General features: G+C 32.9%; 1 protein-coding gene and 1 long non-coding RNA gene across 3 annotated transcripts; one reads left to right on the top strand and one right to left on the bottom strand.

The window, feature by feature from the left end:
• Positions 1-17096: 17096 nt before the first annotated feature.
• LOC136272509 (uncharacterized) lies at positions 17097-63234 on the bottom strand. 2 transcript variants are annotated; one of them, XR_010710519.1, is made up of 7 exons: positions 62872-63234; positions 59106-59513; positions 24694-24834; positions 24482-24561; positions 24165-24296; positions 18739-18850; positions 17097-18534 (listed from the first exon to the last, which is right to left on the bottom strand). XR_010710519.1 is itself a non-coding variant. In XM_066074186.1 (7 exons), exons 1-7 carry the CDS (start codon positions 62927-62929, stop codon positions 18369-18371), a joined length of 1158 nt encoding a protein of 385 aa, XP_065930258.1. In that variant the 5' UTR covers positions 62930-63226; the 3' UTR covers positions 17097-18368. The 2 variants fall into 2 exon arrangements, 1 of the variants encoding a protein (XP_065930258.1); XM_066074186.1 differs by having other exon boundaries at positions 24421-24561; positions 62872-63226.
• Positions 63235-64142: 908 nt separating this feature from the next.
• Positions 64143-68076, top strand: LOC136273157 (uncharacterized). The gene is made up of 2 exons (XR_010711370.1): positions 64143-64355; positions 65392-68076. It is a non-coding gene; the product is annotated as an uncharacterized lncRNA (long non-coding RNA).
• Positions 68077-72089: the final 4013 nt, after the last annotated feature.

Below are 72089 nucleotides of genomic sequence, written 5' to 3'. Positions count from 1 at the left end.
ATAATGACTCTATATTCTCAAAGACCCAACATTACTTCATACAGCTATATAATGACTCTATATTCTCAAAGACCCAACATTACTTCATACAGTTATAAAATGACTCTATATTCTTCAAGACCCAACATTACTTCATTTAGTGATATAATGACTCTATATTCTTAAAGAACCAACATTACTTCATTTAGTTATATAATGACTCTATATTCTTAAAGACCCAACATTACTTCATTCAGTTATTTAATGACTCTTTATTCTTAAAGACCCAACATTACTTCATTCAGTTATACATTACTTCATTCAGTTATACATGTATAATGACTCTATATTCTTAAAGACCCAACATTACTTCATTCAGTTATACATTACTTCATTCAGTTATACATGTATAATGACTCTATATTCTTATAAGACCCAACATTACTAGATAGTTATATAATAACTCTATATTCTGAAATGAAAGGTCACACAATAGTCCATTCTAGTGTTGAATAATCGGAGAAAAATCATAATTGATAATTGGTTGAAATCGGAAACACAAAATCAATTGATGATCAGACATCATCAGGTTTTTTACCTTTCAAAATAATAAAGAGATTCCCTAACATGTTTAAGCATATTGATAATTGAAGAAATTTAAAGTCAGCAATTTATATTACTTAACAAAATATTTTTTTCAGTAAGTGTTTCAATAAAGTATTCTTATTCTTTATTTTTCTTTTTGTAAAATAGAATATAAAGATTTTCATTCCTATAGGATGCTTTATCAAAAATACACGTGACAGTTATTTTATACAAATGAGGAAATTTACAGACAATAGTCACACCTTCTATTATTAATTTTATTTTCTGGGAATTACTTTGCCTAATTTCATTTGGACTTGTAAAATTTTTAATATTAAGTTTATAGAACATCTGCACTATTTGTGTATGATTATAGTAGAACCCTATCACCCATGTCATTTCCTGTTTTAGCCTGACCTTTTATTCAATCATGGCAGTAAAATATTGTCAACAACAACCGGTGAAGTGGTTTTTATGTTTTAAACATTTTAGATAACGTTTTATCATTCTGCAAAAGTTCTCGAATTATAAAAATCTGAAGTTTGCACCAAAATTAACCTTTCATATTTTTATCAGTGACGTCGGCGAATTTTTGTTTCATTTTTGATTAGTAGCATTGAAGAGCTCAAACCGATCGACAATCGATTGTCAGTGACAATTGTTTCATCATTAATCTAATCACTTATTATATGACTCTCTTTTCTCAAAGACCCAACATTACTTAATCAATGTTCATACAGTTATATATTGACTCTATTTTCACAAAGACTCAAGATGACTTCATACAGTTATATAATGACTCTATATTCTCAAAGACCCAACATAATACTTAACGACTCTATATTCTTAAAGACCCAACATTACTTCATTCATTTTTATAATGACTCTTTATCATATACTTAGTAGTATTGTATTGTTTATTACCAAGAACCATACGATTCATAGGTTTAACATATATACATAAGTGAACAAACATATGAAAACATTTTTAAAAACAAAAACAAAAAGAAAGACCATCACAATCTTGTATTAGACTGCGTGTGCACATAGCAGTCTGCAAAATATACATGACAGAAGTAAACAGGATAATGAAAAGTATATTATCAAAACAAAAACTAATTATAATTTTATTGTAATTTTGAGCATTTATATAGGTATTTTCCCAAATTGCACAACTCTTTGATATTCTTTGTTGAAAGTAATTGAATACATAGATTCTGCACTGTGCAATACCGATGATGTCACAAAACCCCATATCAATGACCCGTCCGAAAATCCATGTTAAGTATCAGACTGGCATGCAAAAATCTATTTCAAACCGGAAGTTACATTTGTATAAAGTTTAAATGTTAATTTCCTTGATTTTATTTAAACTTGCATGTAAAATAATTCTTTAATAATATTTGTGGTCTTAATTTTTTCTCTCATTAATACATCAATATTACCTACTATAAATTACATAAATTACAAATAAAAAAGTCAAACATCAGTAATCATGATCTATAAATACCTTTCTATCATTGCAGGTCTCTAGTCCAAAAGAGAAATAATCTGGTCCACTTCACATCAAGATAAAAGATAACAATGCAAATGAAAAGCAAGAACACAGATGAAATGATCATTGTTACAAGAATAGCCAGAAGAATAAATGTTTCCTCCATTTTCTTTTTTTAACTCTGCCTAAAGTCTTACTTCCTGTCACATGTCCATGTAAGAAGTACCCAATAATACTGCTTTATATAATGATAATGAATATTCTAAAAGACCCAACATTACTTCATACCGTTATATAATGACTCTATATTCTTTAAGACCAAACATTACTTTATTCAGTTATTTAATACCTCTATATTCCTAAAGACTCAACATTACTTCATACAGTTATATAATGACTCTATATTCTTCAAGAACCAACATTACTTTATACAGCTATATAATGACTCGACCCAACATTACTTTATTCAGTTATTTAATGACTCTATATTCTTCAAGACCTAACATTACTTTATACAGCTATATAATGACTCAATATTCTTCAAGGCCCAACATTACTTTATACAGCTATATAATGACTCTATATTCTTAAAGACCCAACATTACTTTATTCAGTTATTTAATGACTCTATATTCTTCAAGACCCAACATTACTTTATTCAGCTATATAATGACTCTATATTCTTAAAGACCCAACATTACTTCATTCAGTTATTTAATGACTCTATATTCTTCAAGACCTAACATTACTTTATACAGCTATATAATGACTCGACCCAACATTACTTTATTCAGTTATTTAATGACTCTATATTCTTCAAGACCTAACATTACTTTATACAGCTATATAATGACTCAATATTCTTCAAGACCCAACATTACTTTATACAGCTATATAATGACTCTATATTCTTAAAGACCCAACATTACTTTATTCAGTTATTTAATGACTCTATATTCTTCAAGACCCAACATTACTTCATTCAGTTATATAATGACTCTATATTCTTAAAGATCCAACATTACTTTATTCAGTTATTTATTGATTCTATATTTTTCAAGACCTAACATTATTTTATTCAGTTATATAATGACTCTATATTCTCCAAGACCCAACATTACTTTATACAGCTAAATAATGATTCGACCCAACATTACTTTATTCAGTTATATAATGACTCTATATTCTTAAAGACCGAACATTACTTTATACAGCTATATAATGACTCGACCCAACATTACTTTATACAGTTATATAATGACTCTATATTCTTCAAGACCTAACATTACTTCATACAGTTATATAATGACTCTAAATTCTCAAAGACCCAACATTACTTCATAATCATAGTTATATAATGACTCTATATTCTCCAAGACCCAACATTACTTCATACAGTTATATAATGACTATATATTCTCCAAGACCCAACATTACTTTATACAGCTATATAATGACTCTATATTCTTAAAGACCCAACAATACTTTATACAGTTATATATAATGACTTTATATCTTCAAGGATACAAAATTGCTTCATACAGTTATAGAATAACGTTATATTCTTAATGACCCAACATTTCTTTACTTGGTAAATTGTCTACAGATATTCACTTATTTTATGATTAATATGAAGGTTGTTGGGTAGCTTTATAAAGTTAAACTACAGATCAAGTCTAAAATTTTGATACATTTGATTGACAGATGTTCAAGAAAAATATTATGAACATTCAAATATCAGGTTCCTGTTTGGGTACGGTATTTACTAAATAAAAGTTCAGTATGTTGAAAGTAATATTGTGCATTGCTTTTAGCAGATTCAACCAGCATACCTTTTATCAATTTGTGAAATTATTAGTGAATTAAACTGCTTTTTATTTGAAAAATTCTGTCATTTCGTAAACAAAAAATACCAAAAAATTATTTTTCACTCAAAGTTTAAAAAACATTTTACCCTTCCAAAACTATGTTCTGTTCTGTTGAAATTAAAGTAAGGTAGCAGAAAACACAAATAAAAACCATGTTCTACTATCCTTTTATATTATGAATTCATATAAACTTTTGGCTACTATAATTTTGGTACCAAAATGACGAGAACAAAATTTTCCGAATTTTTAAAAAACTTTTGATTACTTAAATCAAGTTTAAGCATAGTCCTCTGAAGTTCAAGTTAACAAGATTCACCTGTGCATGTAGGTCTATTCTATGGAAGCAATTTGGTTTACTTAATTTGTTAAATACTTTGATCAATAACATAACCTTTTAAATCAGACCAAACAATTTAAAAAAAAAACCCACAACAACTTGAAAATCCATGGTGACAAAATCTAAGGCCATAAAAAATTAATAACTTGGTTGCCTGCATCTCATTTAAAACTCATTTAAAACTGTGCATTACCCATTTTTATCATCAAATGAATAAAATAAATTTTCTCTTTTGCCCTTGTATGGTGCACAAAAAAATTCTGGAATCCTTAACAGCATTTGTTTTAGATACTGCCATCAGTAAAACGGTTGACAAACATCAAGATGATGCAGACTATTGACCTAGTTATAAATCACAAATATGGCGGTTGAGTTAACAAGTTTTAAAGACGTTAAGATTAAGTTCGTCATGATTGTATTGATTTCAGTGCAAATTCGTAAGGGAATGTCTGAATGTCATTTGCACATAGTGGGGTTTTCCTGAAAGTTTATGTTCCATGCTAGAACTTATAATGCTATCAAAGACAGCTCCTAGCTCTCTCAATCCTGGAACTATGACATTTCCAAAAAAGCTTAATGCCTTCAAAACAATTAGTGATTGTGTGTAAACCAAAGACTGAAAATAGATGACGTTCAATATAAAATCATGAGCACTAGTCTATATCTAGTGCTGAAACACTCTTGAATTAGTTGTGATATGTGAACAACTGACCAGATGCATCACCAAAAACTTCATGTATGTTCACACATGTCTGGTTGTTAGGATGCCGTCATTTCATTATATAAATGTAGCAATGTGAAAAGAGAAAGATAGGCAGGAAAACATTCTTATTTTTTACACTATATGTTGAAGCACGGTTGATTAAAAGTTGTATTTTCTGAAATAAAGAATAAAATAAAATAAAAAATCCCGCATCTGTTTTTTACGAGGGAAAAAGGTGAAAAAATGCCTCCCTCCCGCATTTATTTCTGACAAAACTGGCCTGAGAACCGAGTTATTAATTTTTTTAGCCCAAGGTTGAACAATTTGTATGTTTACCCATGTTTACCTCTATATGGAAGAAATGAAGAAAATATCTCCATCTTGCAACACTAATTTAGAAAGAATAACTGCCGTAAAACTCTTGAAACGAAGCAAATAACCATTGTCAAAAATTTTAACAACATATTCTGATGAATTGTTTAAAGTTGCAAACTTAAAAAATCAGTAAAATTCAGAACAAAAATCTGAAATGATAAAAACGTCAAAAGTCAAAGTTCAGACGACAGACAGATGGCCCATGAACAAAAAGGATATACTATAAGCTAGGCCTATATGTGCTAATTTTTGAAAATACCGCGATACTATGGAACCCACAATAAAATGAGAAATGAGGATATCAATGTGCAAGGATTTATCAGCCTAATTTGAGAAACACCACTTTCGAGAAATTGGAGAAAAATATTGTTTTTTTTTTTTTATTAAATTGGGAAAATTAAAAACCTTTCTTATTAAATTGTGTATTCAGGTGAAATTCATTTAATATTTTAGCATGAATTTGGGCAATCAAACAGACATTAATATATGTGATTCTAACAGTTACGAATAATTTAATAAAAAAGTAAATATGATTTCAATAAGTATTTATACAACTTATGGTAGTACATGTTGTGTATTTAGGCCATTTTCTTTAAGTCTCTTTTTAATATGCAAAAATGCACTGAAATTATATTTTTTAAATATGAAACAATGTCTACAGTTCTAATCATTCTCTCGTAAATCAATTGAATTAGTGGAATTGACATAATAAATCTAGGCCCTATATATTACACAACATCACCATATATTGAGAAAGAACGGGGGAAATTCGGATTAAAAATCGGCGATGTTTACAGTGTTTTAAATAGGTGTTATGACTGCATGGCTTAGGTAAATATGAGTAAATTAGTGACAAGCCGACAGTTTTACTTAGTGTTTTTCCAAGGTAACAATTGTTCACAAATTGGGAAAATATACAATGCTGAACCAAATTGGGGGGAATTTGGGAATGGGGGCGAATTTCGGCCCCTGACTGAAGGTACTGATAAATCCCTGATTTGCCAACCACTGCGTAACATCAGATTGTTAATATGTGTGAATCTACTACACAGGACTCAGCATTTGTATCGATAATATGAAAATAATTAGAAATATGCCAGTGAACTTACCCGATTGCGCCATTTTTGTCTGAGGGACATATGTTCCGAATGACCGGAAATGCAGAGTTATCTTTCCTTCAATAACACATTGTGGAAAAATTCCGAGGAGATACAAAAAATATTTCGCGCCAAAGAAGACGTCTTTTCATTGGTCAAAATTGTATATACAGTATATAGATATATACTTTTTCAACGAAATTTGTATATAAAAAAGGACCAAGACCCAATGTTACTGTTTAAAAAGTTAGTCTCAAATAATTCATTTTAACATTTTTCTTCTATTAACACACAAACTTTTATTGGGTCCTAATAATATTGGTTCAGGACCCAATGCTGTGAAAAAGACCCAATAATGTGAGAACGACCCAAGAATTCGAGCATTAAAATGAATAAAGTCCCAATAAGCAGGTGTTTATAAAACTATATATATATATATATATATATATATATATATATATATATATATATATATATATATATATATATATATATATATATATATATATATATATATATAAGCCACTGCCTTGTGGCTATTTCGATGTTTGCCAACCGGCCTTGCCACATGGCAAGGCAACTTGTAGCTTAGCCACTTAGTAATACAACAGGGTCAATCAATCTGGCTATGCCACTTTGTATATTTATTTGTCATCCGATAAAGAACCTAACTTAAAGCTGACATGAAGTCATAAAAGCATTTGGTCGCCATATTAGTTTCGATCGCTCCTTTACTGTTACTGGGGTATATATACCGGTTGAGAAAGTTACGATCGGTAGCTTTCCGATCGAGGCATTCACGTTGCACGTACTTTTAAATGCATGAACAACACATTGTAGTAAAATGTAGTACTAAGGAATAAAAAAAACAACAGTCAATTAAATAAAAAATATATATGTTCTTTAAAAGGATGTCTAAGGTATCCATATTATTTTGCACAGACAGTGCTGCCTTACTTCGCATGTACATCGAACACGTATATCGTTCATACAGAGTGCTAACGTCTGCAATTTCTTGAAAACCCGGCGACACTACATGTACATCCAACACAGTAGCTAAATGATAGTAAATCCAAGAAATTAACAACGTTTCCATCTGGCCGTTCCTAAGAAAAAACGCCCATTTTCTAAAATCCATGCAATAATTGACATTGCTCGATCTGCCACAGTGTTTGGTTTGCGCATGTGCGATGTTTTAACATACACAGAAAAACGGTCTACAATTATCGAGGAATTTTTTAAGTATTTGCGCCTGGATTTCAGTCTGCCTTGTTTCGTCGTTTATTGGATATATCTTGCCGGTGCAGTGGTTGTCATATTATTATTGTTCAAAACGCGTTTTAGCTCACCTGAGCTGAAAGCTCAAGTGAGCCATTCTGATCACATTTTGTCCGTCGTCCGTCTGTCCGTCCGTCCGTCTGTCTGTCCGTCTGTAAACTTTTTACATTTTGAACTTTTTCTCTAAAACCGCTTGGCTAATTTCAACCAAATTTGGCATAAAGCATCTTAATTGGAAGGCAAATATAAATTGCAGAAATGAAAAACCGATCTTTATCAAAAGCGGAGAAAACATCGGAACTGTAGAAAAAGGGGGGTGCATTTTTAAAAATCTTCTTCTCAAGAACTACTAAGTCAAATTCAACGTAATTTAGCATAAATCGTCCTTAGGGGAAGGAAAATATGAATTGCAAAAATTAAGGGTTAATTCTGTTTCAAACTTGAGTAATTTACGAAAATATTAATAAGACAAAGAGAATGAGGTCAATCAGTTTAACTTCGGGCTCGATATTTCATATATCGAAAACCAGTCTATGTTAGAAGCAGCCATGTTGAACTGAAATGAATTTGCTTGTTGTACCACAGTTTACGTGCGAAGGGAATATTTGAAACATTCAAAATATATTTGTGCCGTTTATGTGAAGTAAATTGAGGTTAAATATTTCAATGCGTTGACATTTTAATTTTCGTTTAGCATGTTTAGCTTCTTTTCGTTTTGACTTGAGAGGAACCATCGACTTATTTTAGAATTTAAAATTTTTACGTGTAGACCAGTTAGACAGCTGATTGTTTACAGGTACCTGCACGAAATCTGATGCACTAACAACATATAAAATAATATTCATTATGCTGGTACCATGTTACTCTGTACGATCTCTACGTAATGGTTGATTAATGCAACATGTTTTATTAAGATGCTCAGCAATTTCGATCTAAAGGAGATTATTCTCGCTGCTAGAAATACATATGTATATATATGATGAGAAATAGTTTTTTCTTTGTTTTAGTGCATTTTTCTCTTGTTTTAATTGTTTACAAATTTATATTTACTAATCTGAGAGTCAAGCTTCGAGATTTAAGCAAGATACAGAGCTTTGCGCACAATGCTACTGTATGTATTTACACAAAGCTGAGGTTATGCTTTAATTCAACTAAGCCTCTCGATTCTCTTTAATTGGGGCCGATAATTGGCCCCATTCCCAACGTGAAAAAGCTAGGCATCTTTTCTTCCCAAAATTGAGTGTTTTTCCCAATTTGAGATTGACTAAAATAAATAATGTAACTAAAAGAAAACCATACTTATTCTAAATATATGTATATTCAGCAGTCATAAAAATACTGTGAAGATGTGCAACACTACCGCATTATAAACTGTTTCTTGTGATCGGTAACTTAGCCAGACTTTCCTCAGACAGAGACAGTGTAATTGAAAAACGATGTTTAATACTTTTAATCCTGATATTACAGTTAGTTGATAAGCTGTTAATAGTTTATAATTCTGCAATAAATGTTAAAATTATTATAAAAATGTTTGTCTTAACAGATTCTTTACAAAACGGTAGTAAGTGGGTCAGAGGGTTGGACTAATACCCCAAATTCACAGAAGTACATAGACTAATATTGTCATTCAGCTTACACAATCAAAAAACTTATTATTTGTAAAAGGTATAAATAGAAAAATAAATTAAATTTTACATTTATACAAATAAGTTAACTTTTTTTAAATTCTGGTAAACTGGTTTTTTTTCTTTGCCATTTGACATATTTAGTAATTACACAAAAAACCTTCTGAGAAATTTTACATCTTCATAAAGAAACTTGTATCACATTTATGAATAAACTTTTTTCCTTCTCATTGTAATGCTCACATGTTTCCAGTTTTAAAAATGATTTATAAAACAAATATTAATTTTTTTTTAAATCCTATCAGTATACCGGTACCCTAGTTTTTTGTTCAGGGGACTGTACGTATAAAGTAACGAAAAAAATTCCCAATTTTTATCAAAATGTCGCATTTTTCCAAATCCATTGGCCCCAGCCCCAGTACCAAAAATGGGTGTGAGAGACCTGTTGAGTTCGTTTATTTTTTAAATTCAGCTATGCTGAATAGGAAATACTAAGTTTAAACATCTTAAGTTGAATGTAATAAACTCATATGAACAAAAACATGACTCAAACCAAGCTATGTATCTTGCTTATAAATCTATGATTGACGCTGAAATTTTTGCTGATCAATAGAAATGTCTTGCCAAAAGGATGGTATGATGTAACTACTTTCTGGTGTCCCTTATTAAACGATGAATTGCATAAAATCAGAATTCTACATATATTTTTGATAGTTTTTAATGCACAAATAAAAACGACATCTTTTAAACAGTTTCCACAGTCCTGACACATTATTATAATGAGGATAAAAGCATAAGCGTTGTTCTTAAAAAATCATTGCAACGGAAAATCATCTTTGTAAACATTTGTTGTTTTTTAATAAAGATGAAAATAATGGGTGGGCCTTTGTATTATAGAGCGACATGCCTGCCAATACATTGATTTGAATTATAGCTCTTTAACATATGTAACAACATTTTTCAGTTAAGTTTATTCATCAGTCAAGTGAGCAAGGATATGAAATGTCATACGAAATGAATTCGTGCCTGGTAAACAACAATTGTTTATAATGGAGAAGGCCAATGGAATTTTTCAATCTTTTTTTAATTTGAGGAACTGAGCAAATTCATTCTGGTGTATTGAGGTACACTTTTCTTCTTTCACACATATGATTTTTAAAAATAAAATACACTAACTAGTAAGTAGTGGAGGGAGAAAAGGTAACTTTATGCTCTCATGTATTTTAATCGTTTTTTAAAATGATGGGGCTAAAATAAAATAAAATAAAGAGAACTGGAAGTTAACTGTGAACACCAACTGAAAATTTAGTTATTTATACCCGTATTGCCTATAATCTTATTTTCGGTAAAAAAAAAAGTATTCCATAAAGGTCAAAGATTAAGTATATGCAAAAAATTAGTGTAAAATTTGGATATTCATTTTTGTTTAATCTACCGAGGGGCCATATGGCACAATATTCTTTGAACGCCCATATAAGGCCGGTGTTGCTCAGGTGAGCGGTGTGGCCCATTGGGCCTCTTGTTACAAGTCTTTACGTCCAAGGTTACGTGTTCGGGTGTATGAAATTCCTGAATGCGGTGAAGCATGAATAGTGCTCTCAGCCTTATATAAGGGGTGTGTAGCATTAAGCATTCTATGGAAGCAATTTGGTTTACTTAATTTGTTAAATACTTTGATCAATAACATAACCTTTTAAATCAGACCAAACAATTTAAAAAAAAACCCCACAACAACTTGAAAATCCATGGTGACAAAATCTAAGGCCATAAAAAATTAATAACTTGGTTGCCTGCATCTCATTTAAAACTCATTTAAAACTGTGCATTACCCATTTTTATCATCAAATGAATAAAATAAATTTTCTCTTTTGCCCTTGTATGGTGCACAAAAAAATTCTGGAATCCTTAACAGCATTTGTTTTAGATACTGCCATCAGTAAAACGGTTGACAAACATCAAGATGATGCAGACTATTGACCTAGTTATAAATCACAAATATGGCGGTTGAGTTAACAAGTTTTAAAGACGTTAAGATTAAGTTCGTCATGATTGTATTGATTTCAGTGCAAATTCGTAAGGGAATGTCTGAATGTCATTTGCACATAGTGGGGTTTTCCTGAAAGTTTATGTTCCATGCTAGAACTTATAATGCTATCAAAGACAGCTCCTAGCTCTCTCAATCCTGGAACTATGACATTTCCAAAAAAGCTTAATGCCTTCAAAACAATTAGTGATTGTGTGTAAACCAAAGACTGTAAATAGATGACGTTCAATATAAAATCATGAGCACTAGTCTATATCTAGTGCTGAAACACTCTTGAATTAGTTGTGATATGTGAACAACTGACCAGATGCATCACCAAAAACTTCATGTATGTTCACACATGTCTGGTTGTTAGGATGCCGTCATTTCATTATATAAATGTAGCAATGTGAAAAGAGAAAGATAGGCAGGAAAACATTCTTATTTTTTACACTATATGTTGAAGCACGGTTGATTAAAAGTTGTATTTTCTGAAATAAAGAATAAAATAAAATAAAAAATCCCGCATCTGTTTTTTACGAGGGAAAAAGGTGAAAAAATGCCTCCCTCCCGCATTTATTTCTGACAAAACTGGCCTGAGAACCGAGTTATTAATTTTTTTAGCCCAAGGTTGAACAATTTGTATGTTTACCCATGTTTACCTCTATATGGAAGAAATGAAGAAAATATCTCCATCTTGCAACACTAATTTAGAAAGAATAACTGCCGTAAAACTCTTGAAACGAAGCAAATAACCATTGTCAAAAATTTTAACAACATATTCTGATGAATTGTTTAAAGTTGCAAACTTAAAAAATCAGTAAAATTCAGAACAAAAATCTGAAATGATAAAAACGTCAAAAGTCAAAGTTCAGACGACAGACAGATGGCCCATGAACAAAAAGGATATACTATAAGCTAGGCCTATATGTGCTAATTTTTGAAAATACCGCGATACTATGGAACCCACAATAAAATGAGAAATGAGGATATCAATGTGCAAGGATTTATCAGCCTAATTTGAGAAACACCACTTTCGAGAAATTGGAGAAAAATATTGTTTTTTTTTTTTTATTAAATTGGGAAAATTAAAAACCTTTCTTATTAAATTGTGTATTCAGGTGAAATTCATTTAATATTTTAGCATGAATTTGGGCAATCAAACAGACATTAATATATGTGATTCTAACAGTTACGAATAATTTAATAAAAAAGTAAATATGATTTCAATAAGTATTTATACAACTTATGGTAGTACATGTTGTGTATTTAGGCCATTTTCTTTAAGTCTCTTTTTAATATGCAAAAATGCACTGAAATTATATTTTTTAAATATGAAACAATGTCTACAGTTCTAATCATTCTCTCGTAAATCAATTGAATTAGTGGAATTGACATAATAAATCTAGGCCCTATATATTACACAACATCACCATATATTGAGAAAGAACGGGGGAAATTCGGATTAAAAATCGGCGATGTTTACAGTGTTTTAAATAGGTGTTATGACTGCATGGCTTAGGTAAATATGTTCAATAGAGTAAATTAGTGACAAGCCGACAGTTTTACTTAGTGTTTTTCCAAGGTAACAATTGTTCACAAATTGGGAAAATATACAATGCTGAACCAAATTGGGGGGAATTTGGGAATGGGGGCGAATTTCGGCCCCTGACTGAAGGTACTGATAAATCCCTGATTTGCCAACCACTGCGTAACATCAGATTGTTAATATGTGTGAATCTACTACACAGGACTCAGCATTTGTATCGATAATATGAAAATAATTAGAAATATGCCAGTGAACTTACCCGATTGCGCCATTTTTGTCTGAGGGACATATGTTCCGAATGACCGGAAATGCAGAGTTATCTTTCCTTCAATAACACATTGTGGAAAAATTCCGAGGAGATACAAAAAATATTTCGCGCCAAAGAAGACGTCTTTTCATTGGTCAAAATTGTATATACAGTATATAGATATATACTTTTTCAACGAAATTTGTATATAAAAAAGGACCAAGACCCAATGTTACTGTTTAAAAAGTTAGTCTCAAATAATTCATTTTAACATTTTTCTTCTATTAACACACAAACTTTTATTGGGTCCTAATAATATTGGTTCAGGACCCAATGCTGTGAAAAAGACCCAATAATGTGAGAACGACCCAAGAATTCGAGCATTAAAATGAATAAAGTCCCAATAAGCAGGTGTTTATAAAACTATATATATATATATATATATATATATATATATATATATATATATATATATATATATATATATATATATATATATATATATATATATATATATATAAGCCACTGCCTTGTGGCTATTTCGATGTTTGCCAACCGGCCTTGCCACATGGCAAGGCAACTTGTAGCTTAGCCACTTAGTAATACAACAGGGTCAATCAATCTGGCTATGCCACTTTGTATATTTATTTGTCATCCGATAAAGAACCTAACTTAAAGCTGACATGAAGTCATAAAAGCATTTGGTCGCCATATTAGTTTCGATCGCTCCTTTACTGTTACTGGGGTATATATACCGGTTGAGAAAGTTACGATCGGTAGCTTTCCGATCGAGGCATTCACGTTGCACGTACTTTTAAATGCATGAACAACACATTGTAGTAAAATGTAGTACTAAGGAATAAAAAAAACAACAGTCAATTAAATAAAAAATATATATGTTCTTTAAAAGGATGTCTAAGGTATCCATATTATTTTGCACAGACAGTGCTGCCTTACTTCGCATGTACATCGAACACGTATATCGTTCATACAGAGTGCTAACGTCTGCAATTTCTTGAAAACCCGGCGACACTACATGTACATCCAACACAGTAGCTAAATGATAGTAAATCCAAGAAATTAACAACGTTTCCATCTGGCCGTTCCTAAGAAAAAACGCCCATTTTCTAAAATCCATGCAATAATTGACATTGCTCGATCTGCCACAGTGTTTGGTTTGCGCATGTGCGATGTTTTAACATACACAGAAAAACGGTCTACAATTATCGAGGAATTTTTTAAGTATTTGCGCCTGGATTTCAGTCTGCCTTGTTTCGTCGTTTATTGGATATATCTTGCCGGTGCAGTGGTTGTCATATTATTATTGTTCAAAACGCGTTTTAGCTCACCTGAGCTGAAAGCTCAAGTGAGCCATTCTGATCACATTTTGTCCGTCGTCCGTCTGTCCGTCCGTCCGTCTGTCTGTCCGTCTGTAAACTTTTTACATTTTGAACTTTTTCTCTAAAACCGCTTGGCTAATTTCAACCAAATTTGGCATAAAGCATCTTAATTGGAAGGCAAATATAAATTGCAGAAATGAAAAACCGATCTTTATCAAAAGCGGAGAAAACATCGGAACTGTAGAAAAAGGGGGGTGCATTTTTAAAAATCTTCTTCTCAAGAACTACTAAGTCAAATTCAACGTAATTTAGCATAAATCGTCCTTAGGGGAAGGAAAATATGAATTGCAAAAATTAAGGGTTAATTCTGTTTCAAACTTGAGTAATTTACGAAAATATTAATAAGACAAAGAGAATGAGGTCAATCAGTTTAACTTCGGGCTCGATATTTCATATATCGAAAACCAGTCTATGTTAGAAGCAGCCATGTTGAACTGAAATGAATTTGCTTGTTGTACCACAGTTTACGTGCGAAGGGAATATTTGAAACATTCAAAATATATTTGTGCCGTTTATGTGAAGTAAATTGAGGTTAAATATTTCAATGCGTTGACATTTTAATTTTCGTTTAGCATGTTTAGCTTCTTTTCGTTTTGACTTGAGAGGAACCATCGACTTATTTTAGAATTTAAAATTTTTACGTGTAGACCAGTTAGACAGCTGATTGTTTACAGGTACCTGCACGAAATCTGATGCACTAACAACATATAAAATAATATTCATTATGCTGGTACCATGTTACTCTGTACGATCTCTACGTAATGGTTGATTAATGCAACATGTTTTATTAAGATGCTCAGCAATTTCGATCTAAAGGAGATTATTCTCGCTGCTAGAAATACATATGTATATATATGATGAGAAATAGTTTTTTCTTTGTTTTAGTGCATTTTTCTCTTGTTTTAATTGTTTACAAATTTATATTTACTAATCTGAGAGTCAAGCTTCGAGATTTAAGCAAGATACAGAGCTTTGCGCACAATGCTACTGTATGTATTTACACAAAGCTGAGGTTATGCTTTAATTCAACTAAGCCTCTCGATTCTCTTTAATTGGGGCCGATAATTGGCCCCATTCCCAACGTGAAAAAGCTAGGCATCTTTTCTTCCCAAAATTGAGTGTTTTTCCCAATTTGAGATTGACTAAAATAAATAATGTAACTAAAAGAAAACCATACTTATTCTAAATATATGTATATTCAGCAGTCATAAAAATACTGTGAAGATGTGCAACACTACCGCATTATAAACTGTTTCTTGTGATCGGTAACTTAGCCAGACTTTCCTCAGACAGAGACAGTGTAATTGAAAAACGATGTTTAATACTTTTAATCCTGATATTACAGTTAGTTGATAAGCTGTTAATAGTTTATAATTCTGCAATAAATGTTAAAATTATTATAAAAATGTTTGTCTTAACAGATTCTTTACAAAACGGTAGTAAGTGGGTCAGAGGGTTGGACTAATACCCCAAATTCACAGAAGTACATAGACTAATATTGTCATTCAGCTTACACAATCAAAAAACTTATTATTTGTAAAAGGTATAAATAGAAAAATAAATTAAATTTTACATTTATACAAATAAGTTAACTTTTTTTAAATTCTGGTAAACTGGTTTTTTTTCTTTGCCATTTGACATATTTAGTAATTACACAAAAAACCTTCTGAGAAATTTTACATCTTCATAAAGAAACTTGTATCACATTTATGAATAAACTTTTTTCCTTCTCATTGTAATGCTCACATGTTTCCAGTTTTAAAAATGATTTATAAAACAAATATTAATTTTTTTTTAAATCCTATCAGTATACCGGTACCCTAGTTTTTTGTTCAGGGGACTGTACGTATAAAGTAACGAAAAAAATTCCCAATTTTTATCAAAATGTCGCATTTTTCCAAATCCATTGGCCCCAGCCCCAGTACCAAAAATGGGTGTGAGAGACCTGTTGAGTTCGTTTATTTTTTAAATTCAGCTATGCTGAATAGGAAATACTAAGTTTAAACATCTTAAGTTGAATGTAATAAACTCATATGAACAAAAACATGACTCAAACCAAGCTATGTATCTTGCTTATAAATCTATGATTGACGCTGAAATTTTTGCTGATCAATAGAAATGTCTTGCCAAAAGGATGGTATGATGTAACTACTTTCTGGTGTCCCTTATTAAACGATGAATTGCATAAAATCAGAATTCTACATATATTTTTGATAGTTTTTAATGCACAAATAAAAACGACATCTTTTAAACAGTTTCCACAGTCCTGACACATTATTATAATGAGGATAAAAGCATAAGCGTTGTTCTTAAAAAATCATTGCAACGGAAAATCATCTTTGTAAACATTTGTTGTTTTTTAATAAAGATGAAAATAATGGGTGGGCCTTTGTATTATAGAGCAACATGCCTGCCAATACATTGATTTGAATTATAGCTCTTTAACATATGTAACAACATTTTTCAGTTAAGTTTATTCATCAGTCAAGTGAGCAAGGATATGAAATGTCATACGAAATGAATTCGTGCCTGGTAAACAACAATTGTTTATAATGGAGAAGGCCAATGGAATTTTTCAATCTTTTTTTAATTTGAGGAACTGAGCAAATTCATTCCGGTGTATTGAGGTACACTTTTCTTCTTTCACACATATGATTTTTAAAAATAAAATACACTAACTAGTAAGTAGTGGAGGGAGAAAAGGTAACTTTATGCTCTCATGTATTTTAATCGTTTTTTAAAATGATGGGGCTAAAATAAAATAAAATAAAGAGAACTGGAAGTTAACTGTGAACACCAACTGAAAATTTAGTTATTTATACCCGTATTGCCTATAATCTTATTTTCGGTAAAAAAAAAAAGTATTCCATAAAGGTCAAAGATTAAGTATATGCAAAAAATTAGTGTAAAATTTGGATATTCATTTTTGTTTAATCTACCGAGGGGCCATATGGCACAATATTCTTTGAACGCCCATATAAGGCCGGTGTTGCTCAGGTGAGCGGTGTGGCCCATTAGGCCTCTTGTTACAAGTCTTTACGTCCAAGGTTACGTGTTCGGGTGTATGAAATTCCTGAATGCGGTGAAGCATGAATAGTGCTCTCAGCCTTATATAAGGGGTGTGTAGCATTAAGCAGAACAATAGAAATCGACAATTAATATGGCGGTAGTCAGAGATTAAAGGGAATTAATGCGTATTTATGAATTCATGTCAGCTTAATTCAACTTTAATAAACCACAGTTTCTACTTTCAAAATTCACATCTGTGAGATTCTTTTATACAGTTATTCACAATATGGATTACTTCACGTATGAGTCTTCAGTACAGACTAAACATCAATCAGGTTATAGTCTAGTAAAATCGAATGTATTATATCTCACATAGGTGTTTAAGGACAGCCAAACTTAGTTTCTCGATTTATAAATTTATCTGACTAATAAGAAACTATAATAACTGTTTTTGTTGTTTTGTTTTTATACAATAAATACTTGAATAACTCTTTTAATCATTTGACATCTCAATTACAAGATTTACAATTATTATAATTACTTATAATAAAAATACAAACAAGGGAAGATGACTCTTTCAACCGTTTTACATACAGAAAATGAACATAACAGACTTGAACGGTCTGACCTCATACTACGTAGTTACTTTTACCATTGTAATTTTTACATATATGTAAAGCATACTGTTCAATTGCTGTTTTGATGACAATAATATTCATTGAATTTTGGTTTATTATTGCATTTGAAATTGAGACAAAATCAGGTTTTTTCAAGAAATGTCATTTTGTTAAGTAAGGGTTATCTTATTGTTGTATTCTGATACGGTCTGTCTTCTCTTGTTAGATCGAGTTCTTGATAGGTTGAATTTTCATCAGCTTTGACATCGGTATCTGTGTAGTTTATGGACTTCTTTGAACACGACCACAAATCTTTTGATATAGACACCTTCTTTGTAGAAATTCCCCTTGAAAGTTATACATACATTCATGAATATAGAATGAAGTAATACTACATTTTTTTTTAAATGTCGGTTAATAAATTAAACAGCAAATTAAATTGCCGTTTTTATTGTAAAACCGAGAATGGTCATACTGTATTAACTAAAACATTCATAAAATGTTAACGTATTAAAACATGCTTTGTTTACAAAATTACATTAAAATAATACCTGCATAACAGACAAACACCACTGATAAGAACACAGTTTGTAACAAGGGAAAGTATAAATGGGATGACCAAACTGTTCAAATGCGACTCATTTTGATTCTGCATCATAGGTTCTGTAAAAGAAGAACATTGTATTGCAAATCAGTTTAGAAAAAAAATAATGCTGGTTAAAATGCCTGCACAAAGATAAGGTTTCGTACACGTTAAAGGGGCATGGTCACGATTTTGGTCAAATTTTATTTTTTATGTTTTTATTATTTACAATGCTTTAGAAATGCATTTCTAATGATCAAATTATATTTGAGAGTCATTCGTAGAGTTATAAGCAAGATACAGGGCTCACAATTCTTTAACGTGTAAACAAGGCTCGTGCCTTGTTTTTGTTTACATAGGTTTAATATACCAAGAAAAAAAATTTCCAGCTTATTTGTATATCTTTTTATTTACTTTAAGCAAAGATAATCAGTTCCTAACGTTTAACAAATTCGTTTTAAGTTTAATACTGAAATTTTTGCTTCAACGTTCAAAATGTAAACAAACCTATTAAAAATGCCTTTCTGAAGCATTGTAAATATTAAAATCGGAATAATAATTCTTGACCAAAATCGTGACCATGCCCCTTTAAAGCAATTTGAGCTGCAATTTTCAAGATGAAATTTTTTTTAAGAAAATGTTATTTTCTACTAAAATGACAAAAATATCATGGATTTTAATTTTTTTTCGTCTAATATTTGTTAGAAGGGCCGTTAAGAAGCCTTAATTGGAGAGAAATTGAATTATAATTGTCGTCCTGTACAAAAATTGATATGTTACTTAGAAGAGTTATCTTTTAAAATTAAAATTATAGTTAAAATTACAACAGTTAGAAATTTTATGTACGACTTCCGGTTCATGAAATTAAACATTTCAAAATAACAACATGATATTTTGTTTTATGGAGGCCCTGTAAAGGTAAGAAGCAAACGTTTTTGAGAAATATGGAATTGGAACGATGTAAAAAGTAAAAACTGAATCAAACAGGAGATTAAGTTCACCCTACTTTAATCACAACAAGCAGCCGTTTGAGCCGAATTTTGGGCTATATTTAACGAACTACTTAGAGAAGAGCAGGTTTATAATTCAGAAGAGACTTTGACAAATACCGTCAACATAACTAACCACAATTTCATTTCATGTAAATCGCTGAAGATGCATTACTCTTCTCAAAATATTGGGGTTAAAATTACGACGTTAACTCGAATTTATTCATAGAGCAGACTAGAAATCGCAAGATCTCAGCTACTTAAACGTTCATATTCATGTCCATGACGCCCTCTACCAAAATTGTGAAATTTATGGCCCCTGGGTCAGGGGTTCTAGCTCTAGGGTGGGGCCAATATGGCCATATGGTAAAATGAATTAGATCTTAGAAAACTTTCTTCTCTACTTCCATATACATTTGTTAAAAACTTAATGCATGATTATGATGTCCATGAAGCTTTCTACCAAAATTGTGAAAATCATGACCTCTGGGCCAGGGGTTCTGGCTCTAGGGTGGGGCCAATTTGGCCATAGAGTAAAAATGTATTAAATCTTAGAAAATCTTCTTCTCTACTCCCATATATATTTGTTTAAAACTAAATGCATGATAATGATGTCCATGAAGCTCTCTACCAAAACTGTGAAATTCATGGCCTCTAGGTCAAGGGTTCTGGCTTTAGGGTGGGGCCACTTTGGCCATAGAGTAAAAATGTTTTAAATCTTAAAAAATCTCCTTCTATACTCCCACACATGTGGGAAAAAAATTGAATACATGGTAATGATGTCCATTTACTCCTCTAGTACCTAAATTGTGAAATTCATGGCCTCTGGGTCAGGGGTTCAGGACATGGGAGGGGGGAATATAGTGTTAATGCATATTATGTTTAAAATCTTCTTCCCTATTCTCACACATCTGAATGAAAAACTGACGTCATAATTATGTATATCAGGAAGTCCTCTACTAAATTTTAAATTTCATGTTCCCTGAAGTATGGGTTTTGACTCAAGGGCAGGGCAAAAATGTATGTATAGGTTTTAATGCATATAATGTTTATAAATTATTTTCTTTACTCCCACACAACAGAAAGAAAAACTGAATTCATGATTCTGTAGACCAGATCTTTAAGTTATTTGGCAAAAATTAAAGGTTTCATAGTTCTTTTTGAAAGATTTCAGGCAGGGAGGTGGTCGTCATTACAAATTTAAAATTTTTGTACCTCGACAAATTTGTGTTTGGGTTATATGCTACTCAGGTGACCGTTAAGGCCTATTGGCCTCTTGTTTAATCTAAAGTGGTTTTAACATGTTAAATATTTGGTCCCTTCAATTACATGTGTAACGTTTCTGAGTTCGATATGGGATTCGGCTGCTCTGCCTGAGCAAATCGAATAGTGAATTAAATAATCTATTTCCTCAATCGCAGATTTTAATTTGAAATATGTCCATATAATATCCCCCGGCTCTCTGTGGCACACGCACTTCAAATTACAATTGCGTATGCGCTGCTCGGAGACAGGAGCGCACGCGCTGTTCCGGGACTGTAGCGTAATAACAAGCCAATCTGTATATTTATTAATCCAAATATACTCCTATAGTCTCGAAAGCCTATTACAGGCACGTATGACTATAGACAAGTTATTCTTACCAACCTTAATTTCTTCCCTGGCTTCGATGTGTTGATGTCTCGGCCGTCGAACTCAGACACTCCCATTCTACTAGTTTCCTCAGCTTATATACCTTTCGGGTATCACGTGACCAGCTGAGTATCGAATGGGATGAATGCATGAAACCGGAAGTAAGTCAGCACAATTCTACCACAGGGAACCGAAGGGATATTTTCGATTTTGATCATAACTGCGCTTCACAAGTTTATTCCTAAATAATGAATTTCCCCGCACAATATCTTCATTTCGCGAGGGGATGCTCCGCTTTGCGGTGCCCTTGTTTGAGTGAAATTATGAGGAATATGGCCATTCAAACCGTAGCGTATATTCTCATTCCTGTATAACGGTTGCAATATGGCAGTAATTATACCTAGGCTTATAGACAATGAATAGGTTAACAGGAATTAAGTGTCGTTCTTTTATTTACTGAGTTTTAAGACAGAGATAGTCAGACAGACAGACAGACAGATAGATTGGCTTTAACTGATAGGTTTATTATAGAAAACACATATTTGATGTTCATGTAATTTCACGCGCAGATCTAAAGAGAGGTTGATCGGGGGACCTCAAAGTCGTCGGAACAGAAGAGGCAAAAAAGCAGAAAAAAAATAACCGGATAAGTGTTCTGTGTTTACATGTAATGGAGCGAGGTTGTGCGAACTCGATTGTTTGCACAATCAATAGTTTGACATAGATACCTGTTTCTGCATTAGCGCTCGCCGCCCCTTTGCAAATTTAATCTAAAAGATCCAGCGTCACACCCTCCCGGCAAACAAAAGTATCCCTCGGACTTCCCACAACAACCGTACAAAAATATTGCAATTCATTCCATATGCTTAACATGAAATAGTTTTAGCGGAAGTCGCCTAAAGGCTATTTTAAAAACAGTTAAAAAAGATCTTGAAAAAAGTTAAAATGCCACTTCACTATGCTTAAAGGATTCTTAAATTTAGCTTAAAGGTGGTTTAAAGGAAACTTAATTATCGTTTGTCCCAAAACCTTCTTTAAACATCTTTAAGGCACCTTTTTTAAAGCACTCGCTTGAAGATGGGTTTTTTGGGGGGCTAACTGAATCCGGCGCGTCCGCGCGCTCGCGCAACAGATTTTGTTTGTAAATTAGATTATCGATTTTATTTTCATCGGGCAAGATGTTTCACTCTGCAAGAACCGGTGGTAATTGATGCACAAAGTAATAAATAATCCTGATATCAATGAGTTTGATTTAAATGAGGCACTTGGTGTCCTTTTCAATAGAAATCTATTAGAAGCATTTAGTATATGAGAATGTAGAGATGATAAATGAATGAGAGAAAAATCTAAAAAACGTTTTAATACTGCCGTGAATTCGGTTTATTTGATATGTTCGTTATAATACAATTTTACGTTTTTTGTCATCAAACTTCATGTTATTTTCATATAATGCTAAATATCACTAGAAATTAGCTTTTTTTTCCTTGAGAGTATTGGGGAGAGGGAAGCAGAAGCAGCTGGATGATGTTAAAAATATTTCTTGCGATAATGAGATAATTCTCTGTACTATAATAATTATTATTGTAGTACAGAAAATTATCATATTTCTAAAATAAATATTACAATGTTAGACATCTGTGCCCTGGACCACCATCCACGCGGTGAAATCGTACTTATTTCATTGATCATGTACAATGTTATAAGTTACGGGTTCAAGGCTGAGGGGAAAACGTATTATTTGGTTATCCTGTGCGCATATGTAAAGTAGTACCTTGTATTATTATTCAAATTGGCAAGAAGTTCTCACTTGATGAAATAATAACCATATTTCGGGAATAGTAGCGGGAGAAAAATTTAAAGTTATAGAAAATGTCTGGACAATTAAGTCATGGGCTTCCTTGTCATTGACCTTACGATATCATTGCTCAGACGACGATTAGCCGTGTGTTAACATACATGATTCACACTAAAGACAGTATGGAGACATCTTGCGATTACATCACTTACATGTAGTAATACATGTAAATTTACATACTGGACGACCCCATACCCCGGTTTATAATGTTTAGGCCAGTTGGGTTATTGACTCAACAAGTCCAATTTCTAGACTATTATATATTCTAAGTTGATATTAATAAATACGGACAGTATGTGTTTGTAAAACACCGATACCCTGTTTGGCATCAGAGACATGAAAACATTTGTGTTTATGTTGTTTATGTCTCTGTTGGCATTTAATGCCAAGATTAGTCTTACAAAAGTAGACTGGACTTCAGGATCAATGTCATATTAAAGATTAAAAAAGAATGTTAGCTGATGTCCAAAGAAAATAAAAGCAAAAGCTCTAACCGCTCAAAGTTATAGCAAAATAGACAATATCCATTGTCAAATCATGAATTAAAAATGAAATGCAAAGAACTTTGGTTTGTGTCACTAAAGAAAAAATCTGCAATTTATAAAAGCTCTACCGCCTACCGTTATAAAAGTGAATCAAAACTATTTGTCAAGGTAATTACAATCGGGGTCGAAATTTCTTTACATTAATGTAAGCGATAATGCTTTAAAATAAAGAAAAATCGACGTCATTTGAACCTGAGTGTTTTACTATGGGAAGATTTTACTTGGAATACATGAGATGAGATAGACGTGCGGGCGCGCCGACGCGCTGAATACAATTAGCCTTTTTTTTGCCCTGTGATATTCCTGTGATATAAAACTTAAAAAAACAATCACGGATTGAATATCCGATATCAGACTGCCATTATTTTTTTACCTTCACTGCAATTGTAACCTTTCCAGCCTATCTTACAAGCTGTACACGAACCGTCTATATATCCACATGTTCCATTGCAATTTTGTGAACATTGAAATGCACAATTTTCACCAAATGTACCGGCGTCACACGCTGAAATATACGAGAAAAATAAACACATTTTTATATTTTTTTCGTTATCACCACATTTCATTACGGGAAAAAGACAATATAACAGAGATGTGATGATGTAAGTTTTTTTTGTTTTTTTTTTTACATTTGTTACAATATTTTCCAATAAAGCCGTCTTGACAACCGATAGCACAAATCCCACTAACATGGTCACATGGTTTATCGTTTAAACAGTGGCCACTGCAACGTTCCCTGCAATTCACTCCAAAGTGACCGAGAGAACATTCTGATTTCAAAAAAAAAAGAGAAAAATACATCATTAACAATAAACACTTATATCTTCATAATTATACTGATTATAAGATATGATTTATATTAAGAGGATTTGATGATATATTTGTTGGCAATTTCAATATACTTTTGCTACAGTAAGGGTCTGTATATCCCGGGATACATCCTCCATCACAGTGACCAGTCTGTTTGTTACATGGAGAGTTATTCAGACAGTGACCACTACAGTTGTTCACACAGTTATATCCATAGGTCCCGTTATTACATTCTACAACATTCCGATTACACACTCTGTAACGGATTTTATTAATACAAAGAGTAAGTAATTGGTTCGCCAACCATCAATATTATGGATGTTAGATAATGAAACCTTTTATAAGCCCATTGCCCTTTCGATTACTTGATTCCTTTAATCTGTACTTTTTATAAGTGTACATTTTAATTAGAATCACAAGTAATTTACGTTAATCCTTCACATCTGTACATATATTTCCATTATTATATATAACTGTTACTTCATGTTTGCGGCAATGTTGTGTTGCAAACTGTCTTGATTGCGTTATCATTTAACCAATATGAACTCGCTATACTCGGTATTTTGACCCAGATGGCACTTTTAATGATACATATACGCGTGTGTTGGAGCTTACGTTTCCTTGTATATTTTATGCCGTTCGAATCCCCCCCCCCCCCCCCGCCCCCCCCCGGATATTTGTCCATGCTATATTTAATTTTGTCGCTCAAATAGGAAACCTTGATGCCTTGATCCAAGGGAAATAACTCTTAGGAAATAAACATTATCTTTAAGACGTATATGAATACCATTCCCCTTACCTTCTGAATAATGGTGTTTATTCATTATGAACATAATTGTATAATACAATATATAACGCAGAACAGTTATATGCTGTAGGTCAACATTTTGCTTTTAAACAGAAATAATTGAAAATTGTTTTGCTCTCGATTTTTTCTGCATGTTGAATATGAATAATCTGATGGCGAGCCCTCCTTGCAAAGCAAGGCTTAATGTTAATACGTTTACATAAGAAAATAATAAACTAGACCTTGACCCGTGCGTGCACATTGCATGTGATATCGGACATTTACATGTACGAAATAGATACACCGACACACCGTATTGTTAACATTTATACAACCAAGCTTTAAGCCTACAATAATGCTATTAATTTCACTACACACTGCTTAGTTAGAATAATCTGTTTGTGTCTCGGGACAGGTCTTTACCTCCCATATACCCGTAATGTAGCATAAAATTGCAGAATCGCTCCGAAACGATTTTGGAGTAAATAATGCATTGAAAATAACAGTCAAATTATTCATAACAAACCATTCTGAGGCTGTAAATACCTTTCATTTAAAAATTATTTCATATTAATGAAGAGTTCAACACTTTTTCACCAACATTTTTACTCGCTTCGAATTTACACATCATGTTGACATTCGGAACTCTCGGGATTTTTCATTTTAAATGCACGGAGTTAGAGTAATCTCCCGTATTTCCTTTGATGAACAGAATATACGACAAAATTTCAATGAAAATTCTCACGTACATGTATTTGTAATATCATTCCTGAGTTCATCCATGCAAATGCAATATCGTGGAAACGTAAAAGAAAGAGCCTCCCGTGATTTAGTGTGAATGTAATGCCAATGCGCGAGAAAAAAATCCAAAAAATCCAGATAATTTCCGGATTTTTAAAAGACATTTTCGTTGATTATTTATTTACGAAGCTTGATTAAGAAAAAATAAAAACAAATTGGTAATCTTCAAGTACTAATGATGTTTAAAATATATAAAACAAAAGAAAGAACTCTTCCGATTTCTCGGTATTAAAGCCCAAAAATTCAAGTCTTTTATTTTAATTTAGAAGTATAGATATGAGTTTAATCAGGAGAACCAACAGCTAAAAAGTATTCGATCAATAAACACGATAAGCTTAAAAAAAAAACTTACTGTCGTTAGAGCACACTTTGAACAACAATCAAGGAAATTTAACTCTTAGTATATACTACTTCAACTACTCCTCCTACTCCTACTACTAGTACTACTACTACTACTACTACTATACGGCTATAGTAGAGAAAACAAGATCTTAAGAAGGGTTGTGCTATATCAATCAAAGTACTGACGTATTGTCGGGAGTTGATATTATCGATTATAATTTATTTTAGAATCAACAATACGTTATTTTGCATGGCAAGTATTTTATTTTTGTATACATGTACTATGTATTTGAATTGCGCACATTTTTTTATAATTTGAATACTCGGACTTTTGCGAAAAGAATTTCGATAAAACCCATATGAATCATGTCGTGTAATATTTAAAGATACTATTAATTCCATCTAGTTACGTATCGGTAATCGAAAAATTGTATGGATCCAAGCAATATTGAACTTTAGTTTCTTTCAACCAGACTTTCTCCGTTAATCTCCGACAAGCAGGAGAGATTCTCTGCTTGTCGAAAATTTACGGAAACCACCGATCGTCTGGTTGAACAATACTATAGTAATCTCTAGCTTAGGAATACAAACCACTACAAAAAATATCTAAATTTTTCAATGTATTTATAAATAAGTTTCTTTGAAAAATAGAAATCATTACAGCGAGAGCTAAGTCTTGTCAGCGGTGATGATTTGTGCTTACGTCCAAACATTGTTTCACTTTCGGTTTGCCAGAGTAACTGCATAGGAGAGTTGATTAAAAAAGATGTTATTGAATATTGCTTTAAAATAGTTCTACTTAAAAAAGTTAACCCCTTAATTTCTTTCAAAGCATTTTTGGGAGTTAATTTTAATCAACTCTCCTATGCAGTTACTCGGGCAAAGCGAAAGTGAAACAGTGTTTGGACCTATGCACAAATCAATACGGCTGACAACACTTATTTCTTGAAAATAATCGATAAATTCGATGTTATGTATTCTAAAGCATTGTTTTTCAAGAAAACTTATTTATTAATACCATGAAAATAATAAGATTTTAAATTATACAAACAATTTAGATATTTTTTTAAGTCGTGTGTATTCCTACGCTAGAGTTCAATGTAGTCTCGTTCAACCAGACGCTTGGCTGTCTCCGTTAATATCCGACAAAACAGAGTCTCTCTTGCTTGTCGGAGATAAACGTAGACAGCCGAGCGTTTGGTTAAACAAGACAAGAGTTCAATCTTGCCTGGATCCATACACATTTTCAGAAATATTTCGATTACTGCTACTATTTGCCATGCAAAATCACATATCGTTGATTTTGAATAAATGATAATCGATAAAATCAACTCCCGTCAGTATTTCAGTACTTTGATTCATTATTTTCTTTTTAATCCTTTTCTCTCTTTTTAAGATTTGAAATCTACAATAACTGTTAAGTCTTACGTAACAAAATTAAAATTATCTTCCTTGCGCCGAACAGTATTTCAACTAGACTCTTGTTACTAAAGCAACAAAAAGGTCTTCCTTTCCCCATGTATTAATCTGTACAAAAAATCCATTTATCTTGTAAACAGTCAGTGGATAAATTATATTCTGTAAGGATTTTCCCTAGAGATAAACAAAACAAAAAGACAAATTGTCAATTTTTGACAATTTACTCTCTGTGACGACCGGAAGTTACGCCGGACCATAGAAAACATATCTTTATACATTTCTTCAAAGTTTTGAAGTTCAAGTTTTTGTTAGTTATAATATCTCGCTGAGAAATTTTTTTCTCTCGGGACCGGAAACGAACAAACGGAAGTGATTTAAGAAATTGAAAGTATATATTTTAGTACATCTACCTACGGTACGTTATTGTTCATCACATTGAGTAAAATGTTTAAAAAAATCTAAAGTTAAAAAAAACTTCTATTGCTTGAACGTTTCGAGTGAGAACCGGAAATGACGTACGACAAAATGAAACCTGTTAAACACATGTTCAATCAAATGTCGATTAGTTTTGTGTCTTGACCTCTCACAATTTCTGAGATTTTCTGGGTACTTGGTTTTTAAAAAAAAAGTATACATCCGTTAATTGAGATGTCTCAACGGAAGTAGAGCTTTTTTTGTTTTTCTTTACCATGTGAAGATGAGCATTTGTATTTCTATAGGTAAAATGTAACTTCCACGCTAAATAACGAAATTATTTTTTAAAAAGCAAAATAAGGTGTACTTCCTGTGACGACCAGAAGTTACGCCGGATAAAACAAAATAGTGTAAACACATGTAAATACATTGGTCTATCATCTCACAAAGTTTGGTTGTTCAAGTCGTTACCGTTTTTGAGATCTCGTCAAAATAAGGTTTTTTGTCTTGGGATAGGAAACGGATAAACGGAAGTGCTTAATATAAATTATATTAGATATTTCTTGTATACAAGCCTTTTGTACAATATTGGTCATCGAGCTACCTACAAATATCAAAGAAAAACCGTTAAACTGATAAACAGCTCGATTTGTTTGAACTCTTCTTGTGTGGACCAGAAGTGACGAAAGACAAAATGAAACCGGTTAAACACACCTTCAATCAAATGTATATCATCCATAAAAGTTTCGTTTTTTGATCACTTATAGTTTCTGAGATGTCGAGGGTACAAAATGTGTTTAAAAAAGCTACCTGAGATAATTGAGATATCTCACCGGAAGTAGAATTTTTTTGTTGATATAACATCACATAGATAACAAATGTATAGATATATACCTTAATATTTATTTTATGGAAAAAGAATAGAATCAGTAAATCAATAATTTTTTAAGTGCTTCCAGTGACAACCGGAAGTTACGACGAACAAAACTAAATAGTTTAAACACATCTACAAATACAGGTCTATCATCCTACAAAACTTGAATGTTCAAGTCTTTGTTGTTTTTGAGATCTCGATGTGACAAGCTTATTTGTCGCGGGACAGGAAACGGACGATCGGAAATGAATTTTGAAAAAATGAAAAAAAACTTCCGAGGTATTATTATTCTCTATCATTCCTGAAAATTTCAAGAAAATATATTCAGTCATCTCTGAGAAAAACGTGGAAAAAAATAAGAATAACTAAATTCTTATTGCTATAGCAACAAAAAGGTCTTCCGTTCCTCATGTATTAATCTGTACAAAAAATAAATTTATCTTGTAAACAAAAATTGGATATTATATATAATTTAAAAGAATTCCCAAGAAATAAAAACAAAAAGACAAAATGTCAATTTTTGAGTACTTTTTGTGACGACCGGAAGTTACGCCGGATCATACAGAACATAGTAAACATATCTCCACACATTGTTTTGTCTTTCCTCAAAGTTTGGATGTTCAAATTTTTGTTTGTTATGATATCTCGTTGAAGAAAGGTTTTTGTCTCGGGAACGGAAACGAACGAACGGAAGTGATTAAGAAATTGAAAATACATATTTTAGTACATTTACCTACGATTCGTTATTGTTCATCAAATTGAGTAAAATGTTTAAAAAAATCTAATGTTAAAAAAAAATGCTATATAATTGCTTGAACGCTTCGAGTGAGAACTGGAAGTGACGTACGACCAAATGAAATCCGTTAAACACATGTTCAATCAAATGTCCATTATCCATACAAGTTTTGTGTCTTGATCTCTCACAGTTTCTGAGATCTTGAGGGTACTTTGTTTTTAAAAAAGAAGGCTACCTGAGATATTTGAGATGTCTAACCGGAAGTAGAACTTTTTATGTTTTTTTACCATGTGTAGATGACCATGTAATTTCATAGCTAAAATGTTACTTCCTTGCTAAATAACCAACATATTTTAAAAAAATCAGAATTGGGTGTACTTCCTGTGAATACCGGAAGTTACACCGAACAAAACAAAATAGTGTTCACACATGTACATACATAGGTCTATCACCCCCAAAGTTTGGTTGTTCAAGTCATTACCGTTTTTGAGATCTCGTCAAAATTAAGTTTTTTGTCTCGGGACAGGAAACGGACAAACGGAAGTGCTCAATGAAAATAAAATTTGTTATTTCTTATTGCCTATCTAACATTATTATTTATCAAAGTAGTTAAAACTATGGAAAGAAAACAGTTAAACGGATAAACAGCTTTATTTGTTTGAATTCTTCCGGTGTGGACCAGAAGTGACGGTCAAAAATATGAAACTGTTTAAACATAACTTCAATAAAATGTCTATAATCAGTGAACGTTTCGTTTCTTGATCACTTACAGTTTCTGAGATCTCGCGGGTACAATATATGTTTTAAAAAAGCTTCCTGAGATAATCGAGATATTTCACCGGAAGTAGAATTTTTTTGTTTATTTAACATTGCGTAGGTGACATATTTAAGGATCTAAACTAATATCTTTATTTTACGGAAAATTAATTAAATACGTAAAAACAAAAAAGTGCTTCCGGTGACGACAGGAAGTTACGCCGAACAAAACAAAAATGTTTAAACACATCTACAACTATGGGTCTATTATCCCTCAAAGTTTGCAATTGGATGTTCAAGTCTTAATTTTTTTTTAGATCTCGATGTGACAAGCTTTTTGTCGCGGGACAGGAAACGGACGACAGGAAATGAATTTTCAAAAAATGAAAAACAAGTCTCGAGATATGATCATTTTCTATCAGTCCTGAAAACTTAAAGCAAATCTATCCAGCCATCTCTGAGAAATCTTGTGGACAAAAACTGGGGGAAAAATAATAACAAGAGGCCCATGGGGCCACGTCGCTCACCTGAGCAACAATGGGCTTTCAAAAGATATTGTGCCATATGGCCCTCGGTAGAATAACAAAATAATAAATATTGTAAAGTATTCGAATTTTACACTTATTTTTTGCATACACGTAATCTTTGACATTGTACTTTCATGAAATACTGTTTTTACACAGAATAAGAAAATCCTACGCAAGTTATAGAACTAAATATTTGGTAGGGGTACACTGTTATATAACTTTTAATTCCCTGTATTTTCGTTCTGCCCCCCTCCCCCACTTAATAAAGCGATCAAAATATATGAGAGCATATAGGTACATTTTCTTCCTCAACTACTTACTAGTTATTGTATTTTTTTAAAAATATAATAGTTATTGTATTTTATCAAAAAAATCATACATGTATATATGTGAAGAAGAAAATTGCACCTCAATGCAATATTCAAAAATAACAAATGGCTACAAACCAGGATAATTTTCCGCAGTAATATTTTCTTAGGAATAGCGATCATTCTTTTATCGCAACAGAACTATGGAAACTGTTTTAACGATGTCGTTTTTATTTACTCACATTTCACATTATTCATTGTATAAAGAGGGGGCCCCAAGAGAGTAGTTATATACAGCATATCATTCTTTAATTTTTTTGTGTACAAGTATTTAACAGACTCTAATTCTTATAGAATTTCTTATGATCAACCAAAATTTCAGCGTCAATCGTAGAACTATAAGCAAGATGAGCTCAAAATTTTGCTAGGTTTGAGTCATATTTTGTTCACATGAGTTTATTGCATCAGCTTAAGATTTTTAACTTGGTATTTCCTATTCGGCATTTAAAATGGAAAAAAAATGAATGGCCTCAGATCTATGTACAAACATAGAAGTGTGATCAAATCTCTGTGTCTTGCTTATAATTCGAAGCTTAACACTCAAATATGGTAAGTATATATTGAAGTTGGCAAATGTACAAGAGATACACTGTCATCAGTGATCGAAGGATGACATTATGCAGGCACGTAGCAATTTTTTTAAAATTTACATATAAAAAAATGAATGATAATGGAGTTGGCCCCCCCACTTTTTTGGAAGTTAGTAAAAAAATTGGTATGAAAATTAGGAAATGAGTAGTCAAATTGAAGTTACCCCCCCCCCCCCTCCACGGATTAGGAATTTCATGATTTGGAGGGAAACAAATTTTGGTAGGGAAGAAGAAATTATTTTTTTTGAGCTGAGTCTACCCCCCCCCCCCCTCCCGGATTAGGATTTTGAAGATTTTTGGAAAACTTTAAATTTCCCTTTTTTTTTGGTTGTCAAGATTTTTTGGATGGGTCTGACCCCCCACTTTCAAAAACGATGCTACGTGCCTGAAGAACACATAAAACAAACCAAAAAATAAAATTCTCTTAGCCTTAGAAACAAAACACACGCCATTTTTGTGCACAGACTAAGAACTTACGCCTACCCATTAGCAGGCGTAGATTTAAACCCAAATTTAGTCCCGACTAAGTTTCCGCCTTTTTGTGAAACGCAACTTAGTCTGGTTTTGAGGTTTAGTCCCTGATTTAGTCCGGACTAAGCTTACGCCTGGACGAAGGGCCTTTTTGAGAAACGGGCCCCAGGGGCTCGTTTCATAAAGAGGCCTAAATTTTGGGCCTAACTTTAGTCTAGTCCGAGGACTTACACCGAAACTTAGTCGGGCGTATTTTGCATTTCGTAAAGCGGCGTAACTAGAGGCGTAAACTTTAGACTATAGCTTTAGCATAAGTCCTTGACAACGCAGCACTGCATATGCATAACATTGTTTCTATTACTCTGTTCAGTATAGGTGTAATAAGCATGGGAAAATATGATCATTTTTAGAGGAACTAGCGGTTGTAATAATTTTTATTTAAATTTTTCAGATTTGATAAATTCTTGTTTCACACAAAGGTTAACATTCTTGAATAATATTCCTATTCCTTCAACAATTTACCGGACAAAAAAACAATATAATATCTCTCTCTCTCTCTCTCTCTCTCTCTCTCTCTCTCTCTCTCTCTCTCTCTCTCTCTCTCTCTCTTGCACATTTATTCGGGAGAAACTCCCGTGTGTACAATAATTTCGGAGAAACTCCCGTGGCGATCAAATTCCATAATTGCGTGGACCCTGAGGTCCACGCAGAAAATATATAAGCGAGGTTAAACCGGATGCTATGGGGAAAATTCAGCCTGCGCATGAGCTAGCTTGGTTCCTGTGCGTAATGGGTAGCTCAGGGAACCAGGCTAACACGTTTTTCTGAATCAGGATCAGAATTCCGTGCCATATACACATATAAGTTCAAAGGCGCTGTAATTGTAAAGTTGTCGGTAAACAGTACAGAAACAAAGTATTCCTTTTAAAGAAATGATTGGCATGTGATATGAACTACCAGTTTTATGAAATAAGTTAATGTTATGCCGAAACTACAACATGCATCAAATAGCATAATTTGCAATGTTTTGTTGTTTTCCGAATACACATGTAACTTAACGTAGTCGAGGCTAGAGAACTTCCCGATTAAATATTTTTAAGCATTTAAGTATGATTGAATAATTATGTCACTATAAAAGTTTGAATCTCAAGAAAAATGCATCAAAATATAAATTTTTTAATTTACACAAAGCTGTCACTGCATAGTTAACAAAGTAGTGCGAATCGTAATGTGTGTGCAAATAGTAGAATTCACCGAATGCCTGATACTATACATGCAAACTTCATTCATAGATAGATCAAAATTATTTTAGAAGTATGAATCCTATAAATTCTGATGTATACGAAATACAATGTTAAAAGCAGAGGGCTAGAGTCGGTGGAATCTCTGATAATCTTAAGGCTTTCACGTTTTCGTTGGAAACAAATGCAATTGGTCCACGTATTGTAGTCCTTTTTTTAAGGACAGCAACTTGTTTAAAGTATAAATCGTTCATTCTCAGTATCTGAATGTGATGATAAATGAAACTTAAATCGCATTAATGATAAAATACAATCGTCGTTTCTCAATATATATATATATATGCTTTCATATATTTACGTCCGAACTTATGCCTACCTATGAATAGACGTAAAATTTTGGCTTAATTTTAGTCGGACGTAATGATGCGCTCTTTAATGAAACGCAAATATTCGAACTAGTCCCGTATTTACACCGGCGCAGCGCTAAGTCTGGACGTACGGCCCTTTATGAAACAAGCCCCAGATGTTGCTTAATTTGCGCAGGTAAACAGTAAACTGTTTGATTTACCGAAGTCTCTGTTTGATTTGATACGTAAAAATCAGGAAATACAAGCGACAGTTCCCAGGTTAACGCAAAGCATAAATAAAAACGAACTGACGAAAATCGCAACAAGCTAACACCACCGTCATATGTGAAAACTGTCAACAAATTGAAATATTTAGCCTCAATTTACTTCACAAAATCGGCACCAATGTAATTTGCATGTTTGAAAGATTCCCTTCGTACACGAACTGTTGCACAACAAACAAATTCATCATTGTCAGATCGACCCGTTTATCATATAGTGTCATGGCTGCTTAAACAAAGAACCTCGTTTTAGAATTATGGAATACGAGGCTTGGTAAAATGGGTAAGCAAACCCGGTCCGGGGCAAAATAAAAGCCGGGGCAGGTCGGCAATTCCAATAACGCATTATTTTGCAGCAATATTTACAGCGAATACAAATATACTAGTCAGTAAATATCTTGAAATTTTAATGAGATTGGCAGATTAATAACTGTCAATCTTTTGTTTTGCCCTGGCCCGGTCATGCCTACCCATTTTACCAAAACTCATGGATGTTATAAATTGCTTGAAACACGCCTTTTCTTTCTTATTTTCGTAATAACTCAGATTTGAAACAGAATTAGCCCATAATTGTGTTGCGTTTTTAAAACTGTCCCGCTTATAAATTATATTTTACTGAACTTGGGTTTTATATATAACCCGGGATGTTGTGAAACGCAACTTGTGGGTCTCCCAAATCTGTATATTGGTACCAAAGAAAACTCAAAGTCAGGATTCAAATAAAATATAGATATTTCAGTTTATTAAATGACGATAGTCCCCAGACTCTGGGAGTGTAAATATAACATAAATGAATTCACAACTTGATGGGATTAAAATACAAATATTATAAATAGCCAAAACCCTTAATAAATATGGCTCTAAATCCCGCTTAACCGTGCGGGAGTCCCGTTCCTATAATATTCCTGTAGCCTATATACTTAAGTATAATAAATTGATTGATCAAATAAGATTATTTCATCAGCTCCCACTGCTAAATTATTACCCAACGGGATATTTCCATGGTCATTTCCAATGTATGGCTGTTGTCCAGAAGTGGACTTGACCGTCTGCTCAAAAATCAGCTGGCAGGCAGTTATAAAGCATCGGGCTCGGCCGTTATGACGTCATATCGCATGCTATACAAACCCGTCATTATGGGGAAAGCAGTAAACAAGATGGGAGAACTGAAACACGTGAATAACGGCGTTTTGACGATATGTATTATCGAAAGGCAATAGAGGGAGTTGTGATTGAGGAACTTAATGAAACGAAAGTGTTTAAACGATGCATGGAACTATAAATAAGACCAAATGTATCGTCGAGGAAACTCGGGTAATTCACTCCCGTTAGCTATGACGATACCTCGGTAATTATATCAATATATATTAATGTGATTTAATATCATAAAAACATTAATCATAATTTAATTATTTTCCCTTGTATGAATTGTGTGGGTTTTCACTTCTTAGTTTATTAACGCTTTTAGGGATACGAATGGTATGACAGATGTACGAATTTATTTTCGTAACAATTTTTGCAATTTATATTTTCCTTCCCATAAGGATTATTCATGCTAAATTACGTTGAATTTGCCTCAGTAGTTCTTAAGAAGAAGATTTTTTAAAATGCCCCCCCCCCCCCCTTTTTTTTTTTTTTTTTTTTACAGTTTTGAGATTTTCTCCGCTTTCAATGAAAATTTTTCTTTCATTTCTGCAATTTATATTCATCTTTCCATAAGAATGCTTTGAGCCAAATTTGGTTGAATTTGGTTAAGTGGTTTTAGAGAAGAAGTTCAAAATGTGAAAAGTTTACAGACGGACAGACAGACGGACGGACAGACGGACGACGGACAAAATGTGATCAGAATAGCTCACTTGAGCTTTCAGCTCAGGTGAGCTAATAAAAAAACCTTACAATCACTATAAGGTCTTCCGTTGGAAACGGAAGACCTTAATTAAAGATGATTTCAGACTTTCAAAAAATATATATTTGTAGACGTTTCCCAAGGTTTCCTCTGAATTCACGATAGATAGTCATCGAATGCTATCGGCAACAAAGTTAATATACTGAACCGCTGTCTAACCTCTGTTTAAGTAGGGTAGAGATTCCAGATTTAATGCTTTCTTTGCTAGAAAATACCCCTACCGGCCTGGGGCCCGTTTCACTAAAAGGCGTAAGATACGACGAAACTTAAGTTAGGCCTTAGGGCGTACGCCAAAAAGTTAGTCCGGCGTAAACTGCGTTTCACTAAGAGGCTTACGCCTGGCCGTAAACACTAGTATCGGACTAAGTTAAGGCCAAACTTACGTCCTTGACAACGAGCTTATGCACCTGCGCAGACAGATGATAAACAGTAGAAAGAAAGATAGATAGATAAATAGATATCGTAGGCGTCGGAACCGGGGGGGGGCCTAGGGGGGGGGCTTAGTCCCCCCCCCCCCCCCCCCACTTTTTTTTGCAATTTATACCTAACCATTAGAAACATAGCATGATAGAGGGTTCAGCCCCCCCACTTTTTCTCGCAAGAAAGATTATTGTTCCTAAATTTACCTTGAAAGATTGAGAGGTTAGATTCAGAAGCATAGTAGCCCCCCCCCCCCCCCCCCACGGATTAGGAATTTCATGATTTTGGAGAGAAAAAATTTGGGTAAGTAATTTTTTTTTTTGGAAGTATATGCATACTCCCCCCCCCCCCCCCCCGGATTAGGATTTCCATGATTTTGGGAATTACCTTTTTCTCAATATTTCTGAGGATTAGTCTAGCCCCCCCACTTTCAATTTGCTTCCGACGCCTATGGATATATAGATATATATTCTTTAGATAAATAAAAAGATAGAAGCTTGTGAATCGTGCTTGCGTGAGAGAGAGAGAGAGAGAGAGAGAGAGAGAGAGAGAGAGAGAGAGAGAGAGAGAGAGAACCGTAAAGTATTCAAATATATTAATTATTAATCCTGTTAAGTGAGAAAATCACATAGCAAAACTTGCTGAAATGTTTTATTGGAAAGATATATTTGATGAAGCATATTGGATATGTTCATTAAAAATTATTAACTCAACAGACCTATTTTGTTATCGATATATATCGATGATTCAACCATGCTTCGAACACCCTTGGAATTTTTGTTTTTATCATGCGTCAATTATGGCCCGAGTATAAATATTTTTTTATTAAATTTTCTGGTTTACTTCTGCTTTATCATTGAAAAAAAAATCAGTGAATTTGTTTAAACATAGAAAATATATATTAATATATTATTCAAGTGAAAGGGTACATACAAACCATAAGTGCATGCACGTTTATTTGTAAATGTTTCACCGAAGTTATCAGATCCAAGGTACAGATGTATGTGTCAGACGTATGGTGGACTCAACATAAACTACCCAAGTACACTTACATGTGTATTTAGTATAATGAACGAGGTTTCATATAACTTTGAAGTTAATAAAGAGTAGGTGTAGGCAATCTACGAAATAAAATCTATTTAATATGGAGTCAGTGATTGCATCGGTTGTATGATTAACACATTATCTAATATTAAAAAAAAATAGAGACTTTTGACGACTTTGAAACATAGTTGGAGCTTTCATCATATTTTGGTATTTACATTATAACAATACTGAAACTACTTTTGTGATTTAACTACCTAAGATAACACTTTTATTCACCAAAAAAATAATAAAAAAAAGAGTAAAATAAAAGCCAATAATTCACTTAGTGAGTTTTAAATTTCAAAATATCCCGCTCACACATATTTTGCGTGGAAGTTGTGGGGGGGGGGGGGGGGTGAAATGCTTGCAATGCTAGACATTTCTTATACAAATATACCTTTGTACTACATGTGCATCATGTATGTATATTTTCTGCATTATTCATTGCCAAATTTTCAAAAAATATGAAACGTAAATCAAATTATTGAATAAAAGTAATCGAATGAAAACTATATATCGATTGTCTAAATATATCATTTTAAAATGTAAACGGCATAAAACATGGTAGGGAAGTTTCTATTCGAGAATTGGTACCACCTATCCAAACTCTTTATTTTCTGAATTTCATATGAAATTAATACAATTTACATGACAAATTGTACAATTTAACATTATGGTCAGCACCGATATTCACAGCAACAGAATTAGCAGTCAATTCCTGTTTACGCCATAAGTTACGACTACCCTTGGCTAGGCGTAGATTTTTGTCTTAACTTAAGGCGGGCGCAAAGTTACGCCTTTTAGTGAAACGGACCTTAGTCCAAATATTACGACAGGCGTAAGGTTACGCCGGGCGTACGCCTTTTAGTGAAACGGGCCCAGGTCTTTCCTCTGCATCTTTCCCTATGTTATAGAATAAATCCCCATCCAAATCTATTGCATACATTATGATATGTGGATAAGTCTAAACAGATGACATATTGCATTTCTTTGTCACAAGTGTTTTTTTTCCAGAAATTGCAAAACTGCGAAACAAAGTTGTTGGTGCCACTGATTGGAAGTGACTGCAGTTTTTTTGGTTTTTTCTTTTTAATTTATTTCTTTTTCAAAGAAACAGACATGCAAACAGACATTCAATCACACACACACACACATACACACTTATGAATAAACACTGAAATTCATTATTTTGTGGTTACTTGCCTACATGGGAAAAAAATTAAGTATAGACAAAAAAAATATTCATGATACAATCTAATAAAAATAAATCAGATATCAGCAGCCAAGATACCTTTCCAACTATCCCATAAGTTTTCAAAATATTGTAGTTTACCAGTTTGTATTGCAGCATACATGTATCTTTCAATATTGTATTTTAGTTTTAAGTGACAAAGGAAACCAATCAAACATGGAATCTTATTTGACATAAATATTGTTTCATATACAGAATTATAAAATTAATTACTTTGTTATGAAATGACAATGGAAGTTGGCCAAGTATAATATTAGACGTATTAAATCCAATTCTTTCAGAGGTCTTTCTATAAATGAACATGTATAAACTAAGTTCACTCCACAGGGTATGTATTTTCTCACAGGAAATAAAAACATGTATTATTGTTTCCACATTGTTTTTACAAAACCCACATGTGTCGGTAATTTTAATATTGATCTTTTTAAGGTAGTATCCAACTGATAGAATTTTGTGTAAAATTCTAAATTGAAGCCATTGTACAGAAGAATCTTTGGTAGTTTTAAAACAAATCTTAAAAATGTCATATACAGTAAGATCTTCAACATTATATGTTCGATCTGTTTTCCATCTGGTTACAGCAATTGGAACAACCACATTTTCATTCAAAACATTGTAAATAATTTTTATACACTTTTCATGTAGTATAATTGTTTGGGGAAAAAAATGGTAAACATGGATTAGGATTTCTTTGTACAGAAGTCCTGTCAATGTTAGACATTTTAAAAAACTTAAAAATTGCTGATTTAATACTGTTGTATTGCATTATACATATATAGCCTGCGTTTTTTGCTGAAATAATGTTTTCACGTTGGAATTGAATTTAGTGTTGGTTGAGATAACAAAATGACTGGGATAAATTGAAATAAGATGAAAGTTGAGTATCCCGAGTGAGTTATATTAACTTTGTCTAAATAAAACAACACTCTTAATGTACATTGTTCACTTTCTAATTCTTAACTCAGTTTCTTTGATCTTTATTTGAACTTTGAATTATAGGGTATGCTGCATATAATTTGAAATACCGCAACGTGCAAGGGGGTCACTGTCTGTGTTTCCCCGCGGGCCCGTACCCAAGATAGAATAGAGTAGCCCTGATTACTGCTGATAATTAGGCCATACAAAGTTTCTTTCTGTGTTTATCGTCCGCGGACGGATTGGTTCTGATGAATGATTTTTTTTAAACGCAAGTATATGTACTCTTCATCTTTTAAAATACATGTACTAGGAATTTAAATTTGCTTTGTTGTATATGATGTTCGATTGGGCCACTTCAACCATCGCACTTTCGCCTTTAGGTCGAGGTGCGAGAGTGCGAAGTTGCCAAGGCGAAAGTGCGAGAGAGCAAAGATGCGACGGCGAAGCGCGAAGATGCGAAGGCGAAAGTGAGGAGTTGCGAAGGCGAGGAAGCGATACTACTATCGCTCCTTCGCCATCGCAACTTCGCACTCTCGCCTTCGCAACTTCAAGTTTTCGCCTTCGCCTTTTTATAAATGTGGACCTCTCTATTGTTAAAAGACAATTTTAGCTGTATAAAAGGACATCTGAGGCAGACGACGAACTTTTTAGCATTAGTCGGGGGGGGGGGGGGGGTATGGAGGGTAATCGTGTTTAAAAATCCAGACATGTAAACTTGTAAATCCGAATATGCAATCGTGTTGATGTGTGAGCCTGAGTATGAATGAGTGTAATTCTGATCGTACAACCTAAAAAAAACTCAGGGATATACTCTTTAGAGTTGACCCCACAGACCTTCAATCTAAATTTCCCTACAGATGCTTATTGCAGCTGTAAAATGTTGTTTGTTATTTACATGTAACCTGCTACAATAATACACACTTCCCATCTGTAATCTCTGCATTTGTATTTCCGTTTTCTGAAATATCACGGCTGACATCTTACAAATTGACAAATGTAAAGTCTACAAGTTTGTTGAATTTTGACATGACCATATATGGAAACAGTGACGTCACTGATAGAAAAAGGCTAGCTGCAGGTAACGGCATGCCGTAGTCGCCGGAATAGGGACGAAATAAACTAAAAAAAATTATATTTGGTAGGCCTCCAATCGTATTAATTCTGGATAACAACATTTCATAGAAAGAATTATTTTTCGGAAAATTAAATCATGAGATTGGTGTACATTTTATCAAGACAACGTATAAAAGATGAGAGTAAAGAATTCGATCGGCTTCAGATATCCTCTTAGAACTGAAAAAATTACATTTAATGACTTTGTTTGAATACACGTGTATAAAGATATATACGCATTTTTATTCATAGGCGTCGGAACCGGGGGAGGGGGGGGGGCTAGGGGGGCTTAGCCCCCCCCCCCCTTTTTTTGCCAAGTTAGACCTAACCATTAAGAACATAGCAACAGGGATGGTTCAGCCCCCCCCCCCCCTCCCCTTCCCCTACTTTTTCCTCGCAACAAAGAAAATTGTTCCTTAAAAGACCTTAAAGAGAATGAAATATTAATAGTGATATTGAAAATTGGAGTGAATCGGGCAGGTAAGATTGGAGTTATAGGTATACCTCCCCCCTCCCCCCGGATTATGATTTTCATGATTTTGGGAATTGTCAAGATTTTTTATGATTAGTTTAGCCCCCCCCCCCCCCCCCTTCAATTTGCTTCCGACGCCACTGTTATTAGAGTACATGCAACAAATTGTTAAAGTATAGGCCTTTGCTGAATTAAGAAAATATCTCCTTATGCATCCTTCTTGCTACCACAAAGTTGTGACAAGACGATCCCCCCCCCCTCCCCCCCCCCCCCCCCCCCCCCCACACACACCCCGCGAAAAATTACACGGGGTCGGTCAGCTGAGTTGCAAAGTTATCGATAAAAAAAACAAACTATTTAAAGACATTGGTTTTGAGATTGTGATTAATATGAGACATAAGAAGCGACACCCTCTTTAAAAAAATGAATAAAAATTCCAAAGATAAGGTTAACGGTCGTGAAATCAAAGTGTGTATAAATACATGTAAAGTAACATAAGTTTTTTCCGCGAAAAATTACCAAATCTTTGCAGGTCGTTTATTCTAACTAATTCAGAAAAATAACAAGAGTAAAGCTGTCAATGTGACAGCAAAACGGGTTTTCTTTTGTGTGAACAGTATCCATAATCCATTTGTCAATCCTGAATTGATAAATACTACCTATCCAAAGAAATGGGGTACTCTATATGCAATGTTTTTGCCCAAAAATGACTAAGTTCAACAGCTGATATTTTTTCATAAATTATCAGAAATCAAAATCCTAGCAATTTGCATACCTCTGATATATGTATAATTGATCTGCAAAAGAACAACTTCCTATCTTGAAAACTGTTCGAGGAGTTATCGGTACAATAAGGATACCTTTTTGACAGCCACTCGCCTGCCCGCCATTTTTACTATTTCAATAATCGGAAACCCTGTTAAAAATTCTCTCTCAAAATTCTTAGAATTCAGAAGCAATGGAGTTACATGGGACCTCACGGCGGTCTTCGAACCCCATGCCGCTCAAAATATATTTACCCAATTTAAGTCTTAGGAAATTTCTTGATCCGTCTCATTTCTATAAAAGAGTACGCATTAACTTAGATTATATATTCATTTTTTTAGAGAAATAAGATATTAGGCATTTCCTTTTATAATACCATGAGAATTATATTATGGAAATTAGTGCATTCGTCACATCGGCAACGATTTTTTTTCTGCATGAACATCTTCCTGTTTGGTCCAGTTTCAATCATACCTCAATTTTTTTTCTAAAAATAATACCGGTGTTTTCGATAGAAAAGGTGTCGTTCATTAAAAGCTTATTGCAACAGTTTAGCTGAATTTTATGTTTATTTTTCGTCCATTCCGGCGGTTACGCCATGCCTTTTCCCTCAGCAAGGCAGTTGCCATATAAGATCATGTCAAAATTCGACAAACTTGTAGACTTTACATTTGTCAATTTGTATCATGTCAGATGTGCTATTGCCGAGCCTGAAGTTACAAATGCAGAAACTACGGATTGAAAGTGTGCAAAGTTGAAGGTTTAATTAACTAATGTAAAAAGTAAAGTTGCAAAATGTACATCATGCGAAGGAACTGAGTCAAATCTTACACTTGTTTATGCCCGAGTTTTATAGGTTACACGATCAGAATTACACATATTCATACTCAGGCTCACACATCAACGCGATTGCATATTCGGATTTACAAGTTTACATGTCTGGATTTTTTAACACGATTACCCTCCATAGTTTTCTTTTGTGGGAACAGTATCCATAATCCATTTGTCAATCCTGAATTGATAAATACATACTACCTATCCAAAGAAATGGGGTACTCTATATGCAATGTTTTTGCCCAAAATGACTAAGTTCAACAGCTGATATTTTTTCATAAATTATCAGAAATAAAAATCCTAGCAATTTGCATGCGTCTGATATATGTATAATTAATCTGCAAAAGAACAACTTATTATCTTGAGAACTGTTCGAGGAGTTATCGGTACAATAAGGATACCTTTTTGACAGCCACTCGCCCGCCCGCCATTTTTACTATTTCAATAATCGGAAACCCTGTTAAAAATTCTCTCTCAAAATTCTTAGAATTCAGAAGAAATGGAGTTACATGGGACCTCACGGCGGTCTTCGAACCCCATGCCGCTCAAAATATATTTACCCCTTAGGAAATTTCTTGATCCGTCTCATTTCTAGAAAAGAGTACGCATTAACTTATATTCCCGTTTAAATTACATGTCAGATTTTTTTTTGAGAAATAAGATATTAGGCGGCGCGTCTTTTAACCACAATGAACCGCAATGAACCACAATGAAACCACAATGAACCACAATGATACTACAATGAACTTTATTAAGGTGATAAATGTTTTTTAAAAGGTATAACATTTCATTAAAGTTAATTCAAGGTCAGATGCAACCTATTATCAATTATTTTCAACTTTTTCCTATCTCCGCAATGTGAAGATTTCCATTTCTGTTATTCCAAATTTACATTTGATGTTATTTGATATTTTTCTATATGAATATAAAGTTTCTGTTGAAAATGTATACTTACGAAAGCCGAATAGGGCCACATTAAAAAATATTTTTATCTCGTAATAACGAGTAAATTATCTCGCTATTACGAGAAAAGATCTCGTAATTACGAGAAAAGATCTCGTTATTACGAGTTATTTATGTCGTTATTACGAGTTATTTATCTCGTTATTACGAGTTTATTTTCTCGTTATTACGAGAAAAGATCTCGTTATTACGAGATAATTTTCTCGTTATTACGAGAAAAGATCTCGTTATAACGAGTTAATTTTCTCGTTATTACGAGAAAAGATCTCGTTATTACGAGTTAATTTTCTCATTATTACGAGTTAATTTTCTCGTTATTACGAGTTAATTTTCTCGTTATTACGAGAAAAGATCTGTATAAAGTGGTGCGTTTCTGAAAAGAATTTGACTAGCTCACCCTTTTAGTCTATCTTTTTCATTACAGGAACGTTGATTCAATTTTGATTGATATTTAAAAATAACAACGATCATTATATATTAATTTCTACATATCAAAATGATTGGATTTGACATTTTATCTTATATGAATAAAAGGAAAGAACTTCATGTAATTTTACTATTCAACTTATATATATTATAATCCCACTCCGAAGTAAATACCAGGTAGTCCTATAGTCGTAAAAACACAATTCTATTAGTTACAGATAACTTTAATGACTATATAGTTTTAGTCATGGATATGGATATACAGGATTTACCCGAATTTGTGTTTTATATGTTCATACACAACCTTCATGTACATTGAAAATAATTATTTAAATATATTAACATTTTGGAGTCTGAAAACAAATTACACGTATCCTTTTTAATTATTGATATATAGTTCAATGAATTTATTAATCAATCTGCTTTGTAGCAACCTCTAATGATACAACGTCCACTAATGATATAATGTTGCATTAGTGGTCAGGATGTTGACCACTAATGATATAATTTTATCATTAATGAACAACCTAACCGTCCGCTAATGATATAAATTCAGATTTATATCATTAGCGGTCAAAGACCGTAACCTCTAATGATATGAAAAAAAAATGAGAAATAAGTACTATCTTGACCACTAATGATACACATTTGCTTACAATTTCAATTGCATTAGTGGATGGATTTGCAACCTTTAATGATATAATATGATATAACATGATATAATTTAATATAAATTTTTATCTCATACGTGTGGTGTATATTACCCGTATGATAAACCTTTGCTATATCACACGGGTGATGCTATATCAAATACTTCCGGTCGGAACTACTTTTGACACAGCCCCTCGCTTCAACGCTTCAGTGACCTTTTTTCGAAAATTTGCTAGTACTTTCAACATAACTATATCTACTACAAAAATTAATATAAAATTGATTTTGTCAAAAATGTAAATTACAAATATGAAGGAAAACACATAACTGCGTAGCACAGGCGTCGGAACCGGGGGGCTATTGTGAGGGGGGGGGGGGGGAGGTTAGCCCCCCCCCCACCCTTTTTGCAAAGTTATTCATAACCGTAACCACAAGACCCTTTTTTCTTGTTTGTCAAGATTTTTCATAAATTTAGCCCACTTCCAACTTTCAATTTGCTTTGTGAATTTTATAAAACTACAAAAACTATCAAGGAGTTCATCCTGACGACGCGATGAAAACAGAGCGCTCTGGTTGTGATTATATACAAGAACTTACCGAAATAATGTTTCATGAGACTTTTATTCCACCACCAGTAAGCATCCTTTTTCACTATTTTCAATTTTGAATCATAAGGCTAGCCTAGTGTTTGTTTTATTAAACATCATGCATCAACAACTGTTCCTCGTTCGAGTCAATTCAAACTAACGAGCATTCGCAACTTTGTGTATGTCAACAAACTTGATTATTCAAGTCTTCTAATCGGAATTTCCATTTAATCAAGATAAAAAGCCCTAAGAAAAATTATCTAGAGGTAAAAAAAAATTTTTAAGGTTTATTTCAGTGAAACTTTACATTAAAACAGTTAGATTTATCTCAGGAATGACGTACTAAATTGTATTGTGCAAGGTCACAATAACCGCAAAATACAACGTTGCATCATCGCTTTTAATCTTTGAAAAAAAAACAATTTGGGTCACACAAGGGACTGTCTCAAAAGCTTCATAATATAAATCAAATTGTATGAGATAAATAGAACATCTATAATTGTGTGATTTTATATTTGCTTTATCCAACTCGTTGAAATGGTTATATTCGCTCGGCAAGCCTCGCGAATATATATATACACCATTTCAACTCGTTGGATAAAGCAAATATAAAATCACACAATATAGATATCATATATATATATATATATATATATATATATATATATATATATATATATATATATATATATATATATATATATACTCGAAATGTTAAATCGTATTTGAGTATAGCTGCGCTCTATACTTACAAAGGCAAAGTATCAAGGAAAAATGACGATATATACATTTGGAAAAAAAATGCTTAAGTGACGTCATAGATGGACAGGTCAACAATGGTGACTAATATTGAGTCTAATATGTTAGACAACCTCTGTATATTTGATTTTGATACGATACTACATAAGAATTGGTTAAATTTTCTTTCTTTTTTTTTTGGGGGGGGGGGGGGCAGTTATTTGATCATATATATAGTCCTTCATTGTAAAATACACCGTTCTGACATTGCCCCTGATATTTTGCCTTTTTACTTGAACTGAAATAGTCGCATACAGACAAAATACATACAATTTATGACTTCGTCTGTTTATTTGAAGATCCAAATTGATTATCATTAATCAAAAAGGAGTTGTGCTAAAAAAATTTAGTTGAAGAAAGTTTGAAGAAAAGCAATTTTTTTTTTTGTTGATAATTTATTTGCAAGAACAAACAACGTATACAATAACTTCAAGCACAGAATTCTAATAAGCTATCTACAAGACAGCACATTGTCTTAAATAAGATACTATGATTATTATTTTTGTCATCTAATTTTATATTGCTTATGAAAAAAATACTTTAAAGAGTATTTAGAGTTGTATAGATTCCACAGATAATGTTTCAGTGTATTACACATATATATACAATTAGCATTGATTCATAAAGCAAGTAAAAAAAATGGTGTACAAATAAGGCTAAATTAGCAATGTATAGAGATTTAAATAAATGTACAAGTAGTATCTTGCCTAACCCGGTAGACAACATTATCAATTACATAGTCTCTGGGTGTAGAAGAAAATCAATTTTACGTTATTAAAAAATTATTGTTAAACTTTTAGCGGGATTTTATTAGCATAAAAAAGGTCCAATTCATACGACTATTTGCTAATGTGGTCTGTAGCACAATTGCATCACTAATCTGTTGTTAAGTTGAATATGTGGGTTTGTTAATTATATATTAGAACAACAAAGAATATTAATTAAAGATGGCTGAATTAAAACTACTTCAACAATGGTGATTATGTCGGTGTAACAAAGAATGTTAACCCGGGTTGAAAATTGACCCGGGTTTGATAAAATTATATCACTAGTGGTCAACATCCCGACCACTAATGCAACATTATATCATTAGTGGACGGTGTATTATTAGAGGTTACTACATACCATGTTTTCAGTCTGATGAAATATTAAATGATTGAAGTCGGAAAAATCAACCTTTGAAATGTCAAACTACCCAAGACGGCAAATATAGCGGATATTATGAAAGAGTTAAAGTTTTGAAACCGAACCTTTTAAGTACACACATGTACAAATAAACTGTGAAGAGCAAGTTACACTTCTGTTCAAAGACAGTTCAAAAATCTGAAGTCGGAGTCAATTTTCAACAGGGTCAGTTTTCAACGTGTCGAAGTTTGAAAAATATTTTTCAAGCTGTTGAAAACTGACCCCAGGTATAATTTCACGACTTTGGTATCAATTTTACGACGTTGAAAAATTATATTCGGGTCAAATTTCAACCAGGCTGAGATAGCAGCCACTAACAGCAGCCACTAAGCCTGTAGAAGTTAGCAGCCAATAAGGAAATTCATCAAAGTACTGAGAGTACTAAAACAGTAAATTATATTTTCTTAATTTTTGACATATTTGAATTAATATCAAAATGATAAATGCTCAATAATTTGTACGAGCATTGACGACTTCCGAAGGAGTAAAGCTTACCTGGATAAGAATTATAAATGCGTCTTTGTTTGATAGAAATGAAATGTGTCTATACGGGTAATAAGTTATGAAAATAATTGTATCTTAAGTGTAGACTTATTGATACAAATAGAAAAACTATATGCATCGTATAAAGTGATATTATGATATTAAAGATTTATATGATATTATGATATAAAAGACATGATAAATTAAAGTAAATTAAAAGAGCCCTGCCCTGCCCTGGTATCCGTTTGATGCACACTTCATAGATAAAAGAGATAATGGCCCACCTTTCACCCCTATATCATTGTGAAATGCTGAAATATGACAAAAATCAGGTGAGCTAAATCGACCCTTTTCATTGTCTTTGTTGTATTCGAAGGTTCACGTCAAAACATGGCTGAGACAAATTAATCCCAATTTCACCCGATGGTTTTCGCTGTTTTTGACTGCCACATATGATAATTTTCTTATGAGAATAAAATCACAATGCTGGATGTTCTATTGTCTCATATTCGTAATAATACGATGTCTTTTTAAATTTCGATTGATGTTGTTTCCAGGGGAGTAAAAAGGCCCAAGGATTTTTTTTTAACACGCATATGTTCAACTTCGATGTAAACAAATCATCTTGACACACTGAATTGGCTTAGGGTTTTTATTGTATTTGTATCATTTTATCCTTTTGATTTACTTTAATTTATCATGTCTTTTATATCATAATACGTTTGCATATCACTTTATACGATGGATATAGTTGTTCTATTTGTATCAATAAGACTACACTTAGGATAACATTATTTTCATAACTTATGACCCGTATAGGCGTATTTCATTTCTATGACGCATTTATAACTCTTATCTAGACGAGTTTTACTGCTTCGGAAGTCGTCAATGCTCGTACAAATTATTGAGCAATAATCATTTTGATATTAATTAAAAAATGTCAATAATTAAGTAAAATATTCCGTTCGAGTACTCTCAGTACTTTGATGAATTTCCTTTTTGGTTGCTAGCTTCTACGGGCTTAGTGGCTGCTGTTAGTGGCTGCTAGCTTCAGCCTGGTCAAATTTCAGTCCGGGTCAAGATTCTTTGTAACGCCGGCGAATGCGTCATAAATGTCCAATACTCCCTGAACACACCCACAAACAAGAGGCCCAGGGGCCACATCGCTCACCTGAGCAACAATTGCCTTAATTCTGATCAAATTAGCATTACAGTATCAAAATATCTTGACAACTGAGTACAGTAGATCTTGCTAAAAAAAAAAAAAAATGAAAATCTGCCAATTTTTATCCACCTCTTATTTTTTAGTAAAGCCCCTTTTGTTGTTGTACCTGTAAGAAGATTTTTCTCTATTCCTATAAACCCCCCCCCCCCCTCCCCATTTCGTGGCCCCACTATTCTCTAGGGAATCATGGTTTCATCAAACTTAAATCTACCTTTAATCTCATAACCAGGGATGGGGTCAATTACAATGGAAAGTAATTAATTAAATTACAATTACTTGCTTAAATTCTTCAATTAAATTACCATTACCATTACAAGAGTTTTCAAAAGTAATTAATTAAATTACAATTACTTTGCAGATTTAATTAATTAAATTACAAATTACATTTTGAAATTCATTAAAAATTTAATAAAACTATGATTTATCTACAACACATGAACATTTATGGAGGTATGTCTATAATGTGAATAAAATTTCGCCGTAATCAAAATATTTTCACTGTTTGAAAATTTGCTAACTACTTTGATAAGTAACAATTTTTGGAAAGAAAAAACATAAATTTGGTTTTATTATTTATTTCAAAACTCAGGTACTGGTAGTCACAATATGGAGGTGTCCCATACCACCTTAATATTCAATAAACATTTGAAAGTCATATCCCCTTACCTACACCTATCATGTCAACTAAAGTATTTCCTGCATGCAAAACTATTAAATGAAAACTTTCTCCTTGGCATTTTTATACACTATTTTTTTTTCTTTATAAATACAATACCAAAGTACAGGTTAATCTCGGGTAGAGGGCAGACTATAATTGTTATCAAAACACAATTCACACCTGTTGTTCTCTTCCTAATAATCAAATGTTGCAATAAGGGAACACACCCTGTGGACATGGTTGGCATCTAAAACTTAAAACCCATTTGAAGCCATACATTTTAGCTTTATGTATTTTATACTATCAATTACAAAGCATAACTTGATAGCTTATATAATTTAGATAACACTGATTTTGTTTTTAAATTAAACAGTGATTATTGTTTAACTAATTCAATGATAATTGACACACTAACTATTCTAATATGAAGGAAAATAAGTATTTTTTAAGAAAAAAGAGATTAAACAAATCATCAAATACATGACTTATTGTACTTAATTAAATTTGGGAAACTTATGATTAAATATTGAATCACTGAAAAATTTTATTCAAAAAATATTTAGTATGATATATAGAATAATAGTTCAATGCTTTTTAACTACTCTTCCTAACTTGATCTTGTACCATTGATAGTGTGGGGAACAATGGGTAGTGGATAGCTTCATATTTATATGTACACCAGTGTGTAATTGAAAGTAATTGAAAAGTAATTGGAATTACATGCCTTTTTTGAAAGAAATTAATTAAATTACCATTACATGTAATTGAAAATTTGGCCAATTACACATTACTTTCAATTACATCAAAATTTGTAATTAATTACACTCAATTACCATTACAAATTACCATTACCCCATCCCTGCTCATAACCTGTGCTTTCACACTAAGTACTGAGTTTTGGACCGAAAACTTTCCCAGAATATTTCTAAGGATTGTAAAACTTGATCCCCCAATTGTGGCCTCACCCTACCCCCGGGGACCATGATTTGAACAAACTTGAATCAACACATCCTGAGGACGCTTCCATTTTAATTTGAGTTTTTCTGGCCTAATAGTTTTTGAGAAGAAAATTTTTAAAGATTTTCTCTATATATTCCTATGTAAAACTTGATCCCCCAATTGTAGCCCCACCCTACCCCCGGGGACCATGATTTGAACAAATTTGAATCAACACTTCCTGATGATGCCTCCACTCAAATTTGAGCTTTCCTGGCCTAATAGTTTTTGAGAAGAAAATTTTTAAAGATTTTCTCTATATATTTCTATGTAAAACTTGATCCCCCAATTGTGGCCCCACCCTACCCCCGGGGACCATGATTTGAACAAACATGAATCTACACTTCCTGAGGATGCTTCCATTTTAATTTGAGCTTTTCTGGCCAAACAGTTTTTGAGAAGAAGATTTTTAAAGATTTTCTCTATATATTCCTATGTAAAACTTGATCCCCCAATTGTGGCCCCACCCTACCCCCGGGGACCATGATTTGAACAAACTTGAATCTACACTACATGAGGATGCTTTCATTTTAATTTAAGCTTTTCTGGCCAAATAGTTTTTGAGAAGAAGATTTTTAAAGATTTTCTCTATATATTCCTATGTAAAACTTGATCCCCCAATTGTGGCCCCACCCTACCCCCGGGGACCATGATTTGAACAAACTTGAATCTACACTACCTGATGATGCCTCCACACAAGTTTAAGCTTTACCGGCCTAATAGTTTTTGAGAAGAAGATTTTTGAAAAATACCAACAAATTTTCAATAATTCTCAATTATCTCCCCTTTAAAAAGGGCGTGGCCCTTTATTTGAACAAACTTGAATCCCCTTCACCTAGTGGTGCTTTGTGCCAAATTTGGTTGAAATCGCCCAGTGGTTCTTGAGAAGAAGATGAAAATGTGAAAAGTTTACAACGACGACGACGACGACAACGACAACGACGACAGACAACGGACAAATTGTGATCAGAAAAGCTCACTTGAGCCTTTGGCTCAGGAGCTAAAAAGTTCCTGTGTAGTGTTTGTATCTGTATTGAACACAATATTTTTTTTTCTGTCAAGTCAAGATCACTCTTATTATTCATCATTTAATATTGTTAATCTTGCAAGTTTAAGAAAAGTTATTGTTAAGTTGAATTAATTAAATAATCACTGATCGCGACTTGTCTGATAAAGATATGACAACTGTTCATTATAATTATCATGACTTCTCAAAATAAATTAAAGTTGAAGCGATTTACCGGAAATATTACATAAACGGCCGGTATTGGTTTGACAATCTTAGCAAACCACGGCCCACATAAACGGTCATGATTGAGAGAGGTATATATAAACGGACTCCGGACCATGGCTTGAGACGATGTTGTTTGATATATATATTCCTTTTAGCTCTATCCACACAGTTTAACAACAAGCTTTAAGAGACAGAGTTCTTAGTCTTAATAACAAAATGATGCTATCGGGAAAATAAAAATAAAAATAAAAAACAGAAACAAAAATCCATATCAGCATGAATATCGGACATTATTAGGAATTAAATTATGGAGCTGAAATTTTTTATCAGATACATAATAATTGCGTAGAGCAAGTTCCATTTCAGAGACAGTTCAAAAACCTATAGTTGGTCAATTTTCAACTTGTGAGGTCATCAGAGATTAGAAAAAACTTTTTAAGCTGTTGAAAAATGACCCCGGGTATAAATTTCTCGACGTTTGGTCTCAGTTTAAACGTTAGAAAGCCCCCCTGCCATATCCAAAATCAATAATCAACGTTGAAAAATGAAATCCGGGTATACATTTCACGACTTTTGGTCTCAGTTTTTTAACGTTAGGAAAGCCCCCCTCCCCCCCCCCCCCCAATCAATAATCAAGGTTGAAAAATGAAACGCGGGTCAATTTTTAACTCGGGTTAATATTCTTTGTTACAAAGACATGATCACTATTGTTTAAGTAGTTTTAATTCAACCAACTTTAATTAATATTCTTTGTTGTTCTAATCTATAATCAACAAACCCATATATATATATATATATATATATATATATATATATATATATATATATATATATATATATATATATATATATATATATATATATATATATATATATATATAATCTTTTATCATGTTATATCATTAAAGGTTTCAAATCCATCCACTAATGCAATTGAAAATGTGTGCAAATGTGTATCATTAGTGGTCAAGGTAGTACTTATTTCTCATTTTTTTTCCATATCATTAGAGGTTACGGTTTTTGACTGCTAATGATATAAATCTGTAATGTTATCATTAGCGGACGGTTAGGTAGTTCGTTAATGATAAAATTTATCATTAGTGGTCAACATCCTGACCACTAATGCAACATTATATCATTAGTGGACGTTGTATCATTAGAGGTTGCTACACTGCTTTGCTACTTCTTCTGAAATTTCTTTAAAACTGCTCAGTCCGATTTAATATCTATTTATGCGTACGCTTTTAAACGATGATTATGCTAAGTATGTGTATATTAATAGACATTGCAGTAGTTCATACACTTTACATAAAAGGAATAGAATAATGAAACGCGCCATTTTAAATAGATCTTTTCTCGTAATAACGAGATAATTAACTCGTAATTACGAGAAATAAATATTTTTTTAAGTGGCCATATTCGTCTTTCGTATATACTACTACATTATCAATAAGCATTCAATTGCATTTTGCATGCTATTAAAAGACAAAATCAAAAAATCTTACTCTAAAAATGGCCTGGTATAATGCATTCTGAATTTTTAGCATTAACAGCTGGTTTAAATGCGAATAAGGAAGAAATGTTATATCAAGGAAAATTATCTTAAAATGAGGAACGTCGCGTGTATCCATAATATACCTCAAAAATTTTTGACGGCATGTTATGTTACAGAATTAATGCATTCAGTCAATGATTTATATGTATGTTCAGGTACACACGTCTTATTTCATTCATTCATAACTCAATTATTTTAATGCATGTAACGCTTAGATGGTGGTTTATTATAAATGTATAAAGCATGAATAAAAAAAATATTTAAATGCATGTACATGTATAAGGTAAAAAATTGAGGAAATGAAGTTAAAGGAACACTACGCTACCCCCCCCCCCCTTTTTTTTTTTACGGTTTTAAGATATATAGGAAAACTGCCTATTTTCTTTTTATTTACTTGTTAAGATTTTTTGGATGAATCTGCCCCCCCCCCCTCCCCACTTTTAAAACGATCATACGTGCTTGAACTTTGAATTTATTCTTAATTAACAATTCAAATCCAAACACGTATATTAACATACTCGTCCAATTTATAGGTGGAGAGGAATAGAAAATTCCAAACTAATGTACAGACTAGATAATATTGTTATTAAAAAAAGCCAGAGAAAATTTGAAAATTGAACCTGCAATAAATGTAATAGGCGAAGAATAGATTAGATGCCTTAAAATTTTCACGAATGTTTTTATTCATAATTACGCCTAAATTTGTGAATGCTTTCCAATTATTGATTAAAGGTATGGTAAGAATCCCTTTACAATAATTATGACATCCCCTGTGTGTATTGTTGTTAGTATACACACGCCAACAGTAGCTTCCATGTATACACGGCCAGTTAAATAACAGCAGGTGTAATAAAGCCTCCCAATATGTATTAGAGTATCCCAAATTAGAGAAGGGACGGGATATACGATACACCTTGTTGTTAATTGGGGATCTCTCTCTCTCTCTCTCTCTCTCTCTCTCTCTCTCTCTTAAATTACAGTTTATATACACACATATAGATACACATTGCTGACATTTTAAAAACTTGAAAAATACAGCAGATATTTTTTTTTATTCCGTGTTTAGATGGATAGTATGTATAGCCATATCTGTGAGGTATTCCTATAGCTTGAATGTGTTGTCCTTATATTAAAGAAACTTTTAAAAAATACTCGTCATCTCTATATAAGGAAACACTCAATAGTTTGTTAGTCAGATATCTACTGAATTTTGTCATCCACTGCGTTCTTTAATGTAACCATCCGACCCACCTCCTTCCTATTCAAAACCTCTATCATTCATGAAATAAATGAGATGATCATATGCACCGGCAGCGAAGATCGTTATATACTTCAGCAAAAATAATTATAGAAATGGGTTGATATTTGTCTGTAATCGGATTTTTGCACGTTTACAACTATTTTGAATGTAATATTTGCGGAATTTTCATGCTATGATATTTGCGGAATAGTTAAAATATTTGCGAAACAGCACCACATTTTTTTCAAAAACGTTTAAATTATATGTTGATATACGTGGTGCGCTGGTTAAGGTAGAAATGCTAAAACGTTTTAATTCAAGAACGTCTGCTTTTCCTGAGCCATTAACAACTAATGCACGAGCGTTTATCTATGAATACGAATTCTCTACATTTAGCTATTATTTCTGTAACTCACAATTAGAAAATCAGTTCAATAATCAGACGATCATAAAAAACGACAATTGCACATGTTAGATTGAAGATAACCAAAACTATATATAGAGTTTCTATATACCGGGTACATATAAGATCTCTCATGATATTTGTGATATCGATAGAATACAAATTTTATCTAACGACCTCTAATCCCATCTTTAATTTTATTTTAATGGATTAAAAAAAGACATATTAGCTCGTATGTCAGTCGTACTTTTAAAGAAGAACAAAAAATGACTTTAGATTGCTAAAATTCGTTAAGTCAAGTCACTTTCGACTCTGGTTTGAAATCATTTTGTATACCACATGGTCTCGTGACATTTAAAAAAATCAGTTATTTTATTCAAAATAACAAGCACAATCGTCATTAAATCATGTTTGCTAGCAAATTGAATAATGAATTAAATAAATAAATTATGAATAAAATTTATATTTATCTATGAGTGTAAAATGGCAGCTTTGAATTTGCAAACACTGTGAATCAAATGCATGTAAAACATATTAATTTCACACAAAAAATTCCCCTAGAGCCCCACCGCACCCACTCCCCCCATCCCCGGCTAGCATGTGATGAAATAGTCTGTCTTTGAAGGGACTGTAACATGGGTAAACCTTATGACACCACAACTTTATAGTATATTGCGATCCTCTTCCGGGTATATCGAAGCAGTAACTTTTTTAAAAGTGGCAAAACAGGCACTGCGAAAAAAAAAATGATCTTATTAACTGATTAGTTCATAATATCTCCCTCTAGTCTTCAGAAAGTAAAAGTAAATTATTATTTGAATCCATAATATATATTCACCCTATGCAGTGCCTGCGTACGCTCTCTGTAGAAACATGGAAGGAAACGTTTATAAACCAGTAATAATCAACACAAACAAATTGCGAATTTAATATCTAGGTAGCGTTGTAATACCATTGCATTGCATAAACAAAAACAATTTAACAAAAAAAAATATTAAACGCATTTTTATACAAAAGCAGTCATAGTATTCACACGTGATTCGAAATTCCCCATTCTGAAGGGGGGGGGGGGGGGGTTACAAAATGCAGCCATATTGTCCACATTTTATATATGCTGTAAAATTTACCTTTTTTTCATCAGGTGATCAAATAATCTAGAGTTTATGGGAAACAACTGATTACTTTAAAATTAAACAGATAATCCATTACGAGAGCCGATCTAATCATATATAAGCTCGAAATAACAATAAGGTCATATTATATTAAATATCAAAATTTACCTTGTATTCATTAATTTTTTTTCTTTTAAACATCTATCTACATGTGTATAAAAGTTGTTTTGTACAATTGAATAAGATAAATAAAATATTGAGGTATAAGGTTTGTGCATGTGCCAAATAAAGAATACAATTTTTTACAGTATTTTAAAATTCTTTGACATATAATCTGCCGTCAAATAGGTAGAATCAAAATTGAAAGGAATTATTTACCTTTCAAAGACTAATTCTCACCCCAGTTAAGTTAATTTAGGTTCATTGTGGTTTCACTGTGGTTCATTGTGGTTTCATTGTGGTTCATTGCGGTTCATTGTGGTTCATTGTGGTTAAAAGACGCGCACATTTCAGGCATTTCCTTTTAATACCACGAGAATTATATTACGGAAACTAGCGCATTCGTCACTGCGGCAACGATTTTTTTTTCTACATGAAGCTCTTCCTGTTTGGTCCCGTTTCAATCATACCTCAATTTTTTTTTCTAAAAATAATACCAGTGTTTTCGATAGAAAAGGTGTCGTTCATTAATAGCTTATTGCAATAGTTTAGCTGAATATAACGTTTATTTTTCGTCCATTCCGGCGGTTACGCCATGCCTTTTCTCGCAGCAAGGCAGTTGCCATATAAGGTCATGTCAAAATTCGACAAACTTGTAGACTTTACATTTGTCAATTTGTATCATGTCAGATGTGCTATTGCCGAGCCTGAAGTTACAAATGCAGAAACTACGGATTATAAGTGTGCAAAGTAGAAGGTTAAATTAACTAATGTAAACAATAAAGTTGCAAAATGTGCATCATGCGAAGGAACTGAGTCAAATCTTACACTTGTTTATGCCCGAGTTTTATAGGTTACACTATCAGAATTACACATATTCATACTCAGACCCACACATCAACACGATTGCATATTCGGATTTACAAGTTTACATGTCTGGATTTTTGAACACGATTACCCTCCATGGGGGGGGGGGGGGGTCGATGGATATTGTCGGGGGGGGGGGGGGGGGTCAGAGACATATTTTTGAGATTTTATTATATATAATTATTAAAATTAAATTTTCTGGGGGGATGGGATCCGGACCCTCTCTACCCCTTTACTGCATGTGTGAAGTTATTAATATTGAATTTTCCGGGGGGGGGGGGCCTCTCCCCCTCTAGATCCATACATGAGCTAGAAGGAGTGTCGCACAATGAAATTAGAATGTTACTGTGTTTGATCCACGGTAAACAGACAGCTGGTAAGTGACAGGAGTCTGGAAGTGCATATGTATGTACATTATGGCGGACATTACATTTTATGTGAAGTATATAGCCAGCACTGGTAAACATATATATGTCACATATATACACATTAAAATATTTATAAACATTCATAGTAAGCACAATGGCCTAGCGCATGCGTACCAACAATACCATGGATTAATCGGAAAACCTTTGCGAGTATGGTGCCTGCATCAAATTCTATGTAATCGAACGAGACTTTCCGAATGCTATCAAAAAAGGCGAAGGCGAAGGAGCAATAGTAGTATGAATTGATCGCTCCTTATCTGCCAAAGTTTGGGATTTTTATGTGTTTAATTTGCTTAATGTTTAAATGAAATACTTAACTAACGATAATAAGATTTCTTTTATGTACAAAATAATGTGTAAGTTTTTTCTATGAATGAGGTTTTTTTTAAGAGAGATAGGCTTTTGACTTTTGGATGGACGTTAAACATACAAAAAAAACTTGAATGGCTTTACGAGTGCAGACTTGATCACCGCGACTGCACCTACATGTATATAGGGACTATACGTTACGCAGACAGGGGTGTTCCCATACCCGCTCAACTCAACATGTATCAAAGTTGGTCTAACATTGATTATATTTCTTCAATGAAAACACAAAAATAAAACAAGTACAATAAATTCTACAGCAAAAAGTACCTATTACAATACATTTATTAACAAACGGAGAACGATCATTATTTTATAAATTGATTATCTTACTAATTGGTCAACATTGAGAAATTCAAATAAACAATCAAAATCAATCAAGTAAAAGACGAAACTCTAACACATATAGAGAAATAAGCTACCCGCTTCAGTATCGTGTGATACTTACCTTGAACTGTAAGAGAGGTTACCGCAGTTTTTGTCTGGGGACCAGTAATTGTATTGATAAAGGTAACAGAACATTGGTACTCTTTCTCATCCAAATACTGCACTTCCTTTACTCTCATCACAGCACGATAAGTGTTTGAACCAATGGAAGTTACATTCAGTAACTCTGCTCGATCTTTCAGATTCATGGCAGATTCTGTGGTGGTAAAAGAGTTGCTCCCTAGTCCAGGAGGTGAAAATGTGGCAATGTTTTCATATTCCGGTGTCCCTGACGTCTTAGCTTTCCAGACAATAAGTCCACTGTACACTGACTCACCAGAGTCTACAGTATATGTACAAGTTAAGTCCACAGATGATCCAACTGTAGCTGTGACATATGCTGAAGTTTGAACTGTTCCGCTATCTCCTCCTAAATCAAACTAGTAAAACTTAATCATACAACGAGTAAGTATATAATGCAAATGCCTAAATTTACTAGGTTTCGTTGACTATTCTTATCATTATGTCATGTTGTAAATTTTGTATTTACACCCACCCAGTAAATTCAAAATTTACAACATGACAATTATGCTCCAAACTCACACTGCAAATCAATGTAACAAGATGCCCGCATTTCGATGACAAACAATATTATGTATTCAAAATGTGTAAAAAAAAAACCACGAGAATATAGTACTTGAATGAAATGGCGGTTCAATGAAACTAACCTTTATTGAGATATCTTGAACACTTGAGTCATTTATTTATTTTTACGGGACAATGTTCTCATTTTATTTACAAATAAAATAATCGCGGAAATTATGGAATACTGTATACAGTTATTTTATTTGAAATGGAAATAATTAAAAGGTATAAATATTTTAATTGATAAATATTTGAATATTTATATCTTCAAATTTTTTCCCTTTCAGAAAGAAAAACAAAACTGTATATTCCATAATTTTTGGGATTATCTTATGTGACATTGGTTTCGCAAACATTTTAACAGCACTCAAAACACAGTACGCAAAAATGATGTTGCGTATGTTTGCTATGAGAATCTTTTAAAATCGCAAAAATAATTGATACCAAAAAGGGTTATCTTTTTACCAAATAATCGGAATTTTTGCGTCACGCGAAAACCCTCCATAAATAAACAATACCTAGATGAATGGTTAGATGGATGGCTATACATGTAGTAACGAAATATATTCATACTTCTGTGTTTTACTAGTATAGGCATGTGAGTAGAAGTAGAGAATATGAGTGAACTTGCTATATGTACAAGCCGTAAAACATGCTACTTCTTGATATGGATTCAAAAATATTCAGAGTCGGAAATGTTTTAACTCATTAAAAAATAGGTATATTTTTTTTTTTATAATTTTTTCCTTATCCTACATATAAATTATATTAAGAAAACGATAAAAATAAAATGTATTCGAAATAACAGTTTTATCCACCGTTACATGAAAATTGTTACGAGTGCATATAATTCTTTAATTAAAATTTCTTAAAAATTAACAGGGAGTTTTGAAAACGTGAATTTAATACGTAAGCATTTCATCAAACATGGTCGGTAAAGAATGCCTTTTAATAATAAGTGTCCGTCTTATTGTCTAATAGCATACTGGTAAAAAAAAAACTCCGATCATCTTGTTCAACGGTAGGTCACACCGCCGCGATTTAAACATGGCTGCAGCAAGGACCGAGATGAATTAACCGCGATGGTGCAAAGCGGAAAGGATTAATTAACCGCGAGGGGAGCGCGGTTAAATACGGGATCCGCTTGACAGTACTATATATATACTTGTATCCTATCATATCGTGGGTTCTAATGGTATCGCAGTATTTTTGTTTAAGTATAGTAGCACGCGCTGATATTGACATTTGACGCTAGGTTATTTTAGACATAATAAACAGAGACACGCTAAACATCACTGAGGTATATAATACACCCCTGCGAATGTATTCGGAATGTTTCCTTTATCGTTGCTAAGTACGTAATATATACAGAGGTGCTCGAATGAAAGTTCACGAGACTTCACCGAGATTTGTTCAATTCCTGTGAAATTTCGAGCGGAAGTATAAGTGTTCGGATAATATTCTCAAAATACATAAGTACTAGTCGTTTTTCATATCATATCCTACTTTGATTTATGTTAAAACGGGAAAAGCTTTCAAGATGTATGTCTTATTTCACCATCTAGCAGTTATTCATATAAAACGATAATATTCAGAACAGAGTTATCGTTCGTGTTCAACCACGTGTAGAGTAGTTGAAAATATAAACAATGGGTTGCTTAATAAAATCATAGCCATGTTGATGCTTGTGGTGTGCAATACCATATTTTTCAAAAAAATAATGGATATCTGTTTTTCATTAAAACTTAGTATATCGAGCCATTTTCAAGGAACATTCTGCATAAAATGGTATAGTCTGTTTCACTATTGATGTTATTACTCGGTCAGGCGCGGATCGAAAATTAATCCTCAGAAGGGATCTCCTTTAAGCATGTAAATTGTTGCAAAAGCAGACAAAAACTAATTTTTGTATAGTCACATTTATTTCTAGAATACATTTTATTCACCAATTAATGAATATAAAGTTTAAAATCAATAAACCTCTAAATTTTATATTTGACTACAAGAACCTAGATACTGTGAAATAGACTATATACACGAGGTACGATTTTTACTGCGAAACTAAAAGGGTCAAATAAAACCACGTGGTTTAAAATTTGAATGACAATAACATTCGCAGGGGTGTAATAGAGGAACTCACAATAACATTAGTTATTTCCGTATTGATGGCTTTTTTTTTACAAAATGATTTAATTACCGCGATATCATAGGACTGGCTCATACATTTTCGATAGACTCTCATAAATAAAATCGCAAATATGTATCACAAACATGTCAAAGATTTAAATGCACCACAAGCTGACATTGACAATCCACAAAACTCTTACTCGGAATAATACATTTTACGTCCGTGAAATGACAAAACCGCCTCTTTGGTTTCTAAACATTAAAAACCAACTTAATTGTGTCTAAGGCAGACATATTGTCTCCCCGAAATAAAAACCCTGGTAGGGTTGATTCAGATAATGGAATACGGAACTAGTATTGTAAATAAGAAATATTACAATGTTAACTTACCAATAACATGATTTATTAGGTTAGTAAGCTGTAGAGATATTAGAAAACTGAACTATTCTTCACAAGTAATAACCAATATAGTTCGAAATATATACTGAAGTCGGCAAATGTACAAGAGATACACAGCCATCAGTGATCGAAGGATGACAGTATGTGCAGGACAATTTGGCAAAACATATCATACATGTCATAGGTCACCATGTACCGTCATGTAGTAGAGTCTACTGCAAAACCACATGTAAGGCTCTGATGTTCTTTCATGAATTAATCATAGATGATATATACATAACTGTAGTTCTCTAAAATAAAATTTATAATTGGTCATTCTGTTTGTTTGTCATATTCGGACAAATACACCATGTAAAAGTGAGAATGTGTAAAGCTAATATCTTTGGAATGTATCACTGTTAACACTTAGGACTTGTTGCTACTTTGGTGGAAGTTGAATATGTCATTAGAGAAAACTCTGCTGAAAAGATTCAGTGCATGAAATCTCGTTATTCACAAAGGCTCTTCAAGTGTGTGTTAACATATAGAAGGATTGGATGAAAGTCTCTAAAGACTTCTATGGCAATAACCGTAGTTTGACCTGAATAGTGGAGTCATAATCTAGTAAAAAATCTTACCTTCAAAAAATATTGTTGATGAAAATAAAATAAATAAATAACGTGGAAAAAATTCCATGCTTTTTAATCCCTTATGAAGTTTTTAACACGAAATAATTCTTGTAATACAAGGCTGCTTTCAAACAATAATTGCCACCTTGTTTTACTTCCTTGTTGGTTGTAGAACGCGTCCTAAATCCACTTCTGCCATTGTCACGTGACCAGGTGATGCCAATCAAGTTAAGTGGGTGTATCTTGAGTCCTATTTCAGTATTTTAAAAAGTCGTCACATTTTGTCTACATTGCTTATTGTAAACAAAATAGATAAATTGGTGAGTATAAGGAGAAACATTATGAGACTAGTCACTGTTGTTGACAATTATACCGGTCTACACTCATCGTGATATGTAACACTATATTTTTACAACGCTTCACTGAAAAAGCAGGAAATTTAATCCTCACTTCATATGTTCTTCTATCGTTTTAGGTTAGCTAGTTGTGTCATTCAGGTCCTATTTAGGGCTTTTCGACTTTCGGTCGAAAAGACCTAATATCGTTTTCGTTATGTTTTATCATACAGCATTATTGTAAATAATAGCATTTATGTAAATTGTGATATGTTATTTTTATGCTGGTACCAAAAATAGTAGTCTAGTGATAATATATACTTGTAATTCTAATTTTTGAGTACTTTTGAGTATTTAGCTGATCTTCCTTTTTGTCTACATTAGCCAATCAGAGTGCGGCATTTAGTCGCGCGATGTTTTGACTTAACTGTCAGCTGTCAACAAGTTTGTAAACACCGCAGTCAAGTTTTTGTGGAGGTAATACTATCTCTAGTGGTTATTTAATTTTCCCGAGGCAGGCTCCGTCCAGACAATGGCGATAGATGTTTGTACATGTATAATCGGACATTCGTTCATTCGCCTTTCGAACGACTCTCACGATTTACGGAATTTCTGAATTTCCTCAAACCTCACACCACAGGGGCTCGTCACGAAGTTTTTTCAACCTTTTATATATACCACCTCTATACTATAAAATACACAAGGGAGGAATCAAAACTCGAAAAAATCGCTACCTCCCGATTTCGGTCGCCTCGTATTAATTCTTCTCGGACGTTAAACCCTGCACTCTAGGTATCATTAGATCGGGAAAGGACCATAGTTTTTAGGAATACCTGCAAAATTTAAACATCGGCAACAATTAATATTATTTTATATATTTTGTATTTTATAGTACAGAGGTGGTATATATAAAAGGTTGAAAAAACTTCGTGACGAGCCCCTCTCTGACATCCTTCAATGATGTCATGACTGTGAACAGCCAGCTCAAGTCAGAGACTGAAAAGCTTCATGGAATTCATTTTTGTTCTCATCGTGGTTTCTGGGCGGACCTAACCTACCTGGGGAGAGATGGGGGTCAACATTGAATCTGGTTCTCGCCACATGGAGAAATACCTTCACAACATTAGAATAGCTGTCCTTCAACATTCAAGATAAGCAGTCTGACATATTTTTATTATTCTTTGAGCTAAATTGCATTCATAGTGTTCAATACATTCACAGGCATATGCATAAAATTAATTAGCTGGTAGGTGTATAAAGAATGTTCATATGTACTATTTTTTCCTGTTCACATGCAGGGTCATGTGTACTATTTTACGGTTCACATGCAGAGACGTGTGTACCCCTTTTCTGATGCACATGCAGAGTTATTTGTACTATTTTTCTGCATGGTTCACATGCAGAGTCGTGTGTACTATTTGTCTGGTTCACATGCAGAGTCCTGTATAATTGATTCACATGCAGAGTCATGTGGTTTATTTTTCTGGTTCACATGCAGAGTCGTGTGTACTACAGTGTATTTCTGGTTCACATGCAGAGTCGTGTGTTCTAATTTTGATTCACATGCAGAGTCGTGTGTACTGATTTTGATTCACATGCAGAGTCGTGTGTACTAATTTTGATTCACATGCAGAGTCGTGTGTACTAATTTTGATTCACATGCAGAGTCGTGTGTACTAATTGTGATTCACATGCAGAGTTGTGTGCACTAATTTTGATTCACGTGCACAGTCGTGTGTACTAATTTTGATTCCCATGCACAGTCGTGCAATATTTTTTCTGGTTCACGTGCAGAGTCATGTGCACTATTTTTCTGGTCAGCATGCAGAGTCGTGTGGACTATTTTTTCTGTTTCTCACTCATGGTCATGTGGACTATTACTAATGCACATGCAGAGATTCCATTTTTATATGCTCATGCAGATTCATGCACACATGCTTTATTTGTATTGTTACATGTATGTAAGTTTACATGTGAATCTAAAGATATACACTGTTTTGGCGCAAGTCCTGATAATTTCATTTTCCTATTTAATGTTTGTGTGTCAAAAATTGCAATTAATCAAATAATAATTAGCTCGTGTGCACCTATATCCGCATGATTTGAGTGAAAATTTGTACACTCAAAAGTTGCATTAATTGTATATTGGGTACATTTAGAAAATCGATTATAACAGTTTTGAAATATCTTGTAGGTGTTACCATGCCAAAACGCAAACATCCTGTGGAGACAAGTGAAGGTACTAGAGCAAAACATAAACCTCAGGCTGAACCAATCGATTACCAAAGACTTGCGCAAGAAATTGTTAAATTGCAAAAACCCAACTCTGATGCATCAAGCAGTACAGTGGTACCCCTAGAAAATGCTGCATCTGCTACATATGCAAACACCGTCAATGAATTACCTGCACCAACGACTGCTTCTTCGTCTATGCAAGATAACCCTATATTGTCAGTAGTATCTCAACTTTTAGAAAACACAGGTGAGCCAGTAAGCACAAACAAAGGTTTCTTCAATTCTGATAATCTTATCTCTGTAACAGAAGGTATTCCTCTTGGTGCGACAGTACCACAAAAGATAAAGGCAAAAATTTGGTCGAACGAATTTTTTGATTTAAAAGTATTATCGTCGCACCAAGATGAAGAACCTCTTACGTTGTGCATTACTCCAGTGGTCATTAATGTGCAGCAAAGTTTAAAATCAAAAACCCCCATGTTCATCAGTCAGTGGATTGATGCCTTTCTTATCTTTATTAACATTAGAATTCAGAAACACCCATCAGAAACTCCCCATTTATTAAAATACATGAGCTTTATTAGAGAAATGCAAAGACTGCATGGGGATGTTGCTTGGAGAACATATGACGAATCTTTCAGAAAGTTTAGGGAGTCTTTGGCTGCATGTAGATTGGCAAAAACCTATTGAAGAATTAAGAGGTAAATGTATTGCCATGTCCAACATTTGCAGTGAAAAATCTTACTAGTATTATTGATTTTGTTGGTTTGAACCCTGCTCTATACAAGGGTCACAGCTTCAGGTTAGGGGCAGACACTCATGCAGCACATTTGGGTAATTCTGAAAACTGCATTCAATAAATGGGAAGATCAAAATCTGATGCTATTTGCAGATACATACGTTTGTCAAGCTTTACATTTTAAATATGTATAGCAAATGCTATGTATATATATTTTTCTTGTAAGATTTTCACAGTTCAGAAGTTAACTGCTGTGTATTATAATTGTATCTGATATGCATTGTTTGTGTTTTTAATTCAATGCATAGATTTGTTGTATGTCAAAAATCAGTTCTCATCACAATTCCCTATCATTTGTCTTATATTGGACATTATTCAAAGTGTGATTCATGTATAACATTTATCTATACTAATGTGCATGTGCATGATGTGGTTACACATAACATAACACAGGTCAGAAGTAAACTGATGTGTTTATGTGCTGTATAGTTTTTGTTTTTTTTAACCATTGTTTCTGTTGTTTGATTTTGTCATTTGAGTAACATGTGCCTACTGGTTCATCTGAAAATGTTTGATTACATGTATATCTGTCTTTAAAACATGTTTGATAGTAAAACAAACTTTTAACATGTATATTATATAGCAGCTGTTATTTTAACACAGGGCAGAAGTCAACTGATGTGTTTATACTTGCAAGGTAATTAAAAATAAGATGTTCCTAGTGGTATTCAAATTTTTAACTGGTTTGGTTATAGATAATCTGTGCGTTCATGATATATTAATATTTATATCTCCATATAAGGCAGGGGTTAGTCATTGCCATATGTGTTGTATGTACTGCCATATTTCATATTGTTGACTACCATATCTGGCTAGTCCACTTTGTGTGGGGTCTTTTTGTGCAAACCTGCTGTTTGCTTTTGGTGGCTGTTTTTGTTCAACAATATTTTTGTTGCATGTATATTTGGTACATGTTATAATGTATACATCTTTGTTTAACATGGGGGAGGTCATTTGCTCACCTTTTACAACTTACATTCAATGTCTGGTAATTGGTATTATGACTGTTTGAAGACCTCCCCTTATTGCCTAATTTTTCTTATTAGCAAAAATAAATGGCAGTACATACACACAACCAAGTTTTATATTTTTCTATCAATCCTACATCTTTGTTTAACATGGGGGAGGTCATTTGCTCACCTTTTACAACTTACATTCAATGTCTGGTAATTGGTATTATGACTGTTTGAAGACCTCCCCTTATTGCCTAATTTTTCTTATTAGCAAAAATAAATGGCAGTACATACACACAACCAAGTTTTATATTTTTCTATCAATCCTAGACAGATCAACAATATTACATAATACAGCATTATTGTAAATAATAGCATTTATGTAAATTGTGATATGTTATTTTTATGCTGGTACCAAAAATAGTAGTCTAGTGATAATATAATTGTAATTCTAATTTTTGAGTACTTTTGAGTATTTAGCTGATCTTCCTTTTTGTCTACATTAGCCAATCAGAGTGCGGCATTTAGTCGCGCGATGTTTTGACTACGTCACTTTAACTGTCAGCTGTCAACAAGTTTGTAAACACCGCAGTCAACCCACCCTCCTTCCCCTTCATCACCATTGTAGTTGGGGATTTATTTTGCAATGTATTACACATGTTTGTTGCTGTTGATGTATGAAATGCTGTTTTTGTTCACAATATTTTTGTTGCACGTATATTTGGTACATGTTATAATGTATACATCTTTGTTTAATATGGGGGAGGTCATTTGCTCACCTTTTATAACTTTCATTCAATGTCTGGTAATTGGTATTATGACTGTTTGAAGACCTCCCCTTATTGCCTAATTTTTCTTATTAGCAAAAATAAATGGCAGTACATACACACAACCAAGTTATATTTTTTCTTTATCACATGTTTATCCCAATATACGGTGGATATCACTCATGGGATAAATTTTTGATATTCCACTGTGTGTTCTTACGCCATGTGACGTCATAGATAATCATTACGTAGGTTTAGACGGTTGATTGACGTAGAATGAAAAAGTAAATAATTAATTCAGTTGAGGGGTGTTAAATTGAGATAATAATTTGAAACATTTAATGTTGTTTCAGTTATTTGTCGTGAATTCTTAAAAAAATGTTAGAAAATGAATGTCTGTTTGTTAAACTTCAATGAACTTTTTTTCCATGCGTAACGTTGTTGACGTGTTGTAAATAATTTGTTGTACGGCTCACAATCTTAAGTTTTACAGAAAAAGTTGGGATTAACAAAACACTTGCTAAAACATGTGATAAAAAGAATCTCTCATGATTTGCGATGGTATATGATTTTTATCCAACTCGTTGTGTGTTTTCTATCCCCTCGCCAAGGCTCGGGGATAGAAAACACACAACGAGTTGGATAAAAATCATACTGGTACTGTACCAGTTATCGGCTAAGACCAGTTATCGGCTAAACTGAGGGTTCGGGTTTATAGCATGCGACTATCCGAGATTTTTTAATTCAGTCGTCTGTTTCGAAAAAAGAAAAGTAAGTTTGCTTGAAAACTTTCTTGAATATGTTTTAAACATGCTCTTAAACGATCATTGTTTACCGCTGATTTACATCTTTGCACTTTCAGCTATGGGGAAAGTGACGTAATAAGTTAAAAATAAGATATGAGCTCTTTGTGATACGTTAGTATATCCCTTCTTTGATTTGACATATAATATCAATACATATAAAATTTCTAAACAAAAGAAATTCACTAAATTCTGAGAGATTCATGGTGCAGTTGAACGCCTGGTTGCACAATAATGTATTGAACAGCATACGATTTTATGTATTAACGTATGATGATAAACGGATAATTTTATGAGTTTTGTTTATGTACTATAGTAACCCTACGACCTATTGGCTGAACCCGAAAGGGACATAATTCAATTTAAACTTTGCAGAATGTAAAATCAATATGTAAAGGGATTTTACTGCGTTATTATCACGAAGCCGATAACTGGTACAGTAAATCGTAAAAACTCGGCAAATTCGGAGCGTGCTAAATAGCACAAAATCAATATGTTTGCGTTCTAAATGATGACATAAGCTAACAGATTGATAAATTAGGAGTTCACCATTTAAAAATATGTCAAGTTTTATTCAAATATATCAAGAAATAAGGAAACACGAAAAGAAAACGTAAAATTATAGCCGATAACTGGTACAGTGCCAGTATACCATCGCAAATCATGAGAGATCCTATATATCAATCCTAGACAGATCAACAATATTACATAATAATTATTCTTCTCGACAACGTTTTGTCGGCGGTTTTTTTTTTAAAACGGAAGAAAAAAATATAATGTTTAATTATTGTAGCAATCTATTAATTCTCTCGTATGTCTCTTTTTGGGCTTCCGGTTTATATACTTCCGGTTTACACATGCAAAATACTAAAAGGACCGTTGTATCTATTTTATTTTTTGATTATAATCAAAGAAAGTTTGGAATAAGATATTTTTCTTGCTATTATATACAAAATCTTAACCAACAACTTCTTCCTTTCACTTACTTATTTCGAGACATTAGGCTTCAAACTTTGAAAAAGGGGAAATGAAAAAAAGTAAAAATAAACGACAAATTTTTAAAATGAGGCAAGGGAAATGTTAGAGTTGTCATGATCATCATATATTTTAAGTTTCGTTTAAAACTATCGAGAAGTTCCGGTTTTATAATTAAAATCGGATGAAAATTTTAAAAAGTCGCAGCTAAAGGGCTGTGTTGAATATTGACCCCTCAAGATCCCTTATTTTCCGGAATTTAATTTTCAGAGCCTTTTCCGGTCTGTGCATTAGGTCCCATATTATGAATATGAAAGAAAAAAATATTTGCTTAAAAACTGCTTGAGAAAACGTGACCCGCATGAATTTTATTTAACATTAAAACTCCCATAGACAATTGTCTATGGGAGTTTTAATGTTAAATAAAATTCATGCGGGTCACGTTTTCTCAAGCAGTTTTTAAGCAAATATTTTTTTCTTTCATATTCATAATATGGGACCTAATGCACAGACCGGAAAAGGCTCTGAAAATTAAATTCCGGAAAATAAGGGATCTTGAGGGGTCAATATTCAACACAGCCCTTTAGCTGCGACTTTTTAAAATTTTCATCCGATTTTAAAAATGTTTTCGGTTTATAGTTAAAAATGGAGAGTATAATTTGAAAAATATGGTCCGAGGGGCTTTTTTTTAGCCCCTTATAGTTATAGGGGTTTTAAAGCCCTAAATATTAGAATTTTATTGAAGTTCATAAATTTAATTTCATAGGGTTATCTCGCATTGCTTAAAGAATATAGAGCATAAATAAATTACTCTACTCATTTCAAGTGTTGTGTCCGAGAAATGAAAAATGTTTTTTGAAAATGTTCATAACGAAATTCGAAGTATGCATGTAGCTTTTTATAGAGTTCTGCAGTTATCTTTCTTTTGACATTGTTTTAAGTTCTAATTCAAGCAAGTGGATATACATGTGCCAAGGCGTTGAAGAAGTTGAAAAATATAATTTTTCTGATATTTTTAATACAAAAGGAAAAGGGGATGTCGAAAAGCACTTATTTTTTTTAAAAAAACAAAATAAAATTCTAGTGCAAATTATTTTTTTCTGTTGTTATGCGTCGTGCGCAAGCATCATCCGTTAACATTTAAACAATTTTAATTTCTTGAAACCACATAGCCAATTCTTTTCAGGCCGAATTGTAATTTATACAAACTTTAGTATATAAGCGAAGTTTCAAGAAAATCTACCATCTGGTTCTTTTTAGGGGCCATCTCAAAATACATGTATATTTACGATAAGAATGTAAAGGAAATTGTTATTTTCCGCACTTCGAAGCAGATTAAGAAAATGCATACTTTCAATTTTCCTGAAATTGTAAAATGTGATAAGTATTATCATTTTCTACCTTATATGAAAATCATACTAAATTCTACCGACTGGTATTAAGTTCACCTAATAGCTCACCTAATCGAAGGTGTAAGTGAACTTTCTGATCACCTGTTGTCTGTCGTCCATCCGTCTGTCTGTTCGTCCGCCCGTAACAAATTTTTGTCGCATTTTCGTCAGTATTTATAATTATCAATTGCAGATGCTTGGATTTTAGCACACTCTTTATTTAGTATGTCATATGATGGAATTCATATTTTGAATCATTAAGACGTCAACTGTCTGAAAAATAACGACTCAGGTTTTTTTAGCTAAATTTTCGAACACATTTTCGTCCAAGATTTCTCAGCAACTATAAAACGCAAATGCTTGAAATTTAAACACTCTTTTCTTAGGCATGGCATATGGTTGGATTTATTTTTGTACTTATTAGACCTGAACTTACTAGCTGTAAAATGACGACTTTATTAATTCTAGCCTGAATTTTTAGCTCACCTGAGCTGAAAGCTCAACTGAGCTATTCTGATCACATTTTGTCCGTCGTCCGTCTGTCCGACCGTCTGTCTGTCTGTCCGTCTGTAAACTTTTTACATTTTGAACTTCTTCTCTAAAACCGCTTATCCAATTTCAACCAAATTTGGCACAAAGCATCCTTATGGGAGGGCGAATATAAATTGCAGAAATAAAAGTCCGATCTGTATTCAAAGCGGAGAAAACCTTGAAACTGTAGAAAAGGGGGGGGTGCATTTTTAAAAATCTTCTTCTCAAGAACTACCGAGTCCAATTCAACGTAGTTTAGCAGAAATTATCCTTATGGGAAGAAAAATAAAAATTGCAAAAATTAAGGTCTAATTATGTTTCAAATCTGAGTTATTACGAAAATATTAATAAAGGAAAGGCATGTTTCAATCAGTTTAATAGCTTTGGGTTCTGCATCCGGTAAAATGGGTAGGCAAGACTTGGCCTGGGCAAAACGAA

This window comes from Magallana gigas, chromosome 2 (genome assembly GCF_963853765.1).
Source record: "Magallana gigas chromosome 2, xbMagGiga1.1, whole genome shotgun sequence".
Classification (NCBI taxonomy): Eukaryota; Metazoa; Mollusca; class Bivalvia; order Ostreida; family Ostreidae; genus Magallana; species Magallana gigas.
This window is presented reverse-complemented; position numbering and strand designations above follow the sequence as displayed.

Coding starts and splice junctions, on each gene's coding strand:
- LOC136272509 (XM_066074186.1), bottom strand. CDS start 62,929: ATGGAATTTTTTCCACGTTATTTATTTATTTTATTTTCATCAACAATA. Junction 18,851..24,164: donor AGGTTACAATTGCAGTGAAG/GTAAAAAAATAA, acceptor CTTCTTTTACAG/AACCTATGATGCAGAATCAA. Junction 18,535..18,738: donor GGTGTTTGTCTGTTATGCAG/GTATTATTTTAA, acceptor ATAACTTTCAAG/GGGAATTTCTACAAAGAAGG.